The sequence below is a fragment of the Coffea arabica genome, chromosome 9c (genome assembly GCF_036785885.1).
Source record: "Coffea arabica cultivar ET-39 chromosome 9c, Coffea Arabica ET-39 HiFi, whole genome shotgun sequence".
In the NCBI taxonomy this organism is placed as follows: Eukaryota; Viridiplantae; Streptophyta; class Magnoliopsida; order Gentianales; family Rubiaceae; genus Coffea; species Coffea arabica.
Window position 1 is genome coordinate 2,711,322 of NC_092326.1, and position 53,262 is coordinate 2,764,583.

Consider the following 53,262-nt stretch of genomic DNA (forward strand, 5'->3'; position numbering starts at 1 on the left):
ACCCCAAAGCACAAGAAGACACGGACTTTTGGCCAACACTAAATACAAGCTTACAAGTGAGATCTTTGAGTAGAAATATTCTTTGTTGGTTGTATAAGGGGTTGGGAAAGTTGGGTTGTGAGGTTGCTCAAGTGAAGGTTACTCTCTAGGAGGAGTAAAACCTTGGTGAAGGTAAACCTATCACTTGGAGTGGTAAAACCTTGATAAAGGTTGCCTCACTTGTATAAAGTAGTTCTTAATTGAATGGGTAAGCTTTCAATTGTAGCTAGTTGAGGGTTTACTTGGAGAGTAGTAAAATTCCTTTGCTCAACCAAAGTATGTTTGGGGTGAGGAAGGAGTGAGCCTTCACTTGTACAAGTTGGTTAGCACTACCATCACTTGAAGAAACTATTTGGTGGATTCAACTCCAAGTTTGGAAGAAGCTTGGGAATTTGATTGGTTTGAATTTCTTTTACTTTATTGTTACTCTATTTTTGTGCTTTAAAATTGCTTATATTTTTTGTCATTGTATGTACTTGACTACTTGTCTGGTTGAGTATTTTGGTTGTATTTGGTTGCATCGGGGCTTACAATTGGTATCAGAGCTTGGTCTCCTAGAGATTAAGCTTAACCGCTTAGAGTAAAGATCATGACAACCATAAAAGTTTCCTTTTTAGAAGGGCAATCTATTGATAGACCACCTATGTTTAATGGTTATCATTTTAGCATGTGGAAACAAAGAATGATGATTTTCTTACAATCCGTTTATATTGAATTATGGTATGTGGTAGAAGATGGTTCTTATGAAGCTAGAATAGTTGACTCTACCACTAATTTGAGTAGATTAAAGACTAGACAAGAATTGAATGAAAAAAACAAGAGATACCTTTCTTTGAATGCCAAGGCCATGTATATATTGTACAATGCATTAGATGTAAATGAATCTAGTAGGATTAAAGGTTGTAAATCAGCTAAAGATATTTGGGATAAATTGTGTGAATTTCATGAAGGTAACCAAGATATTAAAGAACAAAAAAAATCTTTGCTTGTTTCTCAATATGAATTTTTCAAAATGCATCCTCTTGAAAATGTTGATAAGATGTGTAGTAGATTTTGTGACATTATTCAAGATCTTAAATTGCTTGGAAAAGAATATTCTTTAGGTGAGAAAAATAGAAAGATTTTGAATGCCTTGCCAAACGAATGGGAAAATAAAATAAATGCTATAGAAGAGGCAAAGGATTTAAATTCTATGTCCATTGAATCTCTTGTGAATTCCCTAATCTTTTATGAATTAAAGCTGAAATTCAAAGTGCAAGAGGAAGAAAATGCAAAAATGTATAAGAGAGGCATAGCTTTTAAAGCATCTCAAGTGGGGGATAACCCATCCTTCATGGGTAATGAAAACATGGAAGTGGACAATGATATAACTCCTCACATCAAAAGTTTCAAGAAGATCTTCAACAAGAGAAGTTCAAGAGGAGATTGCAAAATTACATGGGATGAATGCAATTCAAAAAAAGAAAAAGAAGAGTTGGCCCAAATGGCACTAATGGCCTTTGGAGAAGATGAGGTAAATTCTTATCACTCTTCTAGTGATGAAGATAATGAACATGATGATGTGCAAATTCTTATGATTAAAATGCATAAAAGTTTGAGAGAATCTTATGCTAAAAATAAAGATTTGAAAACAAAAATAAATGATTTGTTGGAAGAAAACTCCAAACTTTTTCAAGAAAACAAATGTTTGAGAATGGAAAATGATGATTTAAAAAATCAAAAAAGTGTTTTTGATTGCAAAAATAATTTGAAAAGGAAGTTGGAAGAGAAAACAAAGTTTTATGAAAAAATGTTGGAGGAACAAAATTTGTTAAAGAAAAGAATTAATGACTTGAACGAGTTTCTCCAAAATGAAAAACAAAAATTTTCTCAAACAAAAGAAAGCAAATCTTTTCAAGACACAAATAAGTTTGCTATGATAAGAAGTAAGAAAATTAGTTGCATTAAATCCACTTATGTGCAAAATACTTCTATCATGTGTCACTTTTGTTGCCAATTTGGACATATGCAAAATGATTGGTATGTAAAAAAAAATACGAGAAAAGGTATGAAATCCATGTGGATTGCTAGATCATGTTGTACTAACTCCCAAGGACCCTATAAAAAATTACAATTGGTATTTTGAAAGTTTTGACATTCAATATGGTCTTGATTTGATAAATAAAGGGGGAGTTTGCTTTTTGATTGATGCCAAAAGGGGGAGTAGGATTTATTGAAATTTCTTTGTATGTTGGCATTTTCTAAGGGGGAGTTTTATTTGAACTTATTTGATCAAAGAAATCTTTATTTTGTTTGTCATCATAAAAAAGGGGGAGATTGTTGACCTTGGTTGATCAGTCCTTGGTTTTGATGATTAACAAACCAAAATGTAGATTTGGACTAATGTTTTTATGTGAGAAATTTGTTAGAACAGGTCATTGATCCAAAAGAGAATCGAAAAGATTTGAATCAAAGAGAAGTTAAGAAATATGAAGGTTCGAACGTAGAGGATCGGACGCTCGATAGAGGATCGGTCGTCTGACTGACGACGATACTCTTCGGACGCTTGGATCGGACGCTCATTCATTGCTTCGGCCGTCCGACACAAAAAGAATGAACGTTGAATATTCTGATTTCTATCGGACGCAGGGTTCGGACGCAGAACAAATGGTTCGGACGTCCGATAGGTGGTTCGGACGCATGGTTCGAACGCAGAGCAAATGGTTCGGACGTCCGACAAGCCAACGGCTAGTTTCGACAGTATTTAATATTTGACCGTTGGAGAGTCTTTTGGAGCCATTTCTCACCTTCTATAAATACCCCAAAGCACAAGAAGACATGGACTTTTGGCCAACACTAAATACAAGCTTACAAGTGAGATTTTTGAATAGAAATATTCTTTGTTGGTTGTATAAGGGGTTGGGAAAGTTGGGTTGTGAGGTTGCTCAAGTGAAGGTTACTCTCTAGGAGGAGTAAAACCTTGGTGAAGGTGAACCTATCACTTGGAGTGGTAAAACCTTGATAAAGGTTGCCTCACTTGTATAAAGTAGTTCTTAATTGAATGGGTAAGCTTTCAATTGTAGCTAGTTGAGGGTTTACTTGGAGAGTAGTAAAATTCCTTTGCTCAACCAAAGTATGTTTGGGGTGAGGAAGGAGTGAGCCTTCACTTGTACAAGTTGGTTAGCACTACCATCACTTGAAGAAACTATTTGGTGGATTCAACTCCAAGTTTGGAAGAAGCTTGGGAATTTGATTGGTTTGAATTTCTTTTACTTTATTGTTACTCTATTTTTGTGCTTTAAAATTGTTTATATTCTTTGTCATTGTATGTACTTGACTACTTGTCTGGTTGAGTATTTTGGTTGTATTTGGTTGCATTGGGGCTTACATGGCTAACTCCTTTCATGAATTATGCAAAACACAGTCCACTTACACACACACATACATACATACATATATACACACACATATATATATGTATAGAAAAGATTAATTCATATATAAATACACACAAATTTTCTGATTTGTTTTATGACAAGGCTAGTGTTTTGGTTATCGCTAACTCCTTTCATGAATCATGCGCAACACAATCCACCATGGCTGACGATTTGATTTTGTTTATCGAGTTTCTCTCAACTGAAAAAGAGCTTATCGTTCACTTTCAATATCAGTGACATTTGAATAATAAGCTTGTTTAGTACAACTAAATGGAATTTCTTTGGAATTGGTCATCTGAAAAAGTAATCTCAGAGAAAGCACCAGCTACGGTTATAAATGTTTCTACAAAATTGTTGATAACATGGCGACAACTTAAAGTCTTCATGGAACGTCTCTGGAGTGATGTATTCCTTTATCAATTTGTATCAAAATTGGATTAGTCCATCTCCAAAGATTGACGACTTACAAAATAGGATCCACATACATTGCTACGCAGATGAGCTTGCGATTGTTCATTATTAAAGTAGACAACACCAGCCTAAAGAGAGCACATTAGTGCCCACCCAGTCACAAAATATCAGTGTCAATTGTACTACAAAATGTAACTACTAACACACAAATATTTAACCATTAAGACAATGAAATACAAATATTAAGAACGTACCTAATAATACAGCAAGTTTTATCACTTATTAAAAATTGTGTCTCATAATCAATCTCATGTAGTGAACGTTCATACTAAAACTATTTAAACCATCAATTGCAATTGCTCTATCAATAGTAGAGAATCTTCACCCAATTTGAGACTTTTCCCAGACTGCGTATATACAATTAATATGTCGTTTGGAATTTTGCACTTCAACTATAAATGGATTGGTTTTAACATTATTACCCATAGGTTGGCTTTATTCTAGGAGTTGTTTTGCTTCTAAAATGACTCGTTTACATCAGAGGCATGAACAGATAGTACCTTATTGGTTGAGGCCTCGACAATCATTGAAAGTATTAGAACCGCAAGCCAACTAGTCTAACCCCTTTGAAATGCTAAACGTGTAGAAAGATGGAAGTACTGGTAAAATTAGTAATTCCATTACGAGAAGTGGCGAGTTTATTGCCAAAATAACTCTTCTTCCAAAACATATATCCAAAGTAATCTAATTTTAAAATTTATTACCTTTATAATCCTTTTTTTGCCACTTAGGCTGCATATGTGTCAGGATGGAGATAAAAGCACATTCCATTTCTCTTTCCCATCTAATATCTTCTCCAATTTTCTTTCTAAATCTTCCCGCATTTTTTTGTTTCATTATTTTTCCCTTGTCAAACGTAATTCTAAGAAGTCAATATTTATATTAACAGCATCTAAAAAATATGCTTTTCGAGTTGATAATCTCAAGGCAAATGAAAATTATTCTCTTGTCTTTTTAAGGAGCAGGAATGATAACATAAACAAATATGATAGCCTTGAAGTTTTTTAATTACTTATAATTTTTGTTGCAACTTTTGTATTTTTAAAATTTATTTTTTGAAAAAATATATGCAATAGGTTTGATACATTTTTAAAAAATCAAAGACCAATAATAGCAAGGTCAATAATGGTAGAATTTATTTTAAATAATTATAAAGAAATTATAAAAGTTATGCAATCTTCTTGTGCCTCTATAATAAAAAAATTTAAATTTTTAGTTCATGTTGGATACTATAAATTAGATTTGAACTTTCCTTTCTTGTTATCCTGCATGGCAATCAGGATAACTAGATGGCAACAATAACATCATTATGGGAATAAATTTTAAAAACAAATCACATTGGGAATATTTTTTAGCAAGAGTGTTATTTTGGCAACAAACTCCAGAAGTGGCAAAGTGCAAAAAATTAAGATAACGTTAAGGAAAAAGTGCGAATTACACTAAAAGTTAAGGGCTTTGATTATTTTACCTTTTGTTTTGTTAGGTGGTTGTATATCATCGAACCTATAGGTGATGGTACATCCACAGTTTTCGATATTTATTTTCATTAATTCCTAGTCATTACTTTAAATTAATCTTATGCGTGTCGATTTAGATAAAATTATGGTCAAGTCTTGTGGTTGATAGCGAAAAAGTTGTTGAAGGTTTTAAATATAAAATCAGTTCATTTATTGTCTTGGAAAAAAAATCAAAATACTTCTAGGCACATAATCTTCAAGGGTTCTCCCGAGAATTAGCAAATATGTGTTGACCTAGAAGGTCACGCCAAAATCTTCAAGGATTCAAGTGCTAATTTGTCAACATGAATCAAGGTACGCTTCTGCAATTTTTTTGTTAATTTATTTCTTAATAATAGCTATATAGATTTTGATTTTAATAGGTGATAGTTTTCACCAAAAATAAACAATCACTCTAACAAGTGGTATCAGAGCCCATATGGTTGATTATTAGGAAATAATTTGGATTCAGTAATTTTTATCTTTAAGAATAATTATGTATGATATTTGAGAAGAATCAGCAAACGAGATATTTGTTGAAACCATGATTGTTGACTTTTTCGTTCACAATTTATTGCTTTGTGGTTCGGCTTTTGGGTTTACGGCATCATGATTGTTTGCATATGTTATTATCTAGTTTTCATGACAATAGGCAATTCATGAATTGCACGATTCATTGTTTGGTTAACGTTGAATTCAGTGGTCCCACTTTGATTCAGTGCTAGGTTTGGATAATATAAGAAGTTGTATACGGAACTAGTTCTAGGCTTAACAATGATGGCTCACCTAAAGAGCTGCTATTATAATTAATTTCATCCATATTCCTCCTAAATGCAGTGTTTCAAAGGTAACCCATGGAACCATGTAGTACAAATTAAACCTTCTCAAATCTCTTGGGCCTGTAAATTACGTTGATTTGGTAGACCCATTGATAATTACCTCCTCCTTGGTCACGTTAAAAAAAAAAAACAAGTTTTATTGCTTCGAAATTTCAAAATTGACTTATGATTAAGGGTCTATCAGCTACTGTCTTCGAAAATGGTTCATCACCTGCACTTCATGATGTTATCCAAATTTTAGATTATCCTCAAATATTTATTGAAATTATACTGGCCTTGCTACGTAGACGGAAGCATAACAATTACTTTGATTAAAAAAAACTATATATATATATTTTTAAGATTAAATTTTATAAATTTTTTTGGAGGCAAAAGTTAACATTTATGCTTTCAAACCTTTAATGAGGGAAAACTAAAATTTCTAGGCTTTAGAGAGTCAGGAGAGTCAGTGACTAGAGGAATGACAATGAGGTGGATATGAGGCTAGGAAACCCTCACCCCTCTCCCTCCTTGTGCTTTAAAAACTTGTCCTGGTTTTAGTGCTATCCCCCCACTTCTCTTACCCCCGCGCCCATCCATCTACCCAATCGAGGTGCCCTGATGGGTGGTTCAAAATAAAATTTTATTTTTTATTTTGATCTTATTTTTTCATATATAATATTAACAAATAACTTTATAAATCAATCTTTTGGACTTTTAACTAATATTCAACATGACATTATGTTTAAAATCTACTTTAATCTTTTAAAAACATTTCTCCGTATTTGTTAGCAAATCTAAACTAACAGCTGTTACTATTATTGTTACAAAATTATAAATAATATAATATGTACATAGATATTGGCAAATATAGCTGCATATTAATTAATTTATTTAATTTATAGGCAAGGATGGTGCGGGGATGGTAGCCACATGGTAGGAGGGATAAAATCCCCACCACTAGAGCTGCAAACGAGTCGAGTCGAGTCGAGATTTAGCCTAATTAAATCGAGTCATGACTTAATTTTGTCGAACTCGAACTCGACGAACTGACAATTTTGAAGCTCGAGCTTGAAAAAATAAAATAATTATTTTATTTTTTAAAAAATAAATAAAATAATTTTTTTCTTAATAAATAATAAAATATTAAGGATATTTATGTAATTTTACTATTAAATAAAAAAATAAAAAATATATATACTTGAGCTCGCGAGTCGGGCTCAATATTTTGAGCTTGAGTTCGAGCTCGACTTTGACTCGACCAGCTCGAACTCGATATTGATCGAGCTCGAGTCGAACTTAAATCAAGCCGCTCCCGAGCGGTTCAATTCGTTTGCACCCCTACCCACCACCCCACTCCTACCCCCACAGCTCTTGACAGGTTATCGAAACCTGTGCAATAATAAAACCTGCTCAAATTAAAAGTAATTTCTGTAGATAGCAGTAAGCAGGGTCGAATCCACAAGGACTGGGAGTAATTGTTCCTTTCCAAATTCACAGTGACAAAGGGGGTGTTTTATATCAGGAGTGACAATTTAAACAATTCAACTAAAAGTAAAATGATAAAAATAAAATAGCCAACTAGAAATTAAATAACAATTTACTAAAATCTAATGAGTGATAATTAAGGATCTAGCCAAGAAATAACTTCAGCAATGGTTCACCTAATTGATCATCGATACGAAGGCAATTCTAATTATTTATCAATAAATAGGTTATAACTGCCAAACAAGCGATGACAGTCAACCCCTCCTTACTGTGTCGATGATTAAGGTACGCCCGTTAATCACTGATCTAATTGAGAAATAATCTTAGGTACGCCCGTAAGATTTAATTTCCCAATTGCCTTACGTATTAGAGGAGCCCTATTATAACCAAATAACGCACTACCAGGGTTATTTCAGATTAGCCCGCGTATCCCCCTGGCACGAATATAATCGTGCCAGTTGTCACTATTTCAGGACAATTAAACAATTACGGATTTAATGCTCTAATTGACAATAGGTTACCAAATCAATTAATTATCCGGATCCAAGACAATCAATGAATTAAATAACCATAAACATAGCAATCAGGAAATATGCGGATACCAATAAATAAAAGGGAAAAGATTGAATTAAAACGATCTCACAATTTTTAGGCGAGCCAGAGCCTTCGTTGCTCCTTGACTAGGATTGAAAAATTAGCTCATAATTGATGAACTAAATCCACGGGAAATTGAAAAGGGAACAGCTGCAGCCATTGTTCTTGCTCGCGCGAATTCAACTCGGCCGAAGGAATAAGGAAAAACGAGAAACTACGGAAAGTGATTCAATCTCTCAATTGCCGTTGACATGTCAAAGGAAAAGCTACTATAAAGCTAACAAGAAAAGTCAACAAAAGCCACATTGGCTCCTGACATCCGTAAGAAGAAAACCAAAAAAGGTAAGAAAAGACTACAAAGGAAAAGTCAAAAAGAAAACAAGCCTAAGCTACTGAACGGAAAGTTCCCTTTCAATTTCTATCCAAATCCTATTCTAATGCTCTCCTTGCGCGGCGGCCCCCTTGCGGAGAGGACGAAGCCTCTGGAGGAAGAAGAAGCCAGCCTCAACCCTTCGTTCCTTTCCTCCTTTTATTCTATCTTCCGCAAATTATCAAAAAGGACTTGTGTCTCTTTGTTCCAAAAATACCCTGGATGCCTGCTACTTGAACTCTTTTCTGATAATTGTCAAATCGGCACTTATTATGGTATTTTCGTTCTACTTCCTGAAATATATGCAAAATACTAAAAGTGAGTAGAATCTAGCAATTAATCCAGATTGGGTCAGGTAATAGGAGAAATTAATAATAAAATAAATGATAAAATCGCAACCTATCAATTTCCCCCACACCTAAACCATGCTTGTCCTCAAGCATGAGAACAGCAAACAAGTACCAATATTTGACAATGGTCATTGCTCCATCTACCATATTGCCAAAATACCAAGAAAAATATATATCAAGCATGGGTGATCAAGAACCAAGAAACATCACTTCGGTTAGCTTCTAAACCACAAACTCCTCTAATTTCAGGTTAACTAATCTAAGAAAAAGGAATGACGCACAACATTTATCAACAAATGGTCCAACTATTAACCAAAATCTCAACATTAAATCCATAATTTGGCAAGCTGATTTTTATTACACACTAACACAACCTTCACTTTTTTTTCACATTTTTTTTCTACTTTTCTCTCTTTTTTTTTATTCTTTTTTTTTTCAATAGTAACAAAAGACTTAGTCACTAGCCATTTGAGCCTTTTGACGCGAACTCCAACATTGGCCAGATGAAGGAGCTCGGTTACTCAGCTTCTATCGCCACGTGACCACGTACTTATAGCAATTACTACTTTTTGACGCAAGAATCGACACTTTTGGTGAAGATCCCCGGTTACTCGGTAGTAAATACTAGCGGAGTACAGTCAACTCTTATTCACAACCAAATAATACTAAAAATTCAAAATAACACAAAAATCAAAAGGAACTTTGCAGCTGCTAGTCTCATTTTTAAATATGGAGAACTAAGGTTAATAACCGGACCAATTCACATGAAAATGCCAACAGTCATTCCCTATGCCTAGGAGAGTTAACCAAAAAATTATAAGAGTAAAACAATCATCGATATTCACCAAAGAGATGTTCTTGGATTCAACCACATTAACTTGACACCCTTTTATTATTAAAACTTGGCAAAAGTAGAAATAGAGGCAATAATAAGGCGAGCTGCTCCTATTTTTGGTTTTTAGTGTTGTGATTTTGTGTTTTTGGCGCTGGTTGGCTGTGAATAATCTGGACTGTACTCCGCTATTAAGTTACTACTGAGTAACCGGGAATCTGCACCTAAAAGTGTTGATTCTCGAGTCAAAAGGTGGTGCTTTCTATGAGTACGTGGTCGTATAGCGGTAGGAGCTGAGTAACCGGCCTCCTTCATCTAAAAATGTTTGAGTTCGCGTCAAAAGGCCCCAACGGCTAAAGACTAAGTTTTCTTGTGTTAATTATTATTGCTATAAAAAAATAAGAAAAAATAAGAAAAAAAAAAGAAAGCAAAAACATCTAAGAAAAACTAAAAAGTAGAAAAACTAGCACAGCTGCCCTCCCACACCTAGATCCTACATTGCCCTCAATGGAGGAAATAAAGCAGTTAAAGTGAAAAGGACAACTAAACTTCCCTCTCAAGTGGCTACGGGGTAGGCGGGGACGATGGAGGGAAACCGATGTGGTGGAAGTACACGCCCAAGTTCTGAGTCATCATAACTCAATTCAACCAGCAAATGCAAAACTCTGTCCACCCAAAATCTCAACAAAGCCTCCAAATAGATAGTTAATTTCTCAACTCAAAAGCAGCAATTCTAGTAATAGCAGTATAGAAATTGGAGAATAACCATACAATCACAATCAGGTAGCCAACCAATTGGAAATAACAAATGCTAGTCAAAATACCCCAACCAGTACCACTGGTGCAAAACGTAGTCCAAAATCAATGAAATAGCTATAACAGAGCAGAGTAAACACTACCTATGGCCACCAATGCATCAGCCAACAGTAGAAGCTATACAATGCCACACTCGCAACTAGAGCTGTTAATCGAGCCGAGTCGAGCCGAGTCGAGCCGAGTATTTGGCTGCCGAGCTCGACTCGAGTTTAATTCGAGCCGAGCTCGACTCGAGCTCGTTAAGAAAACGAGCTTTAAAATGTGTTCGAACTCGGCTCGTTAAATGTACATGTGGCTCGAGCTCGAGCTCGAGCTCGACTCGTTTATCACAAACGAGTCGAGCTTCACGAGCTCGAGCTCGAGCTCGTGCAAATTAACATTAATAAAAACCTATAATTTTTAATTCATATAATTTTGATTTCTAAAATGACAAATATGCCCTTCATTAACGAGCTCTAACGAGCTACTCGAGTATCAAACGAGCCGAGCTTACTCGGCTCGTTAACTAAACGAGCATGTTTCGAGCTCGAGCTCGACTCGTTAACCAAAATTAACGAGCCGAGCTCGAGCCTTAACGAGCCGAGCTCTAACGAGCTTTCGAGCTACTTGATTGGCTTAACAGCTCTACTCGCAACAGATGCTCCAACAAAGGCAGCAAATGAACTCAATTGAAACGACTACAGAAGGCAAGTGAAATCAAGAGACTAAACACACCCAGTAAAACAAAATTAGCTAACCAACTTCAAGAAGCGATGCAGGGGTCACAATGCCCTTCCGATTCAACAAACAACCCAGAAATTTGCGCTACTACAGTCCTAACAATTCAAGCAATAACCCCCAATATTTATCCAGTAACCAGTGAATAATTCCAAATCTCCAAAGAAAGTCAACAGAGGGCTAAAAGTATAATGGACAAAGCAAGCAGAGGAACCCCAGGTGGGAACCCCGTCCACTGAAGATGAAAAACCAACCCAAGGAAGAATTAAACCCGTAAATCAGTCAATGACTCGCACAGGGGAGTTGTCCAAGATCATAGATAAAGCCCTTCCTAATCAGTAATTGAAATGAACATGCAACTGCAGATTTGCAACCAGATTTGCAATAGAATTGCTCGTGAAATCAGCACTGGAATCAATGGACAGAACACTCCCAACAATTGAAGTAAATTCGTCCAATTTCAACAAGCAACGCAAATGCCACCCAATTCAACAAACAACCACAGAAATAATCCAACTTTTCCACAGAAACTCTGGGTCATCGAAACCCAAACAATTCCCAACAAATTACTCGAATTGATGCACTAATTAAAGCAACAGGTGGGAGCCCAGTTGATTCCAAACCTGTCTGATGGATTGGCGGCGCTGAGGAAGGGGACAGGGAGGCTCGCGGTGTGAGAGCAAGCCATGGGCAGCAGCTAGTTGGCTCGCCGTGCGCAAGAGAGCTAGGTTACTGCGGCAATGAGAGGGAGAAGGAGAGCAGAGATGCGCAGTGGCGGTGAGAGGCTGCGGGCCGTGCTCGCCTGGTCTTCGCGCGATGGAGTGAGCGAGGAGCAGCTTGCTGGTAGAGCTCGAGGTAGGTGGCGGTGTCGGTGTCACTCACGCAGCGGCAGTGGCGAGCGGTGGAAAGTGGGCGGATGGCGCTTGGTGGAGCTGGTAGTAGTGCGGCCGCGCGCGATGGAGTAGAGCTCGCGCGACTGTGGAGCAGATCGGGTGGTGGAGAGAGGGCTGGTGGCAGACAGCAGCGGAGAGAGAGAGAGGAAGAGGGTGGCGCGCGGTGGAGGCAAATAGCCGCGACGGGCGACTGGAGCAGCTGGTTGATGGCGAGGAAGAGCTGGAACTGGGAGGCGGCGTGCACAGAGGGAAACAGAGGAGAAGAAAGAAAGAAAAGAGAAAGAAAGAAAAAGAAAGAAAAGAAGGAAGAGGGAAGAAAGAAAAAGAAAAAGAAAAAGGAAATAGTTTTTTTTTCATTTTATTATTTTTTTTACTCTTTTTAGAAAAAAAAAATTTTTTTACGAGAAGACTCTCCCCTTTTTTTTAGTTAATTACTAAAAAAAAAGTTTTTTTTTTTTTTTTGGAAAAATAAAATTTTTTTTTTGAAGATTTTTTTTTTTTATTATTGACAAAATTTATTTTTGAAATTCAAAAGTAGAGATTAACAGAAAATCAATAATCGTTCTTGAGTTTTTTTTTTTTTGAGTACTTACCTTTCCCGCGAATGTGACGTGGACACGTCATGAAGGTACGGAATCTGGAGCTCTCCATATGACATGACGCGGACACGTCATGAGGGCAGGAACTCCTTCTGACGATTCTGACCATGAGCTCTCCATACGTCATGACGCGGGCGCGTCATGACAGAAAGGCACCTACAAATCATCAAAAACGAAAATTGAAACCCGAAATCAGTCAAATTCAAGGAAAACATATTTAAACTATCACACGAAATCAAAACAAAAAATTAAAAGGAATAATTGGGTTGCCTCCCAATAAGCGCCTTTCTTTAATGTCTTTGACTAGATATTATCATGTTTTGCTCATGGAGGATAAAATCTTGTGGCTCGCTTCAATGCTTTATCTTCAATGTGATCCTGGTAACCCTCATAGATGGAGTAATCTTTGAACACACGAGCTACGGTCTTCCATGGACTAGTTGATGGCGCCAAATAATCAAGCAGTGATCTCAATTCTTCATCCACTCCTCCATCAAGAGCACTCAACAGTTCAAGATATTTGACCATAGCTACTCTTAACTTATTTCTGCCATGAGACTCAAAAATTTCCGGTATAACAAAATCAATCTCATTAACAAAAATCATGGAGTAAGAGTTAAGAAAATGCGGGTTAGGGAATGGAGGTGGTGTCACCATATTTGATGATTCTTCACTGGATTCTTTCACTTGAATGGGTTGCGGTTGGGGTTCCATTCCTTCCTTTTCGACTTCTTTTTCAACTGCATCTGTAGATTTCTCATTTTGACACTCTTGCACCTCCTCATCACTAGTCAAGCAAATTGCACTCTCATTTTCTTCTAGATCAACAATGATTTTCGAGGGCAATTCTTCCATTTGAGAAGCCAATCGATTTATTCTGGATGTCAATAGACATAGTTGATCTGCCAGATAACTCATTGCATCCTTCATCATCTTATTCCTCATTTGTGTCTCCTGTTGGAATTGGTATATATTAGTAGCTATTGGTTCAACTATTTCTTCAAGAGACATACCTGACATAGATGACGATTCTTGAGACTCATACTGCTGAAAATTCATTGGCCCCGTTGTATAATTATAATTGGAGTTATCCCACCATCCTTGATCATACCCGTTTGGATTAGGGTTATACCACGTTTGAGATCAGGGTGAAAAATCTCCATAATTATTGAATGGGACACTCAGATTATCTTGATATTCGGGGCACATACCGGTTCAATGATCCCTGGCATAACAAATTTTACAGGTTGCAGCAGCCATTCTTTCTCTAATAGAGTTTAGTGCATCTGCATATGCAGATTTAGCAAAAAAACTAGTCTCATCGCCTTCCCCGGAAACAAAATCCATTATATCACCAAAATACGAAGTGTTAGAAGCCATAAGCTATATAAAAAAAATAATAAAAAAATAAATAATAAAAAAATTAACTCAAAAAGAAACAAATTAATCTGGCACCAGTCCCCGACAACGGCACCAAAAATTGACAGGTTGTCGAAGCCTGTGCAATAATAAAACCTGCTCAAACTAAAAGTAATTTCTGTAGATAGCAGTAAGCAGGGTCGAATCCACAGGGACTGGGAGTAATTGTTCCTTTCCAAATTCACAGTGACAAAGGGGGTGTTTTATATCAGGAGTGACAATTTAAACAATTCAACTAAAAGTAAAATGATAAAAATAAAATAGCCAACTAGAAATTAAATAACAATTTACTAAAATCTAATGAGTGATAATTAAGGATCTAGCCAAGGAATAACTTCAGCAATGGTTCACCTAATTGATCATCGATACAAAGGCAATTCTAATTATTTATCAATAAATAGGTTATAACTGCCAAACAAGCGATGACAGTCAACCCCTCCTTACTGTGTCGATGATTAAGGTACGCCCGTTAATCACTGCTCTAATTGAGAAATAATCTTAGGTACGCCCGTAAGATTTAATTTCTCAATTGCCTTACGTATTAGAGGAGCCCTATTCTAACCAAATAACGCACTACCAGGGTTATTTCAGATTAGCCCGCGTATCCCCCTAGCACGAATCTAATCGTGCCAGTTGTCACTATTTCAGGACAATTAAACAATTACGGATTTAATGTCCTAATTGACAATAGGTTACCAAATCAATTAATTATCCGGATCCAAAACAATCAATGAATTAAATAACCATAAACATAGCAATCAGGAAATATGCGGATACCAATAAATAAAAGGGAAAAGATTGAATTAAAACGATCTCACAATTTTTAGGCGAGCCAGAGCCTTCGTTGCTCCTTGACTATGATTGAAAAATTAGCTCATAATTGATGAACTAAATCCACGGGAAATTGAAAAGGGAACAGCTGCGGCCATTGTTCTTGCTCGCGCGAATTCAACTCGGCCGAAGGAATAAGGAAAAACGAGAAACTACGGAAAGTGATTGAATCTCTCAATTGCCGTTGACATGTCAAAGGAAAAGCTACTATAAAGCTAACAAGAAAAGTCAACAAAAGCCACATTGGCTCCTGACATCCGTAAGAAGAAAACCAAAAAAGGTAAGAAAAGACTACAAAGGAAAAGTCAAAAAGAAAACAAGCCTAAGCTACTGAACGGAAAGTTCCCTTTCAATTTCTATCCAAATCCTATTCTAATGCTCTCCTTGCGCGGCGGCCCCCTTGCGGAGAGGACGAAGCCTCTGGAGGAAGAAGAAGCCAGCCTCAACCCTTCGTTCCTTTCCTCCTTTTATTCTATCTTCCGCAAATTACCATAAAGGACTTGTGTCTCCTTGTTCCAAAAATACCCTGGATGCCTGCTACTTGAACTCTTTCCTGATAACTGTCAAATCGGCACTTATTATGGTATTTTCGTTCTACTCCCTGAAATATATGCAAAATACTAAAAGTGAGTAGAATCTAACAATTAATCCAGATTGGGTCAGGTAATAGGAGAAATTAATAATAAAATAAATGATAAAATCGCAACCTATCAGCTCTCTTCACTCCATTTCTCTCCCCAAAAGACGGGCATCCATTCCTATCATGACCCCTCCCCACCTCTTAATTCTCATGCCATTGGATGGGCCAATTTAAGGCTTTGTGGGGTGGAAGGTCAAGGTTTCAAACCTTGTCTCCCACCAATTGTCACAATAAGTGGCTCTTTTAAAAAATCCAGACGGGTGCGTAGTGCATCCATTTGGTCCGGTGGTGGTTTAGTCCCCACATGTCTCCCATAGGTCTAGTTGGACTTCCTCTTAGATAGATTAGGATAGAGTAGGATATAGATAAAATAACGAGGAATGACAAAAAAAAAATTAGAGGGAAAGTGAATAAAGTTCGCATCTATCTGCCCTATGGTTTAAGTCGTTATGGAAAGGAGGTGACCTCTTAAATTAAATAAAAAATAGTTTGAGTTTACATTATTGAATTCATACTAAGTGTCATGATAAAAGTGTTATAAGGATATATATAAGCAAGTATCTCTATAGGTATGCCAAGAAAGGTCATTTTGTATAGTGTATGTTGCCAAGTAAGATTGATATTGATTTCATAATTGTTGGAGTTAATGAAACTAGCTGGACAAACTGTTGCAAAAGAGTGTAGTTTTCAAATTCATGTTGCTGCAAAACTAAGGTGGCGACTAAATTGATAGAAGTGGACATGGAATTGACTATGTAATTCTTCTATGGATTAAGGTTTCTTATCCCATGCACTGGGAAGTTGACGTTTTAAGGGGGCCAAAAAAGGAATAGTGAGAGGTCCGCTTAGCATTGGAGCCATAAGCTTAATACTTTGGCCTTTTAAAAGATTCCCATTCGGTTTCATCTGGCTAAATTTCCACAATGTAGATGGGTTCAGATTCGAAGGAGCGAAGCTGTGTCGGTGAATAGAATATGAAATAAATGAAAAAAAAATTACGGAATAGCAATATACTCAAAGATTTATAATTGTGCCTAAAATACGTACCGTAGGAAAAATGTAAAATAGCAAAGAGTTTTTTTTTTGGTTTTTTTTTTTATTCCCCTTATCAAGATCTGGCATAAAGAATGACTTCTAATACGTCATCGTTGATAGCACATATAATAACTCATCATTTTCTTTCATATTTAAAAAATAGATTAATTTTCTATACATTAATAATGTGTACAGTATTAGGCTTGAATGCATACTATTTGTGCAAATTTGGAATTTTAAATTTAAATTAATATTAATTGTCATGCATCAGAATCTAATAGCATAAATAGTATTAGTGCACATAATATTAATCCTTAAACAATTATACAATTTGTGATGAATGAAAGTTGGGGGAGGAGGGGGAGGGGATGGAGATGGGACATCATAACAACAGTGTACATAAGTTTCAAGGAGAAAATCATAAAGGGACTAAAAGCCTAAAAGTCTTCAATTTGGGTCCTCATTGCGTCAATGAATGATTTCCCATCTAATTCACGGGAAAAAAACGCTTTTAAATAGTCAATCATACTAATTCTTCTGAAAATTGCTGGATTTTCAGGGGTGATAAGACTTGACGCTGGACCCATATGACCATCCAGTTTTGGGGCAAGAAACGTTGCAATGGAAAGCCTTTCGTTGTGCAAATTCATAGTTGCCCGATGCTCAACATTCTTGTAAATCCCATTTGTCACAATCTGCATCTCCGTTAAAAAACGTCACATTTTCCCAACTGCGTACTATGTAGCATACATTCTCATAAAAGTTCAATTAGGCTCAATAATAGGATATGGTTAACAGGGTAATCTTGTGAGTCCACCTATAACTACTGTTATGCCCCAAAAACATTGGAGATAGAATTCAGAAGCTACACCCGGATAGATCCAAGACATGATTTGTGAGTAACTCCTGTAACTAGCATTGAAATCAAGACTAAAAGTAAATTCCTTTCTGAAAATCAAAACAAACTTGCCGGGGAAAAGAGTAAGTACTTTTTTCAAGACGATAAAAAGACAATAGTTTGAATTTCACCACTCGTACATCACATGTAAGCAATAATTTGGAGGATGTGGTGTAAGGGCGTGTACAATACTAATTTTGAAGTTATTATACCCAAGTTTTACATTCTTGGGAAATATTACTCGAATAATGAAGTAATTAATCAATTAAATTGGTTACTAATATGAGTAAAACTACTTTTTCAATATAAAGACCTTTTCATCCATATATTTTATCCTTTTTTTTTCCTTTACAAAGATACGTGTTCCATTAAAGTAGTCAATATTCTATCAATAAACAACATTTGTTTAACTCTGACAAAGTAGCCGAAGTTAGAAGTTTAGGCACAAATTTGTCAAAAGTTAAATTTTGGGATGAAAGCTACACTTTGACCTGGCCTAATTTTCTAGGCGGTGCAAGTTGATAATTAGTCTTACATCAACCTAGTGTAGGCATACTAATCATAATAGGAAAGATTATCTCTTGAATCCTATTAAAATATGGGAAGGACAATCTAATTGCCATATATGTTCAAAATTGTAGAAACCAATTTGAAAATATCTCATAAAAAACTAGATAGATGTTGTAATTATATAAACAGAAAAGCAATTCGAAGAGATTGTTTATATTCACATAACATCTTTGGAGAAAGGATCTTGAGCATGATTACCTCTAAAATGTCTCCAACATTGACTATGAATGCATTAGGAAGTGGTACAACAGGAACCCATGCTCCAGCCTTTTTTATTTGGAGGCCTTCCACTTCATTGACTTGAAGTAATATGGTAAGCCCAGTAGTATCAGAGTGGGGGCAAAAGCCCCTCACTAGCTCAGGTTGGGGACATGGAGGATAATAGTTCATCCTCATTGATTGCATCTCTTCTTGAAAAAGCATTGTCATATCTTCAAGCTTCATTCCTAATGCTTTTGTCATTTGCTCAAGGACCTTGATGGCAAGGATTTTCAATTCCCTTGAGTACTGATCTAGAGTTTCTCTACAATGTTAAAAAAATGTAAATAAAAAGTAAAGAATATCCAATGTATAATAACAATGCACAATGCTTTAGATGTTAACTAATTTTTTATGCATGCAAGGATGTATGTTTTGTCATCATCACGGTGACATGGATGGCTTATTAATTTTCCTCATAAAGACAATTAAGAAGGTAAGATTTAAGAAAGCGATAATTTCATAAACCTTTCCTACGATTTTTAACAATTTCATTGAGCTCCCTTAAGGTTTCAAAAATTACACCTACCTCCCCTAATTTGACACTTTTGGTAATCAAACCTTAGACTTGGCCAAAATTTTTAATGAATATCCTAAAATACCCTCAACTTATAACGTTTGAATTACTTTCCAGAACATTCATAATATATTTAACACAAATATACAGATAGAGTGTGAAGTTTTTAACACCATATTTATTATTTGATAAGCAAAGATGACAATAGTTCTATCATTATGATAAACTATTTTTAATGGTGATTTACCAGGGTACATATTTTTTAATTTGAAAAAGAAAATACCATCATAATTCTTTTAATATTTGTAGACTTTTGAATTGGTGGAACTATCATTGCTTGGTAGCAATTTTGGGCTTTTTTTTGAGTTTATGTTGCTTTCGATACCAAAAAAAAATCAACAAGTAAAAATTAGATCACATTCAAAGTCATAAAAAAATGTCACTAGTACAACATTTATGGTGTCAATGTTTATATTGTATGGTTTTATTGGCCAAAATATAAAAAGGAGGAATAAGAATAGAAAAAGAAAAGAAAAATAATTATTAATACCATTCTTTGTAAAAGTATATCGAACAAGAGAGTTTTATTAAAATGTTAGGACTAATATTGTCATTTTATGAGGAAACTCAATGAAATTGTCAGAAATCTTAGTGGATGTTTTTAAAATTATCCCTTTAAGAAAAGCAGGAGAGGATTTATTTTCCCATATGAGAGAGTGAGAGAGATGATATAATTTTTTTTCTGTCAATCATCAGCATCTACTCTACTCCTACTCTAATATATTTTAGGGGGAGGTTCAACTGAATTTATTAGATAACCGATAGGAATTGAATCACCATCGGATCATACGTACGCACTCATATGGATTTGAGAAAATCATTTATAGTAGCAGAGTGATGGGGGATAAATTTGAACCATTAGCCTCCCAAGCAACCAAGACTTTAAGTCATTGGGTGGCCAATAGCCATATGATTAAAAGAAGAGAAATGTTTGGAAAATGATTAAGAATTAGTCCAAGGAAAAAAAAATAAGAAGAAGAAGAAAAGGCCTATCATGTGGAGACTTTAAGAGAGATAATTAACAAAATATTCAATCCTTCGGACACTTTGTGGCTGGTAACCTGTCTTGATCATTACACAAGGAGTTTTATTGAAAGGATAGCATTAGATGTTTCATGCTCTGTTTTTAAACTCGGATCGAACCGGTCGGTCTGACCAGTCAAACTAAGAATCGGCTAATTATCCGGTCCAAATTAACCCTTAAAATTGGAATATCAAAAACTCGATCAAACCAGGTCAACAACCGAGTTTTGACCCGGTTTGACCGAAAAAATAAGAACCGGGTTTGTAAAGTGCAACCAGCCAACTAACCAAGCGCCGAAGCCTGACAATAGATTGACTTGACTAGGGGTGCAAACGAATCCAGCCGCTCGCGAGCGGCTCGATTCGAGCTCGACTCAAGCTCGATCAATATCGAGCTCGAGTCGAGCTCGAGCTGCTCGAGCCAGAGTCGAGCTCGAGCTCGAGCTCAAAACATTAAGCTCGTTAGCTCGCAAGCCGGCTCGCGAGCTCGAGTATATATATATATATATATTTTTTTTATTTTTAATAGTAAAATTACATAAATATCCTTAATATTTTATTATTTATTAAGAAAAAATATTATTTTATTTATTTTTTTAAAAATAAAATAATTATTTTTTATTTTTTTCGAGCTCGAGCTCGAGCTCGAGCTTGAAAATTACCAGCTCGTCGAGCTCGAGCTCGAGTTCGAGTTCGATGAAATTAAGTTAAGGCTCGACTCGATAAGGCCAAAGCTCGACTCGGCTCGGCTCGTTTGCACCCCTAGACTTGACCACAACCAAAAGATTCCGTTGACTAAGCCCATCAGTTTGACTGTTGACTACAGAAAAAATTATTGGAGCTGGGGCAGCACGGTTTGTCAGACTCTTTTTTTTTAACTTTTTTTGAAAGGTCAAAATATTTTTAATATTATATTTTGACCCATAGATTATTAAAAATTATTAATATATCTCAAATATTTCATACTTTATAAATATTGTCTTAAAGTTTGGTGTTATTTTTTAATTAACTCCATAATTTTAATTCTAAACTTGTTAATTCTCATTAAATAATATAAATTACTACTTGATTGTTCTAATTTCTTTGTAATTTCTTGTTAAATATATTTGAAACATCAAATATATATGAATATAACTTTATTAATATTAACATGTTATTAGGTATTTTACATATAATATGTTAATTTTTAAATAATTTTTATTTATGACGTCATCCGGTTGAACTCCGATCGAACCCGGTTGAATCCATTGACCCCTGATCCCTGAGCTCGACCGAGTTGATACCCGGTCCGGTTCTGAAAACATAGGTTTCATTCGTATGTCGGCCCCTAAGATAGTACGACTTCTAAATAAATGCATCTGCATAATAATATATATATATATATATATATATATATATATATATATATTGCGTGTACCCGGATATTCTCTGCTACAATTTTTCATGTAACAGCATTTGGTTTTATTATTGTCTCCTCGGTTTCAATTTTATGTAAAAGCTTCCTTCTGTAAACCAATTATCTGTTTAGTTCTGGTGGGCTAACTACCAGCATTATCAAATTATTTTCTGAAAAAGGCATCTTAATAATCAATGGATTACTTTTTATAAACAAATTGTGACTCATACACCTAGTTAAAGAATAATTGAGTGGTTATCGTCTTTTTTTACTCCTCAACAACTGAATGAGACATACATTATTTTTTTCTTCGACAAAACAAAATTCACAAAAGTGATTAAGATGCTGCATAACCATTATCAGCATTTTTCTTTATTTATTGTTCTTTAAGATTTAAGACAAAGTACTTAATTGCCTCATCAAGTCGTTTATTACTTTGCTTATTAGAAGGGAATTATATAGTTCAAGTCCTCTATTTCAGTGATTAAGATTTAAAATCAATGCAGGATTTGTAATGGAAAAACTAATCGAGCCGTTCCCACGTAAGGCATGTACACTGTTAACAAAAATAAAAATGAAAAAAAAAAAGAATCCAACAAGTCCCAATCTCCGATCTATCGATTTCCCCTCTCCCAATTTTCCCAAATCTCTAATTACAACTCTTAATTCATAAACTTCCACGCAATGTTGGTATTACAAAGATTATAGACATTAATACTGACTTCTGTTTAATTAAAACAAAAAAAAAAAGATTATAGACATTGCTACTGTAAAAAGAAAGGAGCAATCGAAATAAGGATTAAATTAGCAAGTGGTAATATATAAAGAACCAAATTAACCACAACTGCTATAATAAAGGACCAAAATGTTCATTTTTCCATCAATTAAAATGCAAGAAAGAATCAAGCCGCCACACTTAACTAATGTCTCTTATTGTAAATCCAGTTTATAAATCATAAAAACCATCATTATATCTCTTTACAATTTCAATTCTAGACTTTCAGTTTCTTTATACATATCAAGATGTTGACAATTTATGTAAAGAAAATAGAAAGATTACAGGTACGGTGATTTGCAAAGTTACAGACTGCTACTAACCACTTATTTTCTTAACCTATTACTAGTCTATGATCATCTTATCCCTAGCTTTTAAGTATTTTCACCCACAAAATTTTAAAATTTTAGACAAGTGTAGAAAATTTTAGGCGCTTATGACTTTCAAAAGTTATACTGTGTGTGATGTTACTATAGTCCTCATGTGTTTGACAACACAATTCATCATATAAACTTAATGTATTTAGATCTTAATATATTCAGATACATTTGATAACTAAAAATTGAAAATTTGAATTAATTAAATGCCATTAAATTTTTTAGACAAAACTTGCTATAAAAAATAAGTGATAAACTATTCACTTATCACTGAATATGATATATACTCAAATGTATTTGATTTAATACTTAACAATTCAATAACTTAATGGATTCAGACTTTAGATTTCAGATTTCAAATTTCAATTTTATTAAATGCACCCAAAATACAATGATATGAATGTGTGTGCAAATTTTCTTGTACCTGAATGGAAGAGGAAGGTTGGGAAGTAAATGAGGTTTTCGCAAGTGAGTTGGCAGAGTGACCATGAAAAACATGTCAGCCCAGTCAAGTTTTTGTTCCTCAGATACAACAAAGGCCTGTCCATATCCTTCTACATCGCCGGTTCTTGGGCAAATCTCATCTTCTCTTCAATCCTCAAATTGAAAAACTTTTGCAGGTCTAGTTTCAGTTTGGCCACTAATGAAGAGCTTACTTCATGATTAATCAGCTGGTGACAAATTGTACAGTCACTAATTATTTAGTGCTGACTATTATAACACTTCTCCATTTTAACAGTAGGCATGTATATTCATTTAAATTAGATGATTGTCCTCGTCTAACAATTCAAAGAAGATCCTAGGAAAAACAGGAAAGAAAAGGATATCACTACTATTACATTCTAGTCATGCATTATGTACTATTACTAGAGAAAACCAAATGAGTTCATATATTAGGGTAGGCATGCTTGCTTTTGGCATAAAATTTCTGGATAATTACAAGAAAAAAAAAACATTTCAATATGAAAAAAAAAACTTGTGGCAAAATATATCATTTACCTACAAGTCCTGAAAAGTCATAGTTATTAACATAATAAATATTTCAGAATTAATTTATTCCTTTGAAAGTAAGTTAAAAGCTGTGGTAAAAACCAAATTGAAATGACTAGTAGATTTTGACCAAATACTATTACAATCTGACTCCCTTATTAGGCCAACAACAATACCTAATATATGCATATAAAATACAAACTGACAAACCTGGAAGAAGCCCCATTCTTTGCAGGCAAAATGCAACTTTTCAAGCTCTGGATTCACCGATTCATCAGAAAGCAACCTTTGCATGTCAATTACTGGGATTTCCTCTGTAGAGACCCCACGAAGTTTGGTTGGATCAGGTCGTATGTATCGGGGTGGAACTGATGCAAATTTCTCCTTAGCCAACTCCTGAACATAGGGTACTTTTAGAGAGCTTCCCAAGTTTATCATACCAGATTCCATGTTTGTGGTTTGTGTAAATCTCTACCAATATATATATATATATATATATATATATATATATATACATATATGTAGCTCCAAGTTGCAAGCTTATAAACCGCTAGAGTGTAACAATTTGTGTGATACATGTGGGACAATAATAATTAGCAAAATTTAGGTGTACATGATGCATCGGTGGCTTTTGTTGACATATGACATGCAACATTTGGCATTAGTCTTCACAAGCAACAAGCCACACCTACCGCCTACAATGATAATATCTTCCCACATAAGTAAGCTTGAAAGGACAAGATCAACGACAACATGGGAAATTTAAAATTGGAAAAATGGTCAAATTCATCCCTGAACTTTTTATTAATATCAATTTAATCCTTAATTTTTGTTTTTGACCAATTTGATCCATAAACTTATATTATAGTTCCAATTAAGGATTTTTACGGCGGCGGCGCCATCAGGAAAAATTAATCAAACTCCTCATTAACCAATTAAACAAAAGTATTTTAGAAACTTTAGATAGAGAAAGAAAGGTGGGGTGAGAGAAGGAGGAGACGGGTGGCAGGCGAGGGAAAAATACCATTCCCAGTGTTTGCCTGGTCTCAGCAAGGGAAAAAAAAAAAAAAAAAAAAACCATCAAAACAAAGAGAAGCAAGTCAGCTTCTTGGCTGGATCCGATTGCTAAAAAGCGGGCCAGGCAATTAATTTCAAGAAAATCTTCTGATAAGAAAGTCGCCAGTATCACTCGCCTGGATCTGATGCTTAGCTGATTTTTCAGGCTCTTTTTCGACTGGTACGTGCAGGAGCTGCTGCTGCTGCTTTACTTTTACTCTCTTTTTTCCCCCGTTTTTTCTTTTGGTTGGTAATATTTTCTAAGAAGTAATTGGAATTGGGACTTTTTGGTTTTTTCTTTTTTTTTTTGGGGGGCGGGGTGCAGGGGAGGTGCGTGGGCCTTAGCTTGTAGTTTATTCGGGCAAAGCGCCCTCTGTCCCAAAACTGTATGCAAGTGTTTTGTGGCAATTTCTTCGTTTGCCAAAGTCAAAAAAAAAAAAGGGGAACTCTTATTTGAGTTCTGTGTCTCCAATTAACTCGTCCATTAGATCTCTCCTTCAAATCCTATGATCTCAATGGACACATGGTTGGATTACATTTATCCACTCTTTTCCTTAATCATCATTTGTTTCGCTGTTTGATCATTCTGAGATGGAAGAACTAGTTATTGCGATTGGATTCCTTCGAGATGGAATTTTCTGCTTAACCAACGACTTAAGCTAACTTGATGGCAAATGGTTCCCACTTCCCACAATCCCCCAAAGAGAAGGTCGGTAAATGGGATTTCAAAACTTTTAATTGTCAGTGATGAATCAAGCGCGAAGAAGTCACGCCGCAATGGATTGAATATGAACCAGGCAAATTGTTCGCTAAGACTAGGCAAACATTAGGAATGGCAGGCAGGGGAAAAATAACAACATGATTACTGATATGATAGAGGGAGGGGAAAGAGAGGTGGGGTGAGTGAAGAAGGAGGAGATGGGTAGCAGGCTGTGGGGATTGATAATGGAGGGAGGAGATATCTAAAATTCCTAAAATATTCCTGTTTAATTGATCAATGAGGAGTTTGATCTATTTTTCCTAATAGTGCCACCATAAAAATCCTTAATTGGAACCATAACATAAGTTTAGGGATCAAATTCGAAAACAAAAATGAGGGAATAAATCGAAATTAATAAAAAGTTTAAGGACAAATTTGGTCATTTTTCCCTTTAAAATTTTGTGAATAAAAGAAGACACAAACACTTAGCAATTGGAGGAAAGGATGGGTTACGTGGATTGGGAGAGAAAGTGTAAATAAGAGATCTCAGGATTCGAATCCTCTCACCCCTCTCACTTACACTAAAAAGCAAAAAAGAAAAAAAAAAAGAAGGAAAACTCTTAGCAATTTTTTAGGATAAATTACCATTCTCCCTATGTGGTTTGGTACTTTATTATATGACCCCCTATGATTTAAAAATCTATGTATACCTCTTAATATGTCACCATTAGTTGTTCTATTAAAACTAATGATCAATAGTAAAAAGTCAAAATCCGCTAACAATTTGATAAATTTACCCTTTCATCACTTCTTTTTTTCCTCCAAACATAAACAACAAAAAATTGAAATAAAAGTAGATAAATAAGAACTAGAAAATACCATTAAAGATTTGGTCAAAAACCTATAATGATATTTGTAGTAAAAAAAGATTGGGTATTTTTTGTTTGTTATTTATTTGTTTTATATTTTCCTTCCATCTTTATCTTTATTTTTTTTCCTTCCATCTCTTTTGTATTTGGAGAAAATTAAGATTTTGTAAGCCAAAGTATAGGTTTTTCAAATCATCTCTTCTCTTCCAGAGACAAAGAGACAGAGAGACAGAGAAGGAAAAAAGAAAAAAAATTAGTGAAAGGATAAATTTGTTAATTTATTAGTTTGACTTTAACTTTTTACTACTGACCATTAGTTTTAACGGAAAAACTAACGGTGATACTTTAATCTAAAACATGAGAGGTTATATAGAGGATACATGTAATTAACAAGGGGCTGCTTGATTTGATTTTTGAAATTCTGGAACAATTTGAGTTGTGTAAGTACGGACTTTAAATTTTACATATTTAAAGTGAAGTCTTACACATACAGAGTTACGGTGTACATTACAAAAGAAAAAAAAAAGACAAAGTTACAAATGAATTAAAATGGGATATATGCAGGTTTGATTTATACTAGGAAATTGAACACGCATACAGTTTCGTAATTAGTATATGCAAATTATTTCACAAATTGGAGTCTTAAGATCTACAAAAACCATGTGGACTCTCACATTTGATATATTTAAAGGTATCAAAACGCGAATCCTACTAATTGCCTCATTTTATTTTTGGTGAGTAAATTTGATACTATTTGCTTAAAACTTGAATATCTAGAAAAATTAATGAGAAAAAGAGTTTGGACATATAGGAGTTTCTAATGAGTTGTGGCCTAAAAAGCAATTTTATATACAAAATACGCAATTTTTTAAAATTATAAGAGAGAAAGATCTTGCAAAGAGGCCATGCCTCATTATTGCATGGAAGGAACCCTTTCCATTGCCAAAGCCAAAAAAAAAAAAAAGCATTGTTGTATTTGCATACAACAAAATTTGACCCCTAAAAAACCCACGATCTGTACAAACTACATCACAATTACCCAACTTCATAATATTCTTCCAACAACAAACTGCTAATCGAATTGCCTTAATCATGGAAATGACAACTTTGGTGAAAATGAGGTAACAGAAATGATAACATATGATTCTATTTATATATATATATATATATGAATAGTGTATAAACTATTATCGTTGAATTTATAACACACGTGCAGCATTAGATCCATGATACATATACAAAAGTTGAATTTCATATTCAAATTTTACATCACTATTATTTACTCAAAACTAATTAAAAATATTATCAGTATAGTTATCATTTATTCAAAACTGTCTTGTCTTTTCACGACAACGCGTGTTAAGGTACTGTCTTGTCTTTTCCTGAATCAGTACTTCGCTGAAGATAAGTACTAGAAATTTATATCATATGAAAGACGTGAACACCGCCTAACCTGCGTACGTGGGAGCCCATCTATGTTGTCTGTACTCCGTATTACTTGGCTTATTCTGGCAATTCCTCTTGATTTGTTCATTCTACAGCAACCAAGAGAAGACTTGTACCCATCTTTTGTGTCTATCATTTCTGCCGTTTCCATGTCATGGAGATAGCCAATTGGAAACTTGGCTCTCAGCTGCGAAAATCTTTTGGATCTAGCTCGCAGCATTTGTGGACCTTAGTAGCTTGGCCACTCTCTTTTGGAAGTAAGGTTTTGAAAGCCAGCCCATTCACTGACTCAGACTAATTATTGGCGGCTCAAGACTCATTGGTTCAATCTTTGGACCAACCGTTATTGACTTGTGATGTAATAATTATGTAATAGATATTAATTATGTACATTAAATATGTAAACTATAAAAAAAGAGGGAGAAAAAAAAGGAAAGAAGAATATACTAACAATTCAAAAGAACATCAAACACTTGTACATATATTTTTGGGATAATATAAAAAACACTTGTACATAATTCAGATTGGGAAAATCGCCAATTTAGTCCTTAAACTTTTTTTTATGTCAATTTAGTCCCTATACATTATTTGTAGCCAATTTAATCCCTAAACTTATATTTCGATTCCAATCAAGGAGCTTAGCGGCGGTGCCACCGCATAATTTCCATCGGCTTCCAGATCTAGGAACCCAGAAGGGGTATTTTAGGGACTTCTATATTTCCCTTTGACTTTCATCTTATTTCTATATGGTCTTCACCTTCAACGACAGCTCCCTCTCCTCCATCACATCAGAGCGTCTACTCCGGGCTATGCAGAGTGTCTACTCCGCCCTCTGCTCCCTCAACCTCCAGGACAAGGTCTCCATCACCACTGCCCACTCCCTCGCCGTCCTCCAGACCTCCTACCTCCCCTTCGCCGACAGGTTCCACCCGGACCTCACCCCCTGCTTGACTGCCATCCTCAACTTCCATCTCAAGACCGGCTCCCCTTTCCTCATCAATGCCTACCCCCTACTTCGCCTACAAGGCCAACCCCAAGCAGGTCCCTCTAAAGTTCGTCCTTTTCCAGCCCAACTCCGGGATCGTCGATCCCGCCACCCCTACTGTATTTATTCCGGTGTAAACAATTATAATAAACCCCAGTTTCCTCGAAACTTTGTAACAAAATTAAAGAATTTCCACCTTTGCCTCCTCATCATCGGGATGAATTATGCAGAGTTATCTCATTCAAAAGCTTGTTAAAGTTCTGGGAAGAAGATCAATGGGGTGCGTGCCACAGCTGCTTTGGCATTGTATAATGTATAGTTCTAATATATAGCATATCCAAAGCCTTACTCCTCATCATTACGCACCACATACAATTTGTCTGGTGCTCAGCGAAGAAGGGCCAACTTAGATTACGGGCGCACCAACTACGAATGCTTTGCAAAGTTGAATTCCTTCAGGATTCCGCTGTTTGCTTTGTATCTCGACGATCCCGCCACCAATCTCCACTACGACAACATGCTTTTCGCCCAGATCGACGCCGTCCATTTCGCCGTCGAGTCCCTGGGGTTCAAGGACGACGCGGTGTGCGTCCAGATCTCCGAGACCGGCTGGCCCTCCAAGGGGGACGCCGACGAGGCCGGAGCCACTCCAGAGAATGCCAAGAAGTACAACGGCAACCTCATCAACAAGCTGGTGTGCGGGAAGAAGGGGACGCCCATGAGGCCCAACGCCGACTTGAACATCTATGTCTTCGCCCTTTTCAACGAGAACATGAAGTCCAGCCCAACCTCCGAGAGGAACTACGGCCTTTTCAAGCCGGATGACTCCTCGGCCTACTACACTGGCTTCAACAGCACCGGTCTCCTTTCCACTTCCTCCAATACCTCCACTCCTCCTAGTAGTACTGGTAGTAGCAGCAGCAGCAGCAGTAGTGTTCCTCCTGGCTCCTCCTCCTCCGGTAGCACCACTTCTTCCACAGCAGTAGTAGTATCATAAGATGAAAGTCAAAGAAAAATATGAAAAATATGGAAGTCCCTAAAATACCCCTTCTGGGTTTCTAGATCTGGAAGCCGATGGAAATTATGCGGTGGCGCCGCCGCTAAGCTCCTTGATTGGAATCGAAATATAAGTTTAGGGATTAAATTGGCTATAAATAATGTATAGGGACTAAATTGACATAAAAAAAAGTTTAGGGACTAAATTGGCGATTTTCCCATTCAGATTTCAAACTTCATAGGTTTTATGAAATCAAACGCATCCTTATTCTTTCTCTTCTATCCTTTTCTATTATAGACTCCCAAACTAGCTAGTTTCTGTCTTTCCAGCTAGGGAGCCGCTTGATAAGAGGGTTTGGGTTTCAGGAATTAGAATAACTACCATACCTGTTGCTTGGTAAATAGGTATGTGCATTGAAAAATTGGAATGAATTCTAAAAATTTGATGACTCTCAATTCCTTTTTGGTTGATTACCAAAATTGATTCCTAAATGGACAATAAAAATTCAAAAAAAAAAAAAGTAGTTCCCATCTTTTCTACCTCTCTTCCCGTCCTGTACTTCTCTCTCCCATTTCCAAGTATCTCCACGACCATGCCTCCTTAACAACCAAACCTTCTTTCTCTGCCCTCTTGCTTGCTAACAACCTCTTACCTCCTTCTTTGTTCATCTTCTTTTCCTCCAATCAATTTTTCCTATCATCAAGTTAGTGTAATAGCAAATTATTCTCAAAAATTTGGCAAAGTTTTCCATTTAAACACAAAAATTTACAAGCCTTGTGTGGTGATGAGGTTGAGGGGTGATTTCCAATGCCAAAATGTATGAACTTTACCCATGCTTAAATTGCATAGGAGGATGACCATTTTGCATCTTGGAAGCATAGGAAGGTGACCATTCTACATCTTGGATTTCTAGTTATAGTTTGGATCTTTGATTGGCAAATCTCAATAATCTTGAACTCAACAAACCTTAGCAGCTTGACATTAGTAGCATTAATTGTGAATTTTTTCCTTCATTTTTGAAGTTGATGGGTGGTGGCTAAAGAAAGAACCCATTAGCAATGACCAAAACGAGTCTAAGATGGAAGAAATGAAAAAAATTCTCAATATAAAAATACAAAATTGTATTTTGATGCCCGAAACTAAAAAGTTCTTACCAAGCAACAGATATTGTAATGATGCCATAAGCTCATACCCAAACTAGGCTCTGTTTGGATTTTCTATTTTTTGAAAAATAAGTTTTTCATATATAATACTACAATAATACATAAACAAAAATAATTCTAAAAACACTATATCCATAAAATATATCAAAAAGAACTTCCAATATACAAAAAAAATTAAGAACTATACAAAAAATTTGCACCATTTTCTTCTTTCATCTATCGCCACCATCTCCTCCTTCCTCGTCTTTTTTCTCCCTCTCTCTTCCTCCTCCCTCTCTTTCCTTTCCTCCCTTTTCCTCCTCCCTTCTTCCTCCTTCCCTCCTCCCTTCCCCTTCCCATTCCCCTCCCTTGTCTTGCCACACCCATCGAGGCCATGTATTAGAGAAGGGGAGAGGTGGGATGTGGCTAGAAAGGAGAGGGGAGGAGAGGATAATAAGGGAAGGGAAGGAGGGGAGAGAGGGAGAAGGAAGAGGAGGGAGGAGGATGGAGGAAATTTAGAGAGGAGGAAGGAGGGGTCGGTGGTGGTGATGGGTGGTAGTGTTAATTTTTAAAAAATATTCTAAAAGTTTTTAAATTTTAAAAATATCCCAAAATATATCCCAAAAAATCACCAAATCATTTAAAGTAAAATTTTTCATATAAATTACTACAGTAAAATATTCTCAAAAAATAACTAATCCAAATGGAGCCATTTCGTAAATGATACAAATTACAGTTCCAATTCTAAAAGCTGAACCAAGTGTCCCTGAATTCCAACCGCAGTGGGGAGTTTCTGGACGGCCGGGTTCTTTTCCTAGGTATGCTATGCAAGAATCCTTCTCTTCTTTGGTTATGGATTAAAATTGGACTATATTATAGGTGGTGATTGATAATTGGACTATGCTAGGCAGAACCTTGAAAATTGGACCAAAATAGTAATCCTTTTTTTGGGGGGCTTCATCGGCGAATTTTTCAAAATATTGCTAAAATAAAAAATTGTCATAAACTTGGTACAATTTGGTAGGCGTTGCTGATTTAGGGGTCGCCACATTTTCGATACGAGGCTTCCAATAAAAATGCTTTTAATTTTCATTTTATTTTGATGGCTTTAGTTTTCTTTTTTTTATTATTATTTTTTGCAGAAGCTTTGCCAAGCTTTTGCATTCATTTTGCCTGGCTATATTGGCTGGCTGCAGTTTCTTTCTTTCTTTCTTTTTTCCAAGCTTTTGCTGCTCATCTGATGAGCGGTGAAGCATTTACCATAGCTTTCTTTTTTTTTTTTTGCTGATTTGCGGCGTCAGTTTTTTTTTCCATGGACCGTGATTGCAGATTGTGGCCAAAATAATATTTTTTAAAGTGAAATCATAATTTTTTAAATAGTGATTATGCCTTTTTTTTTTAAGTAAAACCGCAAATCTCAATTGCCGCGATAGTTTTCCCACTATCGATCACATAACCAATGGTCGTAGTTCCGCAACTTATTAATTTTTTCATTTTTTATATAAAAAAAAATGACGGTGAGGCCCTAATTTTTTTTAAAAAACTAACGCCGCAATTTGAATTTGCGACTTTAGTATACTAAAATTTAATATACGATATTATGTTAATTTTATAAATTTAGTAAATAATTAAGTATGCTATTAAAATACTAAAAAAATTTGCCTAAGTCATATTTTTTATATCTTTTAATGTTAATGTTAATTCAAATAATGCATAATTGAACAATATTTATAGGATGTAATAATTAGCATATGAACTTAAATGATAATAAAACGAGAGGTTCGATAAGAAAATTTTGAAAAATCTAAATATCACCCATCAATGTACCTCTTGACCTTATCGCATGAAGTGGTTGAATAGCCTCATTTCCAATGAATCCTTCCGTGTGGTAGATTTCGTCCTAATTGGAGTAGTGCTACTTTGACTGGAAATTGTTTTTGGACTAAATTAGTACCTTTGATTTTGTAGATCTGATGGATAACTAAAGTTGCAAATTCAAATTGCGGCGTTAGTTTTTTAAAAAAAATTAGGGCCTTGCCGTCACTTTTTTTTATAAAAAATAAAAAAAATTAATAAGTTGTGGAACTACGACCATTGGTTATGTGATTAACGGTGGGAAAACTATCGCGGCAATTGAGATTTGCGGTTTTACTTTCAAAAAAGCCATAATCACTTTTAAAAAAATTGTGATTTCACTTTAAAAAATATTATTTTGCCCACAATCTGCAATCACGGTCCATGGAAAAAAAAAACTGATGCCGCAAATAAAAACAAGGCTATGGTAAATGCTTCGCAAAAAAAAAAGAGAAAGAAACTACAGCCAACCAATATAGCCAGGCAAAATGAATGCAAAAGCTTCGCGGCTCAGCAGCTTTTGCAAAAAAATAATAAAAAAAAAAGAAAACTAAAGCCATCAAAATAAAATGAAAATTAAAAGCATTTTTATTGGAAGCCTCGTATAGGAAATGCGGCAACCCCTAAATCAGCAACGCCTCCCAAATTGTACCAATTTTATGGCAATTTTTTATTTTAGCAATATTCTGAGAAATTCGCCGCTTCAAAATAGTAATCCTTTGAAATTGAGAATTGAAAAGTATAAGCTAAGTCTCGTGCAGATTCTTTATCTGTGTGGACTAAATTATAGCTGGTGATTTTTTTTTTCGGGCAATGATAATAGATGTATAACCTATTCTATTATAATCTACAGAAAAAGAAATCTAAAGAAACTTATGTATCAGGAGTTAGTAGGTACGTAAACTTGACTACACCAAAGGAGGTGTTATGTGCTATAACACCTCCCTTGGATTTTTTTTTGCTACAGGTGGATTGATAATTGGACTGTACGAGAACCTTTGAAAATTGGACCAAAATAGTAATCCTATGAAATTGAGAATTGAAGGGTATGAGCTAAGTATGGTGCAGATTCTTTGTCTGTGTGGAAACCAGAAATGGAAGATATGGGTGCCCCACAAACTCATGATTCTCTCTTCTGTTTGGACGCCACAAATATATGAGGTGCCCCACAAAGTCGTGATTCTCTCTTTCTGAAGTTCCTTGTTTTTGAACTCTAATTTATTCTACCTTAATTTTAAGATGTCCATAGAGGGTGCGAAGAGAATTTCGTCTTGGCTTTCTTGTTTAGAAAATTATTAGCTGCTTTCTTTTATTTTATATTTTTGTTTTTTTGGGCAGTCGATGCAGTTATCCATGCTAGACTAAGGGCCGTTTGAAGTTGCGATAGTTTATTGAAAAGTACTTTTCTAATAAGATTTTTAATAAAAATACTTATTAACTGCTTAACTACTTTTAAATATATTGTTTGAAAACATGGTTCAATAAGTACTTATTGTATTAGATAATATGTAATTTAAAAATTTTTAGAAGCGTTTATCTTTTTATTTGATTCATAATATATGATAAAATGATAAAATTTGATGTTTTAATTTTTAAATCACAAAAGTTATTCTAAAAGCATCAAATTTGACTTTTTGCTAAAAGTACTTTTAACACCACAAGCTCCACTCCTAATTTTTATGGGATGAGATTCACTAAACACTTTATATGTACTTTTAACACCTAAAAGTACTTTTTTACCAGAAACACTGCAACCCCAAATGGAGCCTAAGAGAAATAGAAATCTCAACTGGAAAAGAACTCCTAATTGGTCCAACGGAGTTTGGCTAACGATTTAAAATTTGAATCACCACAAGTTCCTCCATTCAACCATGGCATTGGATAACATTTTATCATCTACATATACATTACTAATTAGAATTATATTCATAGATGTGCTTCAAAAATTGATGCATCAGACGCTATGAATACAAAATTATTTCTTCAGTTTTTTGATAAAATATCGTAATTTCATCTATTTGCCTAATGGTAAAACTTATTTTAGACGTATACATATATAATAGATCTAAAGAATAGATACTATAGACCTAGAAAATTAATAAAAAAAAATTACACTGTAATCTCAAAAGTCAACTAAAATACGAGTAGACCAAGAACATTTATGCATGCTTTCAACTCCCAAACCTGCTAATTAAGTGTTTCAAACTCATATTCTATGTTAAGATCTAAGGAAATAGACCTAAAAAAATTTTAAACCTGACAACTAAATCTGAAAAAAGTTTATGTCTAATAAAATAAATAGAAAAACTGAAAAACTCACACTAGGAATTCTTAAGAGACGACAAATGTAATGCTAGAAGAGGAGAAAACTATCACTAGAGAACCTTCGGAGAGATGGTACTCTAACTAGAAAATCCTAAAAGACACTTTATTACACGCACGCAAGACAAAAAGAAAGAAAATCATGGGAGGAAGGGAGACTAATAGGAAGATGTTTTGTTTGCAAGAGAAAGCTAGAGAAGAAGAGGAGATTTTTTTTTATATAAAGAATTGTTAAATGTTAGAGAAAATGAGGATGATGTAGATTTAGGGATAGAGAAATTTTGTTAGTTATATGTTTTCAATTGATTTTAAAAACCTCATTTTAATTTTTTGGTTCCAAAAAGTTGAAAATCAGAAACAGATCTTAAGTTGCTTGTGGATTCTAATTCCAACCTACCTTTTTGCTTTTTCATGCAAACAAAAATATTCTTCAAATTTTTACATAATTACTAACGATTAGATAACTTCTTTTACTGCAAGCCTTTCTCCATTTTCTTCCATTTCTCATCCGACTCCCAAATTCATCTACGTCCCCCTTGTTCCTCATCCAATATTTAATCTTTGTAACAAAATAATTATTTACACTAAAAAATTATTTGATTAGCAAAAACTTCAGTTATGTAGCACACAAGGGCTATTTGTCATCGATTTTATCAAAATCAGCTTTTCAACTTTCTTTTTTTTTGAGAACACATACCAATTCATTAGAGTAACTTTTTTAATAGTAAACGAGAAAACATGAGTTAATCTAAATATTCTTATTTCAAACACTAATTCTACAAACTTTGAATCAATTAAAAACAAGCCCATATCATTATTGTGGATCTAAATACTATTTTTGCACATATTTAAACAAGTTAAAGTTAAAATATTTGCACAATAGTCTCACATGTGATGCCCTGTCGATACTTTTTCCATAAGATTGCTACTGTGCAATAAAGCTGGGGTGAGGGCGGTGGCGGAGAGTTAAATGGACAATAATGTTTGTTTTGATATATTTTTTTGGATGCTTTTTTTCCTTCTTTATGGTATTTATGATGTGTTTTCTTTTTGGATGTTTTGAGTCATTTTAAGGTGTTTTTAGATGTTTCAACCATATTAGTTGTTTTTAACACCAAATCAAGAGCTAAACATATTTAAAATATTCTAGTAACCCACCATACTTGTTGTGGGGGAAGTTACATAAATACACATTTACTTAATAGTTTGGTGATCTAAATTAAGTGCTTTTTTTAATCTTCCAATTTCAAAGTCAGACTTTACATTTTCCGGTCCAATTTTCGATAGTGCGATTTATGTAGTTCATGACGTGACAGCTTCAAGCTTCCCTGTATTGTACACAGCCGGCCGTTTTCGAGCTTCGGGTTCTCTTCCATAACGGTGCAAGGGTCTTTGGATAGCCAAATTTTTTCAAATAATATTTCACCTGTATCATAAATATATTTTTAATTTATTTTTTTATATTTTCAATCATTTTTTATCTCATATATATATCACATTACAGAAAATAATGCAATAATTATTCCAGTAATATTTTAAATAATTAAATCGTAAGCTAATCTATCCTTTTTTTTTAGGGGTGTCCTGCAGGGAGTGGATCCCGTAAACTATTCCCCACCTTTCATAATTTGTTGACAGCAAGGTTCGAACCAAGAACCTAAGATTGGAAACAATATTTTAAATAATATTCTATCCAAACACACTAACTTGTAGCGTACGCAGCCACATGTTTCCAAGGTTTTAATTCGCAGCCACGGGGACGTATAACTTACAATTTTACAAGGTCAAAGACCCGAATTCCAAGAAAGGATGAATAGCTCCAAAACCATGGAAAATTCAATTCAAACAAGAGCAGCAAGATGTGCTTGGATAGGAAATTATTTGAATGTTATTTAGAATAATTATCGTAGCAATTGTTGTGATGTGATGCATGAGAGATGAAAAAGTAATTAGGAAAATAAAATTGTGAGTTGAAAGATATATTTGTAATACAAACAAATAATTTTTCTGCAAGACTGCGGAATTGACTGTAGTCATTTTGTCGCATTCTGAATTGGATGGATGATAAACTTTACAAGAGAGTTTAAAGGCGTCAAGTTTTGCTAACTTTCTGGTGTATGTATGCTGATAGTTACTTACAAGGTAGTTATACCTGAACTACAAAACTAAGTTGTGTTATGATGCACAAAAGTATTGTACTAGAAGCTTGACCGTGGAATCGGATACTGGTGTTGGGGGTACACAAGGCAGGCTAAAGTGCGAAAATTTGTGTTAGAGAAATTTCACAAAAAAAAGGGGATGAAAATGATGATCCTGAAACGTGTTAGACACTATTCTTAAGATGTTATTTGCCCTCGCTACACAAAATATTTGCTATATGATTGTGGCAAATTACCTCTAGAATATAATAAGATTTAGAATAAAACTTGTTTGTAAATGTCAAATTTTCTTCAAAAGAATGATCAATGGCGAAAGTTAGTTTCTAACCTTTTTACCTTTTTTATGATACGTGTTATCATATAGAAAACTATGTTACCAAAAGATGCAAAAAAACGTTGGTATTCTTGCACAAAAGTTTAGGCATCTTTTTGGATCAAAGTAACCCAAATTACACATGAAAAAAATGCCAAACAAAATTTAGAAGTTTTTGAACGTGGTCATGATTCGCGGATCCATCTGCAGATCCAGTGCTGAGACCAGGCTCCAACTTTAGAAGTTTCTGGACACAATCCGCGGCTTGAATCCAGCGTTGTTCAAGCTGAATCCATCGGCAGATTCATTGTTTATGAGTCCATTTTATCACTTGACAAAAAAAAAAAAGAGTCTATTTTATCACTTTATTTCCATGTCTCTTTTGTACATTCTTTAAGACTCATTTGTACATTTCTTGTTTTATTTGTACATTTGAGTCACAATGGTACATTTACATGTTTCGTTACAAACTAATCCAATTTTTTTATACAAAATATAAAAGTTCACCTTTTCTCTTGAAAACGACTTTAACCAAAATCACGGCTTCTCCTTTTCAAAGATCACTGTTTATTTGTTAATTATATTGATAGAAGAATGCATAACTATAAAAATTATAAAAACACTGCAGAAATACATTACTTATTCTAATTTCCTTTAAAATGCATCAAAATTAATGCATATGGTACATATATGACAGAGATAAGCAAGATTATTTGGATTGCAATTTTTCAAGAGTTTTTGGAAAAACAATTATTGTAGCATTTTTTAAAATATAACATACGTGAGATAAAAAGGTTATTAAAAAATGTGTAAAAGAAACATTCATGGAAAAAGTAAAAAGTTTTCCCATAAAAACTACAATCTAAACAGCGCCAAGGTTGGATATATAGAGTTGCTTTTCAAAACATGATTTTAAAAATTTCAAACACATTCTCTAATCACTATCGTATCTCACATACAATAAATTGATGAAACTAAAAAATTTACTTTGAGGAGGCGGGCAAACTTTAACATATCTAAATTAATTTGAGTGTATGAAATTATATGATTTCTAAGTGCTTGGCAATGCAAGTGTTTAAACTTGCTAAAAAATGTATAACAATTTTTAATCTTTTGAATGAGCAACTTCTAATTTTCAAAAACTTGGAGGGACAGTGGCCCCTCCGCTCCTCCTCTATGTGTCAAACTAGTCTCTAATGTTTTGACAAAAAAAAAATGGTCTCCAAAATTTCAAATCTTAGGCACATTTAGGACAATTGATAGGAAATTAACAATGACTAATGGTCAAAGTTAAATTGTCGTTAGTTAACTACTTTGATTTTGCACTTTTAATTCCCCATGTTTCAAATTTGAATTGTTATGATCCATTCGGTTTCAAATAGTTATAATTAGTATTTGAAGATGAAACAAGATATGAATTATTCCTTCCATTTCATTCAAAGTGTCGTGTTTTTTATTTTGAAATGTTTTAAAATATTTTTCATCTTACCAAAGTCAAAGTTACTTTTTATCTCTTTTTCAATAGTATCCCCACTTTAATCCACATTTTATACTAAATCAAATTTGAATTTTGAATTTTCAAGGCAACTTTAGAAATAAATCCACTAACATCGCTATCAAGTTACTAATCTTAAAAATTTAGAATCATGAAATGCAACAAATAATTTGGGATGGAGAAAATAATTAAATATGCAATAGATGTGTTCCTAACTCTCTATGAAACTTCATAGAGCACCTTAAATAGGCATAGCATCGTCCTTTAACTAAAATAGCACCTCTCTATTAAATAAGTTGAAATTGGATAACTTTTTTTTTTGCTTGACACGATAGACTTACATTACTCTATACTAAGGAAATGGAGGGGGGGGCCTGAAGAACCCCAAGAACAATTCAGAGGGGACTGAACTACCACCGGCCCAAACGGGTGTCTAGTGCCTACATACCCATTAACAACATTTCCAGGAAACCTGATTTTTAGAATGTAAGTTAAGGAATTTGATCCCTTGACCTATATCTAAGTAGAGTTTTGAAACTCTCATGGTGGCTAGAGTAGTTTTTTTTTTTTTTGCCACAGTAGTTGGTTAAGTTGAAATTGGATAACATTACACATTTGATATGCAAAACAAAAATTAGTATAAAAAAAAGGAAAAAGATTATAGTTAAATATATATTTTTAATAATTATTACTACATAAATTCTTGCATGACTACTAAACGTAAGCTACAAATACTTGTAGTTAGTAACTGTGATTATAAAACGATTGAATGTCAGTACCAAATGAAGTGTTTTTAGGATTTTAAAGATAAATTTCTTTATTTTTGTTGTTTTCCTACTTGTTAAATCCAACATTTCAATAGCAAAGTTTTAAAATATTTATATTGCTATTCGTTTACCTTGATAATTGAATGATTCAAAGAATTCTGCAAAATATCAATTTCATCTCAAACTAAATTGGTATGTCATTGAAATTGAAAAAACAAAGATGAACAATTTAATTTACATATAGTACATAATAGAGTGTTTAACTATTAATACAAGTGCAAATTATAGGATAATGAATTCTTCATAGTGTAAAACGATACATAGATATATTATGCCAAATCCGAGACTAGCTATGCAAAAGAGAAGAAATCCATGTGAAATTAGTAAGATGAATAAATGAAAAAAATAAAAAGAGAAAGAACTTAATTTTTGCACATTTTCAACAGAATTTCCAATTTAGAGTTGCATCTCTTGTCCTTAAGATAGCAAACTTTAACATATCAAATCTTTAGTAAATAATTTAAACTGTTCTCAAATTTTTGCGCAAGCAATATTTTAAAACTTATAAAAACATGTTTCAAAGTTTTCAATTTTCTAAGGGAGCAAAAGCTCATTTTCTAAACAAGGCAATCAAATATTTTGTTTTTCTTTTCCCTTGTGTAGGTATTTTAAATCCTTGGCATATTAAAAAATATATATAATGTATTCTATCCCATAATAGCATAGGATGAACACAAAATTTTGGGTGGGGGGGGGGTGGGAGGTGGGGTTTAAATCCATTTTTGCACAAAATAACATTGGGTGCACATTTTCTTAGAAAGCATAATAGAGGAACCCATACAAAAACCGAAGGGCATAAATCCACACCTCTGTATTAAATCCACATCCTATGCATCTATTAGACAAAAATAGCTTTACCTTTTAAGTATATTTGACGTTTTTTATATTTTTAAGAAATATATATTTACATAGCAAAAAAGAGGAAAAACTAATGTTTGCATTGTTATAGAGAATACCTTCAAATATTTTACAAGTGCATAACAATATTAATTTATAATTTTAATTTTAATTTAGCAATTGAAAATTTTCGGTTACTAATAATGATGTAAGTAGAAATATCTACATATTTCAATTTCATAAAACCAAAGTCGAAGCATTTTTCAAGGTGGAATATGCATTCATATTGACTTCATACTAATGTTCTCCTTTTGGTTAAGTGTAAGTGTTAAAAAAGGTTTAACAAAATAAACAAGAAAAGGAAATTTGTATATAAAACCTACATAAAGATTGAGGTGTGAATTATTTTTCTTTAGAAAATATATTACTGTAAAAATTCTTGATTTAATGTTTAAAAGCTAAGGGTATCAATGTCTAATATATACATGGAGTGTGAATTTGATATGAATGGGTGTGGATTTAGCCCCTCCTAAAATTAAATCCTTTTGAATTGTAAAGAGTTTGAAATCATTGACCTCTAATTACTTTATTATGATAATCAAAATTCATAAAATGATAAAGGGCACAAGGTAGAGAAATCCAGCCAACCATGATATGAGAAAAAGAGTAATTGGAAGATGCTTATTTTAAAGAATAGGACATTTTCAAGTTACTTGCATGCTATCTAATTGTATCAATTAGCCCCTAGGATATTAATTGCATCATGCACATGAGTTTCAGGCTTTGTTTTCGCGTAAGAAACAAACAAAGGTTTCTAGGCATGGAAGTTGTTCTATTAAGCTATTAAGATGGTGCTATCACGTCTTAAAAGGAAAGTTTAAGGTTTTTCTTTTTTTTTTTCCATTAAAGCTATGGAAATTGCACCTTACTTTACACAATAAATCAGATTAAATATATTTTTGAAAACTTACTAAAACTAGCTGAATGTTTGGAAGTCCTTCTTGCACAAGAATTTGGTTAAAGTCAGCCCTACGAGTAAATATGGATAAGTTGAAGGGTACATAATTACTTCTTAAATGCAAAAAAGAAAAAATCTTTTAAATTCTCTAAAGTGATTTGGGACATACAATAATATTTGAAGTGAACGAGCATGTGCACAAGTGTTCCTCTCAACAGATGAAATAAACATTGTAATGATAATGATATCTGTTAAGGCATTTAATAATAGCACAACACTTAACCGCAAAGACGTAATAATTATAAATCCTGGACATATGAATGGGGATTTACACCTACTTTTATGGAAATGACATAATTTCCAATTGTATAAAATGACATAATTTCGATGTAAATAGGCACAATTTTGGTATAAACGTGAATTATAACTAGACTAGTATAAAACTAACTATTACACAAAAAATATATTAATTTACACAAAAATTGTGTCAGTTTACATATCAGGACAGAACAGAACAGGACAAAATCTCAATTGGAGAGACCCCTTATCCTACTTTTATCATCCATCTGCTGGAAATGCCCCTTTATGACCTTTTTGCCCTTGTGGGTGCTGTATGCTTGGTAGTCTTGGTAAAGGCATATTGATCATTTTAGCTGAGCTGGGCTGTCCTCATTGGCAAGAATGACGGCGTGGCTTTGCAAAAGCGTGAGGCCGATTTTGCGGGTTCAAATTTGACGGCGCGGCTTTGTTTTTTTTTTTTTTTTTTTTTTTCACTTTCTTTGGTTCAGCATGAGTGATTATTGTTCTGCCATCTTTTGTTTACCTGTTCAAGTAGATCTTTCATGATAGTATATAAGATAAATATTAATCAATACTGAAAATAGGATAAATTCCACTTTAGATCCTTACTATAAACACACTCTAACTTCAATCCTTAATCTCCAGTTTCGGACATTTTACCTCCTAAATTATGAAAACCATCAAACTTTAATCCTTAAACTTTTATTTTAAACACTTTAGCAATAAAGTATGAAACCCATCACATTTAGCGTTTAAACTTTGAGTATCACTTGCCTATCATTCTGTTAATTTTTACAATCTCTTAGGACGAATTTTATTCTTTAGGGGGTGATTAAAGTGTTCAAAATTGAAATTTATAAACTAAATTGGGATAAATTTCACACTTTAAAGGGCAAAGTGCCAAAAAGTAAAATTTGAGGACTAAAATGAAAGTGTGTCTATAGTTTAAGCGTCCAAGGTAGAACACAGCCATCAAATTCTAGGGCTATTAAGGATAGTGCTACTCAATATTCAAAATGTTCAATTTATAGCCCATACGTAACTGAGATTATGTCTGTAGCAGTCAATTTTGATTCTCCAAATTATTGTGCAATGAGTGATCATTGTAAATCGGCAAACATACTCTACAACTATGGCTACTCAAATAGGTCAGCAAACTGATAAACGATGAGATGGTCTGGATATATACAAAATTTTAGGGTAACCGACAAAATTATTCCTCGTCAAACTATAATCGCGTAACACACACTGACGGGCTTTTCATATACGTGCAAGTTAAACAAATAGAATTACATCCGTCCACTGCAAGTATACATGTCAACTAATAGTTTAGAATATATATTGGGTCGATCCCACAGGAAGAGTGAACAATTACCGGTATTACTAAAGTTTTTCTATTATTTAGACTATCAATGAATTATAACAAATTTAACCTACTGAAATTATACAAAATAACAAATAAAAACTCCTTAGTTGTGGTATCCCTAACTACTCATACAAGTGCTATATTTGGATCATTGAATACTACATCTAGGCTAGTTATGGTGTAATTTCCTTATGCATTTGAATCCTACTTTCGTAGTGAATCAATTATACTTATAATTAATACATAAATATTCTCATGGTTATGAAATTAGTTACAAGTTCATTTCTTCAGTGAAATTACATGAAATGAATCACTAAAAACCACATAGGTGCACCTCTACTTTCGTGAGTGTACTCCCTATGTTTAGCACTTCTTGAACTAGTGTTAAATCTTAATTTTCATTGCAGAAACAACATCTTAGATAATCACAATCAATGGTACCAGATTAATCATGATTTAAAGAGCCAAAGTGCTAAATAACTTGCTCAAATCATAACAATCAAATAACCAAATAATAAACACTAACAATTATAGAAAGTTCAACCAAACCCAAGACATAAACTTTAGAGACACATATTGAACACAAAATCCAGAACTTGCATATCAACTAAACTTAGAATCCAATACAAAACATAAAGAGTTGGAAAAGAGATAACCTTTGTCACATGAGCTTCAACTCCTTCTTCTTCATCTCCATTTTCATCATAATCTGGCTAATATACAAGAATGGAAGAGCTACACTATTCTAAACTAAACTATCCTACTACTCAGAAAGTGCAAGAGCTACATCTCTGCACTCCAAGTTTCTCCCGTATGTCTCTCTATTCTCCCTTCAATCTTTCAAGTTTTGGTTATATAAAGATGAAAGAAGTCAAGAAAATGAGGCCTATACCATCCTTTTACAGCTGCAAAGTAGTTCTCACATGTCTGGCATTGCATGTGACTTGTTGGAGGTGAAAATAAGTTTTCCGCGTAAAGAGCAGCCTTCTCTGACCACAATCCGGACAGAAATCCAGCCACAAATCCGGCCAAGTTTCGGCCGGTTTGCTACAGTGACATTTTGGTGCATTTTTGTTCAATTTCCAGCTTTGCTCTGATTTTGTATCAATTTCAACTGAACTTTTTTTTGATGATAAAAGCTGATTTAGCTCTTGACCAAAACATAAAATTTGTAGCCCTTTGAGTTAACTTTCCAATGCATCAAGAATCACCTCATTTAGATCTATGTAGTCTGAGAAATGACCGTAATACCCTTGACTGCTCACTGTCCTGTTTCAGCTTCGACTAATAAAAATTAGCTATTGTAATTCAGCTTTTTGACCTGGAAAACCTTCAAACTGGATTCAGATGTCTTCACCAAAGTTGTAGATCTATCTCTTATCTTCAAATTAGTTTAAGAATCATCTCAATCCGATCATTGTAGCTCACGTTATAGCCAAAATACAAAAATGTATCCAAACTGTCAAAATACACAAAATCCAAGTAAAAAGTGATAAAACCTCATTTAACCACTTAAAAGCATTTTTCACCAATTATAGCCAAAATGATTCATTTTCTTCCAATAATATACCCAAGGTGACTAAAAATAATATAAAAAGTCATACAATTATTACGTAAATTAGTCACTTATCAAACTCCCCCGCACTTAAATCATTGCTTGTCCTCAAGCAATCCATACATAATCAACTACAATGATTCAAGAGGTGAAATAATATATGCACTTTTGTCAAATTTAAGTCCTCATGACTTGGAAAATAATCATTATACAATTATTCAATTCATACTAAATACTCATAATATCAAGTAAAGGAAAGAAAATTATACCCTAATTTAACAAGTTAAACTTAATCTCTCACCCTAACTTAATTTCACAAATAAGCAAATCACATAGTCAATTTATAGTTTTCCTCCTCCTATAATCATTCTTTTTTTTTTTCAAAATTTTACAACTAAGAGGGATTTATTCACACTAATTTTACTTAAATAGTGAAAATGCCTTTTTACGCGAAAATCAATACTTTTAGGTGAAGATCCCTGGTTACTCAACATTTCACTTATTCAAGTTGCTATGCATACTTTTAATTCAAATACCTTTTAACGCGAATGTCGACATTTGTAGATGCCAACCCCCAGTTACTCGGTACGCGAATCATTGGAGTAGAACAATTTTTATTTACTTTCTTTTCTTTTTTCTTCTTTTTTTTCTCCCTTTTTTTTTTCTTTTTCAGAAATAAAGGACAATAAATAGATATTCCCTCTTATAAAATTATATAAAAATAATCAAAGGAGGAGTATAACCTTTATCGACTATATCAATCACTTACTTGCAAAATTAAATAAAAGAGAAGAAATCTCATTAAACATGTAAAATTTATAGACATAATTTTCCTCACTTTATCAAATATACTTTCTAAAATGTAAAAATCCTAATTTCATAATAACCATTTTCAAGTCAAATGAGGACTAAACCTTCCAAAATACACATAAAGTTTCAATAATTGGAAGAATTAGACACTTAAGGTTGGAATACTTTGGCCCTTTTTGAATGCAAAAATTTGAAGAATTTTTGGGCCATAACGAAATATTGGAAAAGATTTTAGAAATATTTTGACAGAGTTTCTCCTTATAAATGGACGAAACTCTCTGCCAACATACCCAAATTTAAGCAATTTATCCACATGGCAAATAATTTACACACAATTCCAACATTTCTAAGCATTTATATCCACAAAATATCATCACATAGCATTTAAAATGCAAATTCAAATATTTCCTCCCGCTCACTTAAACTTCACATTGTTCTCAATGTGAGAAATGGAAAATAAATAAAGAGTAAAGAAAATACTACTCATATGAACTTGCGCTATCCAAATCCATGGCCAAGTGATAAATTTCCAACCTTAAGAAGTCTGAAATCATTAGAACCACAACAGAGATGATCACTGGGATTAGTTCACACACAAGAAATAAGAAAAACTACTAAAAAGTAAAAAACACAAGCACTACGGAAAATAAAATAAAAGCCAGCGGCAATGTCAAGTGGTGACGAGCACTCCCTCAAGTAGTCGCTTGGTCAGGTGAAGAGGGTGGAGTCGGAGGATCTTCAATACCAAGCTTGGTCTCGATGCGACGAAGACGCTCGGAGTTCCGTTTGTTCTCTTGGCAACTTTTCTTCACTTCAGCCTCGACGCAAAGCAGCTTATCCACTATGTTCTTGAGAAACGACCGAGTGTCTTGAGCAGTGGCGGAGCTAGGAATTGCAATTAGGGGGGGCGAGTCTCTGTTATTTGGACAAAGTCCAAATAACTTTCAAACATTATTATTTGGGTCCTTAGGAGGGGGTAAAGTGAAATTTTTTATCAATATTTTGGGGGGGTAAAACAATATAAGAAAAATTTTTTTTACTTAGAAATTTTTTTATAACAATTGGAGGGGGGGCAAAGTGAAAATTTTTATCAATATTTGGGGGGAAAAAACAATATAAAAAAAAATTTTTTACTTAGAAATTTTTTTTTTAACAATTGGAGGGGGGGCGGTTGCCCCCCTGGCCCCCCCTTCCCTCCTTCCCTGGTCTTGATGTGAGGATGGACGACGTGAGGAAGATGGCTCAGTTGAGACCGGTGGGGTAGTTGTCTCAACCCCTTGAACTTCTTCAATTCATTCAATTTCAGTTTCCTCCTCGTGTCTAATGTCTCCTTGAGCACCTCCTTGAGTCGAAGGACCACCTATGTCTTTACTCTTCAAAATAAACCTGCAAAAATCCAGTGTAAAGACATCCTTCTTCTTGAGACCTGCAGGGATAGCATTAGAAAAATCCACTCCAACCCTTTGAAACTCAAAGGTCAAGAACCGAGGATATGAGAAAGCATGTTTGATGTCGTTACTGCGAACCACAACCCACATGTGGTTGGTGATAATACTTTCCAATGGAATGTCTTGGATGTTTCCTAAGCCATGATCCATTTTATCCAAGAAATAGATATCACTTGTGCACGCTTCATTGGTTCCACTTGTCCTCGGAATAATGTTGGAGGCAAATAGGAAAATTAGAAGATGTTGCGTTTCCAAAAATGATGAAGTCAATACTGAATATCGCCCGGTCTTCCGAGTAGCCTTGTACTCAACCCCCACACGTACAAGTGCCTCTAGCATGCTCTAAGAGTCCAAATCACTGGGTTTGAAAGCTTTCTTTAGATCTACCTTATATCCCACATCCGAAACATGAAGATAGCGCTCCAAATCAGCTCTATGGACTCGAACTTTTCTCCCTCGCACTGTACTGGTAATCACTTCCGTGTCGTAGTGAAAAACCTTCTTGTTCTCAACATTTGCATAAAATTCTCGGACAAGCTCCTCATAATAGAAGTTTGGGATGTTAAAGAAGTTTTCCCATCCCAATTTGGCAAAGGAAGCCTTGAGATGGTAGACCGTCTCAATATCCGGAGTGACATCTTTCTCCACCAATACCTTAGCTCCCCTTCTAGCATTATACCAAGCTTCATTTTCGGCGGAGGTGAAGCACGACTTATCATATGGGACTTGCTCTTCTTGTTCCCCTTGTGCCTCTTGTTCCTCTTGTTGTTGAGTCTCCTCTTTGGATGATGGCTCGTCCTCAAGTACAAGACGTCTACTTGCTTTTCTTTTCATGCGTGGTGGTCTAGACGTCGAAGCTTCTTCTCTCCTATTGGGAGGAGGAGATTTCACCGCACCTTTCTTAGTGCGAGCCATTGTACCTAATTAAAATTATTAAATATTAACTTCATTTAATAGGTACATTGCTAGGTAAAGATAATGAAAAATTGTTTACTTTTACCCTTTTAAATGGACAATCCTATCAACTTACTCACATAATAATTAGCAATTAACACCATAAGTAAAAATCACAATTGATTATCAACAACAAATGCTCCTTTTATTATTATTATTATTTTCAATTGAAACATTTAAGCATATAAAGCCTATTAGAGGAAGCAATTAAACAAATGCACAACTTACTCCCAAATGACCTAAATAAGCATAATTAAGTGTTAATAATACTTAAACATGAATTTTAAACTTAAAAAGGTCATTAATTCTCTTTCTCACCAAAATTCTAGAATAAACATGCCAAAATTCAAAGGATAAGCCAATTAAGCCTAAATTTAGCATGTAAATATCCTAGAGCAATCCATTAAGCTTATACAATTTTCTTCAATCCAATTAGCTCAAGAATTTAGCTAATAATTATCAAATTAAATTAATCCTCAAAATTAGCTAAAAATTGCTAAATTCACCAAATAATTACAAACCCATGAGTTAAACATCACCAATAATCATCAATAAGCTCAATAAGCACAATGTAAAGCACCAAACTTCACAAAATGAAAAAAAAATTGAAATTGCCCAAAAATTAGAAAAAAGTGATAAATGGCAAAATTCAAATGACAACATTTGGTGAAGATTTGTTACCTCAAACTTGTTTGTTGATGATTATGGATGCAAATGGTGAAGAAACCCCCAAAAATTTCACTCCAATTCGGCCTCAAATGAAGAGTTCAAAAATGTGAAACCCTTGTTCTTGAGTTGCTCATATCCGAATTAAAACTTGTTTTTGAAAGAATTTAAACTATGGAATCAACTCTTAAGAGAAAGGGGAGTATTTTGGTGTATTTAGTTTGGAGATTGGATGTTGAAAAGATGGATTTTAGGAGTAGTGTGTGTGAAGGTTGAAGAAGGAAGTAAGGAAGACAATGAGGAATCCGTGCGCAGATTCCTCTTTGTTTGCAATACTAGCCAGAATCCGGCCAGTTTCCAGCCGGATTGTCGGGCGGGTTCTGGCCGGATTTTCGGCCGGATTTTGGCCAGTGAGCTAGAAACTTTCATTTTTAACTCCTCTGTGTATCCGGCCATTTTGTGGCCCGGATTTTAGGCCGGATTGCTGTAGTAATTTTTGATTTCTACAGTTTTTCCTTCCGTTTTCCATTCAACCAAGTTTTTAACTCTCCATGTTTTCCACTTATTTCATTTTCTTCAAGAAAAATTGCACTTTAAAGGTGAAAAATGCTCTTTTTCAACCAATTGCCTTTCGAGAGATGAAATCATGCATTAATATAACCTTAGCATAAAGCACTTTAAATGCATGAATTAGATCAAATGAACAAGAAAACTCCCTTTTTGCTTCCTTATAAGCTCTTTTGCACTTGAAACAAATTGCATAAACCATTGCCATTGCCACTTATAAAACACACAAAAACACTAATTAAACACTTAAACTTACTAAAAACAAGAAATCGTTAGGTTGCCTCCCAACTAGCGCTTCTTTATAGTCATTAACTTGACTATATCACCTCATTTTTCAAAGAGGCTTAGTTAACGAATAATCCACCATTTTTGGACGTGGTGGATCATTAAATGGTGACTTTATAGCAAAAGCCACATGATCTAATGATGTGAGAAATGGAAGTGACTTACCTAACTCAAGTGAATCGTAGATATTACCTTGAACATACACCATTTGAGCACTCACCAAAGGAACATCTACGTAGCTTTCTTGGACTATAATACCTTTAGAACCTACAATTAACACGTTCCTCAAGAGGGGTGAAAAATGAGTCGTTAAGGCTCACCTCTTGCGGTTCAATGTTAGCTCCAAGGGTACTATCCTGTGAAATGGACATTTCCTCATTGAAAGATAAGTTAGATTCATCATTTTGATCAAAATTTATTCCATTGTCACATACAACATTTCCACCATTCATAATAGGGCCATTTTGCATATCATTAGAGGAAATAACTTCACACAATGCATATAATTGGTCATGTATTCTACTAAAGTGAGAAACTAATTCATCTATTCTTTCCTCAATCCTATCAAAACGGTCGGAAGTTGCATTTGCTAGCTTTTCTATTGCTAAATCAAATTGATTAGAAAAATTTTCTACAGCTAGCTCCCAAGATGCATTAGAATCATTAGATAATGGTTCACTTTCTAACTCCCAAGGTCGAGGTGCATTAGCTAACTTCTCTATTGCCAACTCCCAAGATGGTTTTGATTCATATTGGACACTTTCAGGTTGGTAATCATAAAAATATGAATAATCACTATAAGTACATTGATTATTCCAACCATAAGCAGGAGAATTACTCCAATTAATACTATATCGATCAAAACAGGGATTATAATATTCTAATTCATCATAATAATCCACATTTTGTACTTGCATACATGTATTAGTAGCATGATAACCTGCACACAAGTCACTAATCACATGATAAGAATTAAAAGCATTAACATTCCTCCCTTGCTCAATTTCATGCATAATTGTGTCCATTTGAAATTGTTGCATCATAACATCAAATTTAGCCTTTAAGCACCTTAAACCATCTTCAAAAGACATACATTCACTAAATTCTTGGTTACCTCTTTTGAAGGAGTTTTGCACTTGGTAACCATCCATTGCCAATCTTCCACTTCTCAAGCATTGTCCTCCAAATTGACTTACCCTCCTCATCACCTAAAATTACTTTTAAACAACTTAAGAGTAAAATTAGTAAGAAGAATAGGTGATAAAACACATACACATATAAAACACTAAAATAACAGAAAATAACATTTATAGTATAACTAATAATATGTCTAAACTAATAAAGTTACTCTTCACACCGATATTGCCAAATCTTCCCCGACAACGGCACCAAAAACTTGACGGGCTTTTTATATACGTGCAAGTTAAAAAAACCGAATTATACCCGTTCACTTCAAGTATACAGGTCAACTAGTAGTTTAGGATATATATTGGGTCGATCCCACAGGGAAGAGTGAATAATTACCGGTATTACTAAATCTTCTCTATTATTTAGACTACCAATGAATTATAACAAATTTAACCTACTGAAATTATACAAAATAACAAATAAAAACTCCTTAGGTTGTGGTATCCCTAACTACTCATGCATTGAATACTACATCTATGCTAGTTATGGTGTAATTTCCTTATGCATGTAAATCCTACTTTCGTAGTGAATCAATTATACATATAACTAATGCATACCTATTCTCATGGTTATGAAATTAGTTACAAGTTCATTTCTGCAGTGAAATTACATGAAATGAATCACTAAAAACCACATAGGTGCACCTCTACTTTCGTGAGTGTACTCCCTATGTTTAGCACTTCTTGAACTAGTGTTAAATCTTAATTTTCATTGCAGAAACAACGTCTTAGATAATCACAATCAATGGTACCAGATTAATCATGATTTAAAGAGCCAAAGTGCTAAATAACTTGCTCAAATCATAACAATCAAATAACCAAATAATAAACACTAACAATTATAGAAAGTTCAACCAAACCCAAGACATAAACTTTAGAGACACATATTGAACACAAAATCCAGAACTTGCATATCAACTAAACTTAGAATCCAATACAAAACATAAAGAGTTGGAAAAGAGATAACCCTTGTCACATGAGCTTCAACTCCTTCTTCTTCATCTCCATTTTCATCATAATCTAGCTAATATACAATAATGGAAGAGCTACACTATTCTAAACTAAACTATCCTACTACTCAGAAAGTGCAAGAGCTACATCTCTGCACTCCAAGTTTCTCCCGTATGTCTCTCTATTCTCCCTTCAATCTTTCAAGTTTTGGTTATATAAAGATGAAAGAAGTCAAGAAAATGAGGCCTACACCACCCTTGTACAGCTGCAAAGTAGTTCTCACATGTCTGGCATTGCATGTGACTTGTTGGAGGTGAAAATAAGTTTTTCATGTAAAGAGAAGCCTTTTCTAACCACAATCTGGCCACAAATCCAGCCACAAATCCGGCCAAGTTCCGGCCGGTTTGCTACAGTGACATTTTGGTGCATTTTTGTTCAATTTCCAGCTCTGCTCCGATTTTGTGTCAGCTTCAACTGAACTTTTCTTGATGATAAAAGCTGATTTAGCTATTGACCAAAACATAAAACTTGTAGCCCTTTGAGTTAAATTTCCAATGCATCAAGAATCACCTCATTTAGATCTGTGTAGGCAGAGAAATGACCGAAATACCCTTGACTGCTCACTGCCCTGTTTCAGCTTCGACCAATAGAAATTAGCTACTGTAATTCGGCTTTTTGACCTGGAAAACCTTCAAACTGGATTCAGATGTCTTCACCAAAGTTGTAGATCTATCTCTTATCTTCAAATTGATTTAAGAATCATATCAATCTGATTATTGTAACTCAAGTTATAGCCAAAATACGAAAATGTGGCAAAACTGTCAAAATACACAAAATCTAAGTAAAAAGTGATAAAAACCTCATTTAACCACTTAAAAGCATTTTTCACCAATTATAGCCAAAATGATTCTTTTTCTTCCAATAATATACCCAAAGTGACTAAAAATAATATAAAAAGTCATACAATTATTACGTAAATTAGTCACTTATCACACACACGCACACACACACACATATACACACACACACACATGAATATGTAAATATTTGTATGCATGGATACATGCATAACTAATAAGTTAGAAGTAAACTTTGAATATATATGTACACATGAACATGCAAGCAATTATAAAACGAATAATGATAACCACTTCGACATGTGATTTCTGATGTAAACTAAGCTAAACATTTATTCTATAAAACAGGAGGAAAAAAAATTGAGTTCAAATATCTGCAACTTACTTATAATGTCAACATCAAATTCACAGAATTGGAACATATCTAAAGTTTATAGATACTTCCACGTCTGAGTTTCGATGTTCATTTTGTATGCTACCACTATAGAAATTATGCTTTCATGAGTTTATAGTATGATTTTTGAAATATAATAATCATGCATAGCATGTTACTAACGGTTGTAATCCAATTAGATTGTTAAGTTTTTTTTGACGCAGATCTAAACGAGAAAAGGACAATTTTATAGACTCAAAAATCCATTAACAATAGAAGAACAAAAGCTAAAAAT

The 53,262-nt window shown here is 34.3% G+C and overlaps 2 pseudogenes; one reads left to right on the forward strand and one right to left on the reverse strand.

Moving 5' to 3' along the window:
* Window positions 1-17,131: 17,131 nt before the first annotated feature.
* On the reverse strand, window positions 17,132-24,161 carry LOC113708428 (oxoglutarate-dependent flavonoid 7-O-demethylase 1-like; annotated as a pseudogene).
* A 4,344-nt stretch (window positions 24,162-28,505) lies between these two features.
* On the forward strand, window positions 28,506-29,741 carry LOC113708429 (glucan endo-1,3-beta-glucosidase 11-like; annotated as a pseudogene).
* The last annotated feature ends 23,521 nt before the right edge of the window (window positions 29,742-53,262 follow it).